The following is a 72,089-nucleotide window of genomic DNA, read 5'->3' as shown; positions in this document are numbered from 1 at the left end:
TGTACTAATCTGACATAACCGTAAACGTGTGCCATGATTTGCTTGTTTGAAATGTTTTAGCTTAGCATAACTTTAGTGGAGGCTTCGGCCTAGTTGCCTTGTCTCACGGTTTAGATGCTCGTATTTTTCCAATGTGCTAATAAACGTGTATTCTTGCTTGAAGCTGTACTTTTCCAGTGAAGATCGGTTCACATGCTTATCTTTAAGGTTTCGTGCCAGCCTGGCATCTTCTTCTTTGCTCCAAGGTCAATCTGCAGGTGCGGACAATGGAAGCTCTGAAAGTGAGTTAATTGGTAAAATATATTGCAACTTACGTTCCCGACTCCAAGGATAATGTATGCCTAGGTAGAGGCTTTTGAATAGTTGTTTTTGATTGGACAATTTGAAGCCAACCTATGAACCCTCCAATGGAAGACCCTACTGGATTTGAACTGTTGTTTATAAAAACCCGGTGCACAAGAAGAAAGCAGCCATTTTTTTTGCCATTAGCCATTGCGGACATTGGCCATTACCCGCCATTTGCAGGACATTGCAGCCATTATGGCTCATCTTGCCGACCTCGTCATTTTGACATCTTCTAGAGACTTTAAGTAATTCTCGCCCTAGAGACTTTAACTTTGATTTGCCCCTTTGCATGAAGTAGAAGTTTTGACCTTTTATTTTGCCGCTGTGAGGCAGTTGCCCCGTCCACCCTGCCCCCTTTGCCCCCGTCCCATGCTGATCGAAACCGGTACCTGTGAGACGAAGACTTCCTTGAATGCTGATTGAATTGGGTAAATATGAAAGGAAAATGTACAAGTGCATTGTGTTTCTTTTTAGGTAACCAACTGCTGAGCCCTAGTTAGGAGTTTTCCAAATCAATGTTGCTAAATTGTTTTTGCATGAAATCCCACATGCAGATGCTAATTTGAGGTTAGATGAGGATTCATTTGTTGCACAATGCAATTTGAGACCTTGTTATGCTGACTAATGTATGCAATTAGCCCATTACAGATTATAGTTTTAGTGGTTTGCGTTGCTATTATCGAATGCATTGTTATTCAAATGCTGCATAGATTGCATCTTTTTCGCCGTTATGGACAGCTATTAATGTTCATTTACATATATCATTTGGTGTTGAGACACATTTATATCGTGCTAGCTTTGTTAATATAGGGAAATAAATTCATTAACTTTGAATGAACTGGTGTGGTTATTCATGGCCGAAAGGTCATGGTTCGCCGAAATGTTTTCTGGATTAATTGTGAAGTGTTATGTTGATCAAGGCATTGCTTATGTTCGTTATTGATTATTGATTAGATTAAATAGATTACTCTCGGGTGAAGAGAGCCCCACTTGGTCAAAAGATTCATCGACCTAAGAGCGTCCAGATACAGGTAATTTATTAGGTACGGAACGCTCTATCAGTAGATGGTAGCAGAGGACGGTTTCGACTTTTGGGACCCCACTCGAGAAGTATATGGTGTTGAATTAGATTTTTCTTGGGTAAAACAGATTGAGAGAATGATGATGCCCTAAGTCCCCCGCGACTTTCCCGGGATCTCGGAGCTTGCGAATGGAGAGAATGGAGGTGTGAGATCGGCGTTGGCGGTACTAGTGACGGTATGAGTGAAGTTAGGATTTTGCGCTTGCACAGCTTATTGCCGCAGATTGTTTGAAAAGGTTGCGAGGATTTTAGAGAATAGCGGAGGTGCGACTCCGAGTGTGAGAGTAGGGAAGTCGTCGAACTTCATGTGCATGTGGCGCTTTGTGCGGAAAAAGGTCCACGTGGTTGTTGTTGTTGAGACGGGCCCAGCGAGGTCAAGAGACTCCGGAGTATGTTGAAAAGTGTATGAGACACTTGTTTTATGTTGTGGTCTGGTCGGTTTAATAGGTTGATCGGGCGTGGTAAACGAGTCGGTACGTGTGTTAAGGGAGTGAAAGAAAACTTCGACTTCGGGCTTTGACAAATTCTAAGTGCACTAGAATAGATCATTGACAAGTTGAGAGCAGAGTCTGCGGGTCAGATTTGCTTGCGAAAGTGGGGACCGAGAAAGATGGAATAACTGCCGAGGCTAGTGAAAAATCCCTAAGGTCCTGAAGCGATTGTGTTACCCTTCCTGTAGTAAACCGACAGACCTGTTTTATTATTATTTGGTTGCTCGCGATACATGCTAGAAGTTGTTACGAGAGGAGCTGAGTGAAGGAGGACAAGCCGCGAGGCTTTGTCAGCCGCAGTGTGTGTGTGAGTGTGACGTCACTAGGAGCCGCGCTGGGATAGGTTGGTTGCAGAGAAGGGTCGCGCACGGATTGGACGCAGTCCGTGGGGCTCGATTGGAAGGGGAAAGGCAAGCGAAGAGTATTCCGGGAATTAAAGTCACCTATTGATTACAAACTTTGTGAAATAAAAGACGAGAAAATGAAATTTTTTAAAGCATTAAAGAGTGCGATGAAGGGGGAGTCTTACATTAAAGCGAGCGTAGGAGAGGAGACGCCACCCGAAGGTACACCAGCTTACATTGTAATGGAGGCAAAGGGGGTAGCTCCGTGCCTTTGGCTAAAGCAATGGCACAAGCTGACAGAGAAACATGGGAGCGTAGCGTTCCCGATCCATGGGACATTCAATATAAGGATCCTAGAGAATTTGAGATTCGCGATGTACGACATGAAGGTACCTCCAAGGCCAGCACAGTTTGAGGCTCTAGCGATTTGGGAACTAATGGCTAGACAGCAACAGCAAAAGAAGTTCGAGACCAGGATAAGAAAGGTAGAAAAGACGCTAGCGGACGCTAGGTGGGATAATGCACAGAAGGTGTGGAGGTCAGATATATTGCAGGGGATAAAATTGTTTCCCGCAATTGCTAAGGAAGAAGAGGCGACAGGCAAGAAAGCTACCTGTAAGACAAACAGGAGGTGTTCCAAAGATAGAGAAGACGAGTCAGAGGATGAGGAGTTCATCATGCAATTGCTGAACGACCGTCCACCACCTTATGCAGCGAGTGAACAAGGTCCAAGTACCAGTTCTGCCCCTCCGGCACCGGTACAGAATAATGAAACTCCGAATTCAGAAATGCCATCGGGATCTAAGGACCCGAGTTTACTGTTCACCCCGCAGATACCGCAGGTTAGGAGAATATATCCCGATGTGCCTATATTGAAAACAGCAGAAAATTATCAGCCGCAGGTCCCAAGGTACTACAGCAGTGACAACAGTACGGGAATGACTCTAGATCCAACCGTAATGGGAGTACAGAATGGTCGCAACCCAACATTGGCACAAGCTGAATCAACCCAGCTTTTGATGCCTCAAAAGCAGATGCAGGGGGGAACAGCACATGCTCAGATGACGGGGAGTCAGACGGGCATGCCGGCAATGATGACCCATAGTGTGGGAATGAACATGCCTCAGAACTCGGGGAATGGACAGAACCCAGATGCGATATCCCTACCCATTACTGTAGGTCCACCGGTACCTTTGTACACTCAGCCTAACTTAGGTATGAGCGGTCAAGGATCAATGGTGCAGAGTGGGACGGAAAGGAGGTGCATAGAAAACCCTCCAGAGACAACTCCGATAGCGGCTCTGCCAACTGGATCTGGGTCCTTGATGGAGTTTAGCCCCATATGTGCTCAGTCCACAGTGGTGAGGTCGAGTCCCCCACTGATGATACCGCTATCATCGAACACTGAAAAGTTGCCGCAACCATCAATGGCAGTCGATGCGAATGCTACACTGATGGGGTTGAATGCGCAACAGCTGACACAGTGGTTCAACAGTCTGAATTCCACACAAAGCTCAGCCAGTGGGAAGGGAGAGGACTATCTGAATAGGGTCAGGTTGAACATGGAAGCAGAAGAATTGGTGGAAGGGATTATGGGTTTGAATAGGTTAGAGTCCTACTCGGAAGAAGAGCTGAGGTATCTATGTCCCAGGATTACGAGAGAAGTGAACAAGGTACATAGAAGGTTGCAAGAAATAGCTGACAAAAACGGGGTTGAGATAGACAAGACAAAACACTTGAGCAGGAGCTATAGATTAGATTTCGGGACCACAGACTTTGAACACATGAGGTCAGCAGGCATGAAAACGCACCTTAGAGAATTGCTGCAGAGTGCACAAGTGTGGAGGTGCTTAGACAAATGGGAAAGTAGATGGGCAAAGAAAAAGGAAAAGAAGAAAGATAGTGTCCCAGAGCATAAGGAGAAAAGATCACAGAGTACTGATGCAATAACCATGTTACCAATGAGGGAGACAGCAGGGGGAAAATTAATACATGTACCGTGGCACAGAAGCGACATTCAGTCTTTTACAGATGATTTTCCCAAACTGAGAGAGAAACCGATTGAATGGTATCAACAGACTGATAGGTTTGTGAAGCTTGCAAAATGTCTTTGGGAAGACCTGAACACCCTCTTTGAGATTGTGGTTCCGGCAGATTTGTGGGAAGACTGCAAAAGGGCTGTAGGTTGGCCGACAAGTGAACCAGAGAGGGACAGGGATACGGGTGCACCATCACCTATGGTAATGAGCTTTTACTATAAGGTGATTGAGCATTTGAAGACGAAGGTTGCCGCGAAAAATGTGGATTGGCAGAAGATTGATCGAACTGCCCAAGAGGCTAAAGAGTCGATTCATGGTTACTATGAGAGGTTGTTGAAGGCGTTCAAGAACTACAGTGGCACGGAAACAATAGAGGCGAAGGACATGCTTCATTTTGTGTTTAGATTTGTGGAAGGGCTGAGACCAGAGATAAGTCAGATGATAAAGACGCATTTGATTTGTTGGCAGTCGAAACCGATTGATGAGGTGTTGAATTATGCGAAATACTGTAGCGACGAAATTGAAGTGAAACAGAAAAGGTTGAAAGAGAAAGTGATGATGATGCAGCTTAAAGCAGCTCAGACAGGTTTGCAAGGGTTGCAAGGGTTCCAACAGCAGGTACCGCAGCCGCCGCCGCAGGGAAATATGGTGTTTCAGCCACAGGCTAGAGGCAGAGGGAGAGGAGGTTTTGGGAGTAATGGTCCGGATATGAACACTGTTGCGATTCCGAATGGTGTGCAGGCAATGAAAAGGGTGATGCCGTGTCACGCGTGCGGGGTTGTCGGACATTGGAAACGCGAGTGCCCGATGGTGGTGCAGGAAGGTGCAGGTGTTGGTCAGCAAAACAATGATGTCAATGCATTCCAGACAGTGAGGGGACCGAAAGTGAGAGGTCCAAACCCAAATTTTCAGACCATAAATCAGCTGCAGGGACTACAGCCTATGCAGCCGCAGCAGATGCAGATGCCCCGTATGCAGATGACGCAAATGCAGCCAATGCAACAGCAGTTTCCCATGGTACCTAATCAGCAAATGCAAATGCAAATACCTTTGGCACCAGTGAGTCAGCAGCAAGTGATGGTTCCTCCACAGGTCTCGGGTCAGGTGATGAATACAAATGGCACAGTTCAACAGTTCCCATTACACAGTGAGAATGGAATAAACAATGTATGGGAGAGTGAAAATTCAGAAGAGGAGGGAGATTGTGTGCTTGCAGCATCCTTGGAAGTTGATCAAAAGGGTCCGTATGTGGAGGGAAGAGTTATGGGTCACCGTGTCTCATTCTTAGTTGACACGGGAGCCACACGTTCAACTGTTAGGAGCATTGAAGTACCAAATTTGCCACTCTCAGGGAGGACAGTTCAAGTAGTGGGAGTAGCAAACAGGCACCTGACGAACCCAATCACAGATCCAGTACAAGTCAGAATTGGTAACTATCAAGGGTTACATAATTTTGTGGTATGTGACTCAAGCCCGATAGCACTGTTAGGGAGAGACCTATTGTGCAAATTGGGATGTTCGATTATGTGTTCGGGCGATGGAATTAGAATTCAGACGAACAGTGATGGGGAAGAAGAGGACAGTGTAGAAGGGGATGAGATGGAAACTGTCGATGAAGAATATCCTCTGATTAACCTTTTTCCGATGATAACTGAAGAAGATATTCCAGCTGAATTACGGGAAACAGTCGGAAAGGAAGTGTGGGATATGACAGGAAAAGAGGTGGGATTGGTGAAAGGAGTGGAACCAGTGAAAGTGACCGTAAAACCCAATGTAACCTTTCCCCAGACCCCACAATACCACATGGCACAAGACACCCTCATGAAAGTCGCCCAACTCATTGACGAGTTTGTAAAACAAGGAGTACTGAAAGAAGTGTTAAGCAGTCCATGTAATTCACCAATCATGGGACTAATAAAGCCGAGTGGAAAGGTCCGAATTGTGCAGGACTTGAGGAAAATAAATGACATCGTAGTTAAATGCTGCCCTGTAGTACCGAATCCAGCTGTGATAATGTTTCAAATCCCTTGCGATGCCGAGTGGTTCTCAGTCATCGACTTGTCACAAGCATTCTTTTCGGTGCCTCTTCATGAGGACAGCCAATTTCTCTTTTGTTTCAAATTCTTAGACAGAGTTTACAGTTGGTGTCGAATTCCTCAAGGGTTTTCTGAGTCACCGTCAATTTTCAATCAGATTCTAAAGAAAGACTTGGAAGAGTTAGAATTGCCATTCGAGTCAACACTAGTACAGTACATTGATGACTTACTGATTGCATCTAAGACAGAAAGTGGCTGCACAGCCGACACCATTGCTCTACTGAACCATTTGGGAAGGAATGGACACAAGGTGTCTCCTTCAAAGTTGCAGTTCTGTCAGAAGAACGTGAAATACTTGGGTCATCAAATAGAGAAAGGGTCACGGAGAATAATGAAGGAAAGAATAACAAGTGTACTTCAAATGAGTCCACCAAAGACAAGGAGGGAGGTGAGGAAGTTTTTGGGGATGGTGAGCTACTGTCGCCAGTGGATTCCCAACTTCTCGACTCTAGCAAAGCCTTTACTGAAACTGACCCAGAAGGATGCCTTGGATGAAATTGAGCTGAAAGGAGATGAGATGGATGCTTTTATTGAATTGAAAGAATGCATGTGCAGGGCTCCAGCTTTAGGTATGCCTGATTACACAAAGCCTTTCACATTGTTTTGTCATGAACGTGATGCATGTTCTTTGTCTGTCTTGACCCAAGCCCATGGTGGCATAAACAGACCAGTAGCGTATTTTTCAGCTACTTTGGATCCGGTCGCAGCAGCACTGCCAGGGTGTTTGCGCGCCGTAGCAGCAGTTGGTATCAGTCTCACTCAGAGTGAAGGAATAGTGATGGGACACCCATTAACAGTCATGGTCCCTCACTCAGTTGAAATACTTTTGACCCGCTCCCGAACGCAACACATGACTGGAGCAAGACTCACAAGGTATGAAACAATAATTCTGGGCTCACCGAATGTGCAGCTGAAAAGGTGCACTACGTTGAATCCAGCAACCTTGCTTCCCGGTGAAAATGCTGAAATTGAGAACGCTGAAGACGTCGAGCATGACTGCCTTCAGGTGACTGAATTTTGCACAAAACCCCGACCTGACATTAAGGATACTAAGCTTGATGAAAATGACCAAATTGTTTTTGTTGATGGGTCATGTTTAAGAGATGCATTGGGAATTTTGAAAGCAGGATATGCTGTATGTACTGTAACAGGTGTCTTGGAAGCGTCCTGGCTTCAAGGAGTCTATTCTGCACAAGTAGCAGAGCTTGTAGCCCTTACAAGAGCATGCCAACTGTCTACATTGATGAAGGTTACCATTTACACTGATAGTCAGTACGGGTTTGGAATTGTGCACGACTTTGGGCAATTATGGTCACAGAGAGGTTTCCTGACCTCTTCAGGGTCCCCAGTGAAAAACGGGGAGAGAATAAGGGAATTGTTACACGCCATTCAGATGCCAGCCGAAATTGCAGTGGTAAAGTGTAGTGCTCATACAAAAGGACAGGACTATGTTTCCTTGGGAAATGCATATGCGGATCAAGTCGCAAGATTTTGTGCCTTGAACTGTATATTGCTCAGGGATGAATGGAATTTGATAAGTGAGCCAGAACTCGAACCAGCTGAAGCATTTGCCTTAAAGGTCGTGGATACAATGGATGAACTAAAAGCATTACAGAATAGCGTCAGGGAGGATGAAAGAGCTTCCTGGATTAAGTCACAATGTACAAAGAGACCAGATGAGTTATGGGTTTCAAATGAGGGAAAATGTGTTTTACCAAATTGTCTCTTCTCGCAGCTAGCGCGGTTCTATCATGGGCAGGCTCACCTAGGGAGAGATGCCATGATAAGGTTGTTCAAAACTGATTGGTTTAACCCCAGATTCCGTCAAGCTGCAGAAGCAGTTTGCCATCGTTGTGTCATTTGCCAGCAGATGAACCCAGGAAAGGGAACAGTTGTGAACATGAGCCACATTGGCAGGGCGAGTGGCCCGTTCAGCAGAATGCAGATGGACTTTATTGAGATGCCTGTGCATGGAGGTCTGAAGTATGTGTTGGTGATTGTGTGCATTTTTAGTCACTGGATTGAAGCATACCCTACACGTAGAAATGACAGCCTTACAGTTGCAAAACTATTGTTGAGGGAGTTGATACCACGTTTCGGATTCCCGATCTCTTTAGAATCAGATAGAGGAAGTCACTTCAATAACGAGGTGATAAAGTTACTTTGCGCAGCGCTGAACATTGAGCAAAAACTGCATTGTAGCTATCGCCCTGAAGCCTCAGGACTGGTGGAACAAATGAATGGTACACTGAAATCGAGAATGGCGAAAATATGTGCATCGACAAATTTGAAATGGCCTGACGCATTGCCTTTGGTGTTAATGTCAATGAGAAACACCCCTGACAGAAAGACTGGATTGTCCCCGCACGAAATTCTCATGGGCAGGGCCATGAGACTTCCTGCAGTTCCCGCAAATGCGCTTTTGAATATTACAGATGATATGGTGTTAGACTACTGCAAAGGTCTGGCTGACGTGGTTCGCTCTTTCTCTCACCAGGTGGAAGCAACCACCTTGCCACCGATCCAAGGTCCAGGACACACACTGAAAGCAGGTGACTGGGTCGTGATAAAGAAGGACGTGAGGAAGTCGTGTCTGGAACCCCGTTGGAAAGGCCCTTTCCAAGTGATCCTGACGACCACTACCGCTGTGAAGTGTGCGGGAGTTCCCAACTGGATTCACGCCAGTCATACAAAGAAAGTGTTGTGTCCCACAGATGAGGAAGTTGAAGCGCTGAAACTGCCAGTACCTGATAAAAACGTGCCGAGCGCTGAGACAGAGCAAAACAGAACTAGAAGCGAACAGGCAGAAATAGATGAGAGAGAAATATTCTCTGAGGTCGAAGCAACCGATTCACTTGGGGAAGACCAAGGAGAAACCTCAGACAGCGACGAAGCAGCTGAAGGTAACAAAGAGCCTGAAGCAGCTGAAAGTGACAAAGAGCCTGAGGAAAGTAACGGTGACAAAGGGCTCGAAAGAGGTGAAAAAGCAGGAGAGCCTGATCAGAGGAGGGCTTTCCCAGAAGCAGACGGTAAAGAAAAAGAAAAGGAAAACCTGATTGTCTCCCCAGAAGGAAGGGACAAGGCAGAACAGAACGAAACTGTTCAAACTTCCTCAGAAGAGATCGCAGGTCCATCAAATGGACACAGTGCAAAGAGAAGACCAAGTACATCGCCAGTAAAACTAAGAACTAGAGAAAAGTTGAACGACAGTGAAGGGCCAAGAGTGAAAGAGAAAAGAAAGGAAGTGTCTGTCGTGGTACCAACATCAAGTGAAGAAAAAGACTTGCCCAAAGAGGAAAGTACCAGTGAGACAGAATCAAAGAGAGATGCAAAATTGAAAAGGAAAAGGATACCAAACAGGAGATATTCCGGTCCAGAATGGGCATATGTAGTCAATGACGATTGGACTGACGAATTTGTATCTCTTAGCCTCGAGAACGAAGAAGAAGAGATACCAATAGAAAAGAAAAGTTTTATGGACACTATTGATTGAAAGAAAAAAAAAAACTGATAAATGACATTGCTTGCTATAATATACAACCAGCTGAGACATTGCTAAACCGGATGAGACATTTGCTAACTTGATAAGACTTTGATAACCTGATTGACTCTTAAACACGATTTGAGTTATTGACAACGTTGCTAACTGAAAAAAAAAAAAAGACTGAGTTATTGCCGAACTGAGTTATTGCCGAATTGAGACAAATGCTGCTAACCGATAAGTGACTGAGCTCCTGAAGAAAACTGTGTGAACATTGCGCTCGTTAAGCTTTGTAACTAATTGCTAAATCGTTTCTTTTATAAGTGCTTCTAGCTCTCTGATTCTATACAGATCATGACTAGGTACGCTACACAAAACAGTAGAATGAAATATTGTAAATATGCGTGTATAGGCTTGATAACTGCATGTGTATTAATAATAATGGCAATAGTGCTTGCAATGCGTGGTAAGGGTGAGAATGAGAAAATTGATGCTTCTACCTATGCTCCTGTTACTGTCACTGAACTAACCGCATTGAAAAGACTAGAATTAGATGAGAGACACTTGCATGATAAGAAGGAACTTTCGTATAATGTTTTCTATCGCTTACTAACAGAATATGTTGAGACTATGGATGCGAAAGATTGTTATGTGTGTACACAGATACCGACATCGGTAACGGAAGGGGTGACTTATCACCACATGCCTCTTACATATGGGATTACATCTAGTATAGTAACTTCTAGATTTTATGGTCAAACTAACATACAGTATTTTTATTCAAATTATGATGTTACCTTTGCATATGTTCCTATAATAACGCAACTAAGCCAGATTGCTAAAGATTGGGATGCAAAAATAATGAGGGAATTTTTCGAGCCAATGCAACCTTTTGAAACAGCTCATGCTCATAGGGAAAATCTTACCTGCTCGCTATCTGCAGTAGAAATAAGCTTTTTAGATCGCACAGATGATAGAAGGGCACAAATGAATGCGAAATTAGAAAAAGAGCTAAATAAGAGTACTTCGGTAGACAATTATGCTTTTGCAGCAATAAAAACACAAGGGAGAATAGCTTTAGACGCTTGGCATGTAGGGAAATTTTGTATATATCGTGGTGAATCTTATTATGATAACATTTTCGTGGGAGCGAGTGAATGTAAACATACGTTTATCTTTAAGGCCAAATGGACATTCATGCTGAACGGACTTGACCCTGTCATACCTGGTGTATATTACATTTGTGGGCATAATGCCTATTATCGTCTTCCAAAAGGATGGTGGGGGAGATGTTATTTGGGTATAGTGTTCCCAAAGGTTTATCAACTGGATGACCTATCGATGATTCCGAAGACATCTGGATCCCATCGTATCCAGAAAAGAGAGACCGCAGCTGCTGTGGTAGGAGATATATTTGGAGCCATGATTCCTTCATTGGGAGTTGTGTTGAATTCCATCAAAATAAGAAAGTTGTCTACTATAGTGGATAACATGTTGACAAAGTTTTCAGGTGCAATAATCCTGATGGATGCTGAACTTGCAGCGGAAAGAGCTATGACTCTTCAAAACAGGCTTGCCCTAGACATTCTTTTGGCAAAGGATGGCGGCGTTTGCAAAATGCTTGGTGCGCGTCACTGTTGCACGTATATTCCAGACAACAGTGTGAAGATTAAAACAATGCTTGCTAATCTAACAAAAGAGAGTGCAGATTTGAAGGAATTGAAAGAACCAGGAGTTTGGGAGAAGGTTGGAAAGGGAGTTGCTTCAGTGGGAAATTGGCTTGGTGGCATTTGGAATGGAATATTACTAAAAATAATACAGGGAATACTAATAGTACTAATTTGCATCTTTGGGATTTGGGGAATAAAGAGGGGAATACTAATGATCATGGCAAGAATTAAGAGAAGGAAGGAAGAGAAAATGATGAAAAGAATGGCAGAGGAGTACAAGGCAAGAACGAGGGGAACTAAAAGGCAAAGAGAACTGACAGAATTTTAATGGAATAAAATTTGTGGGAATAGTTTTGTGTGATGACAAGTACTCATCAGAGGAGGGATTGATGACGCAGAAATGAAGGTTTTACATTTATTAGTGCATAAACGTAGTGCTGCAGTAATCAAGTGTGACTTTAACCGAACTAATAAAGATTGTACGGGGACAAATGTGCCCTCAGAGTAGTTCGCCAACATTTATAAGCGTGCTTTATATAACGTGATGTATTAGAATTGTACTAATCTGACATAACCGTAAACGTGTTCCATGATTTGCTTGTTTGAAATGTTTTAGCTTAGCCTAACTTTAGTGGAGGCTTCGGCCTAGTTGCCTTGTCTCACGGTTTAGATGCTCGTATTTTTCCAATGTGCTAATAAACGTGTATTCTTGCTTGAAGCTGTACTTTTCCAGTGAAGATCGGTTCACATGCTTATCTTTAAGGTTTCGTGCCAGCCTGGCATCTTCTTCTTTGCTCCAAGGTCAATCTGCAGGTGCGGACAATGGAAGCTCTGAAAGTGAGTTAATTGGTAAAATATGTTGCAACTTACGTTCCCGACTCCAAGGATAATGTATGCCTAGGTAGAGGCTTGTGAATAGTTGTTTTTGATTGGACAATTTGAAGCCAACCTATGAACCCTCCAATGGAAGACCCTACTGGATTTGAACTGTTGTTTATAAAAACCCGGTGCACAAGAAGATAGCAGCCATTTTTTTTGCCATTAGCCATTGCGGACATTGGCCATTACCCGCCATTTGCAGGACATTGCAGCCATTATGGCTCATCTTGCCGACCTCGTCATTTTGACATCTTCTAGAGACTTTAAGTAATTCTCGCCCTAGAGACTTTAACTTTGATTTGCCCCTTTGCATGAAGTAGAAGTTTTGACCTTTTATTTTGCCGCTGTGAGGCAGTTGCCCCGTCCACCCTGCCCCCTTTGCCCCCGTCCCATGCTGATCGAAACCGGTACCTGTGAGACGAAGACTTCCTTGAATGCTGATTGAATTGGGTAAATATGAAAGGAAAATGTACAATTGCATTGTGTTTCTTTTTAGGTAACCAACTGCTGATTTTTGATAAGAGCCCTAGTTAGGAGTTTTCCAAATCAATGTTGCTAAATTGTTTTTGCATGAAATCCCACATGCAGATGCTAATTTGAGGTTAGATGAGGATTCATTTGTTGCACGATGCAATTTGAGACCTTGTTATGCTGACTAATGTATGCAATTAGCCCATTACAGATTATAGTTTTAGTTGTTTGCGTTGCTATTATCGAATGCATTGTTATTCAAATGCTGCATAGATTGCATCTTTTTCGCCGTTATGGACAGCTATTAATGTTCATTTACATATATAATTTGGTGTTGAGACACATTTATATCGTGCTAGCTTTGTTAATATAGGGAAATAAATTCATTAACTTTGAATGAACTGGTGTGGTTATTCATGGCCGAAAGGTCATGGTTCGCCGAAATGTTTTCTGGATTAATTGTGAAGTGTTATGTTGATCAAGGCATTGCTTATATTCGTTATTGATTATTGATTAGATTAAATAGATTACTCTCGGGTGAAGAGAGCCCCACTTGGTCAAAAGATTCATCGACCTAAGAGCGTCCAGATACAGGTAATTTATTAGGTACGGAACGCTCTATCACACGTGACACACTTGAAGGCTGTGTGTCTCTCAGTGATGGACAGCCACTCAAATGCCAGCGATGAGTTGGAGTCCTGTTATAGAGCCATGAAATAATCTTCTTACAAGCACCGAGACCGTCTCTTTGCATCACAAAGGCCTTGCAGCTCTCTCAGGGCCGAGCGCTGTATTGCTGTCCAGCTTTGCCCCTACCACCTCCATTTGAAATAATAATAAAAAAAACAAGCATAACGCCTTTCAAAAGAAGCCCAAAAAGTAATATCCTACTAGAAGAAGCCCAACCACAAAAACTTTAAAAAGGCAACGATTATTTAATGATAAGGACAGGAAAGGGGTGGTGCGAAGGGGACAACACACAGAGAAACAGTGTTTGCAAGGGGAAAGCAGTAACACTGGTTGCAGACATCAGCTGCACACGTACATGAGAAAACAAGCCAAGGCAATCTAAAAAATAGTATCTCAATTGCGTCTGGGGCAGCGGACAAGGACTGATTAAGTTTAATCAATCTGTGCTTGGCTGGTGCTCCACTGCAAGCATCAGAAGTGACGCTTCAGCTGTATTAGACAATTAGGAATGTTGGAGTTAAGAGTGATGCTTTAGCACACACATGTTATCCATGGGAGGGCTCCAAGCCCTTTTCTGTATACAACATGGACTCGCAAGCAAGACACATCTGCTTGCGCATGCACTCGCAGGCTCAACCCTAAAAACTAAGCCAACCCCATCTTGCTTGTGTCACACGAACACATTGCTACGGCATTAGTACATATTGAGCTTTCACCAACTCAAATTTAAGGGTGTTTTAAAGAGTTAATTTTCAGGTGGTATGGAAAATCTGGTGAGTGAGATGTGATGCTCTCATTGTTGGATTTGTCAGTGTTTTCAATGTTATTGCTAGCACGCTTGGTCCTTAATAAGTAAACTTATAAGGGGACGCGTATAGGTCGATGAACCTTTTGAATCGCATGGAGTTTCCTAGCTATGGTGTGACCAATATTCTCTCAATCATCAATTCACAATCAGCAATTAATAACATCACACTATGACCTCAAAGCCATGAATAACCACAACTCAATTTACGTTTAGCAATTTTATTCCCTATTAATTACAATACTAAGGCATGAGAATATTCAAACTTTATTCAAATCAGATCAAGATTAATTCATTACTAACCCCCAATAACATAATCTAATCAAAACTTGAGACAGAATAAATTCTAAAGTATTAGCATAGGTCAACATATGAATCAAAGGTGAATACGTCAACATGAGTAGCGGAGTTCAGCAAATCAGTCTGTCAATCATTTGTCACTGTATATGTCAATGTCTTAGAATAGGAACCTCATCTAACCCAGATTTGCATTAGCAGGAGGGATTTCATGCGAAAACAGTTTAGAACATGAATTTGGAAAAACATCTAGCTAAGTGAAAACTATTAGAAAATGCAGTTGGTACCTAGAAAGAAAATGCACGAAAAGGTATTCAGTCACATTGTCATAGCTACCTATTCACGGTATGGATCAGCAAGAAAGTCAGTCTTCGTCTTCAGGTCATCAATCGATCAGCATCGCATCAGGCTCTCCTCTTAGAGAGTATAAGCCGAATAGCAAAGTCTCCAATATCTTCGATCTCAAAGTCTCTCCCCTAGCATCTGCACCTAACATTTATCGCCATCTGAAGTTTTCTCCCTTTGTCACGACATTACATCAAAGTCACCCAGACTGTCTCCCAATTCCTAATTGGTCAAATAATCACATGATTTTCCTTTACCCAATAACCCTCATAATTCAAATCTCTGAATTCTATTATTACACAGTTCCCATGTAATTGATTGGTTCACTTTACCATGGTCTCATCATCCAGCTCGTCAGGTATCGAAAATGTTGCATCTTCTTCTCTAGTCAGTGTCTTCATTGTTCAAGTCCTTGGAAAGTACTCTCCGAATTCTTTACACAGTTTTTGCTACAATTTTATTCCATCATCTCCTGTCCATCGGTTCACGCTAAGGTTTCCAGCTAAGCAGATTTCACTAAACAATAAGCAGTTCACGGTTAGGTCACCCTGTCAGTGTCTTACATTGAACGTTAATATTCAGTTTCTGCACGAGGCCTGGCAAAACTAGGCCACGATTTTGGTTAAGTTAAGCTCTACAATACAATGCAAAACATAAATTATATCTCTCGATGTGATCTTACTACATTATTTTAATACATTTTTAGCATTTCACATATGTTAATTACTCTTTTAATATTATTCATGAATCTTGGTGACCACTCTCCGAGGTCACAATTTTAAACGTGCACATTATTTTTCTACATTAATCATTTTCTATATTTTTCATTATTCAAAATACATAAACATTCATTAATATTTTCTAATCAAGACATTTGTGTTAAAAATATCAATATACCAGAAAGGAGTTGTTACATATATATTAAATGCATATCTGTTTGTCCTGCTTGAGAACTGACATGTACATTTCATTTACTGGGTAACAGTATAACTACCTTGGTTCAGTGTTTTTGATCAGATATTTTGCTTGTGCTCCAGGAGCTCTTATGTCAACCCAGCCAAATTTCCCAGGTCCATGCATGATTTGCTGCTCCAATCTAGGTTTTCCTTTGAATTATGGAATTTCAAATCTTGTTTATGCCATCATAAAACAGGACTACGAGTCACAGAATTCCAAGAAAAAACATGGAATGGAGTAGCAAATTACAAATGTACCTGGGAAAATTGGTAACTATGCCATGGCATCCAACTGGATAAAACTTTGCTCTCAAAGAACAATCATGGATATAAATTGTATTTAAAGTTCTGGTGTTAACACACCCATGGTCCTTACCTTATTCACTATCTGAGAGCTTTGGAAAACTGAAGGATTGGAAGATAGCCGCCATGAAGAAAAATACATACTTCTGGATGGGCCACACTGAAAAGGCACAATCATCTTCAGTTCTCATGAGGGCATCAAAAGCGGATTGTAAATCTCTGTTCCAAAGAATCTGGCATCCAAGACAGTGTCCACCTTACATGAGGATAATGCTGATTCCCTTCAAAGCTGCTATTATAGTGAGGGAGCGTGTCACTTATACTCAAAATTAACATGAAATGTTAATGAACTAATGCATAATAATGCTGCATAGAAAATGTATTAATGTACTTTTGCTAAACACGCGCTTGAAATGTGCCCACGGGGAGTGGCCATCAATGTATACAATGATTAATGAAGCTGACTAATAATGAAATAATAATATGTTTCATGTATTTTTTTTACACTAATATTAAGAGTTATATGTTAAGGTTTTGCTAATAAATCATTTAGGCCTTAGTTAGCACGAGCTGAGGCCTAGCTGCCCGGTTTTCATATTAAATGTGTTTTTCTAACGTGCAGTGTGCTGACTTGCTGAAGGACATGTACTCGTACTTTTCCAAAGCTAAAGGATGAATGTAACCGTAGTAGATCCGTTCTCATGAAATTCGACTTACTAGAAGAAACATTTTTGCTGAATGCAACACTGTAGACTAGTTACAGGTACAAGGTCGCCTGAACCGGTACAGACAATGGACCTACTGACTGAAGATGCGAGAGGACCACGAGAGTATGAAATCATACCGGACATTCTTCCCATTGGAGATGTCAATCATAAGAACCAATAAACTACGTGAGAACTGTTATGGGGTGACAAAATTTGATACTAACACTGTAAACCCATTGGATGAAGATAGTGGGGTGCCAACCCTAACCAATCAAGAATTAGGGGACTGTACAACAGAAAAGGGCTAAAAACCTTTGACACGAGGAGCCATTAGGAAGATGATATTGTGAACTTTTGTTATGATCCAGACACTTTGGGGGTCATTCTGACCCTGGCGGTCCATGACCGCCATGGCGGAGGGCGGCGGAAGCACCGCCAACAGGCTGGCGGTGCTTCCTGGGCAATTCTGCCGCGGTCAGAAAAGGGGAGCCGGCGGTTTCCCGCTGGCCCAGGGAATCCGCCATGGCGGCGCTGCTTGCAGCACCGCCATGGGGATTCCGACTGCCTTCCAGCCAGCCTGTTTCTGGCGGTGTCCACCGCCCGAACCAGGATGGCGGGAACGGGTGCCGTGGGGCCCCTGGGGTCCCCTGCACTGCCCATGCCGCTGGCATGGGCAGTGCAGGGGCCCCCTAACAGGGCCCCACAAAGATTTTAGCAGACAGTGAAAATCGCGACGGGTGCCATTGCACCCGTCGCACCCCTGCAACTCCGCCGGCTCCATTCCGAGCCGGCTTCATTGTTGAAGGGGCTTTCCCGCTGGGCCGGCCGGCGGTCTTCTGGCGGTCGCCCGCCGGCCCAGCGGGAAAGCCGGAATGGCCGCCGCGGTCTTTTGACCGCGGAGCGGTCTTTCGGCGGGAACCGCTTGGCGGGCGGCGACCGCCGACCGCCGCGGTCAGAATGAACGCCTTTGTCACTCTGCATAGAGACTTTGCTGTTTGGGTCTTCCTTGCCTTACCTTGCCCATTATATACTTTTCCTCCTTATGAGGGAAGTGCCCCTGAGGGAAGTGCCCCTTTTTACCCGTCTTGCTGAATTCCCTGGCTGATAGCAAATCAACTGATGTCCTGAGGACGAAGACTGAATCTGTATGCTGACCCATTACGGAGGGTAACTATATGGTGATGAAATTGTAATTGTCGGATTGCCTTTCCTTTCTAGATACCAACTGCTTCTTTTGATAGAGACCATAGTTAGATGTTTTTCCAAATTTGTGTTACCAAATTGTTTTGCATGAAGCCCAACATGCCAATGCTAATTCGAGATTAGTTAAGGGGATCACTGAAACGGACGCAAATAGACAAATAACTGGTTCAATGCTTTGTTGAATAATGCTCTAATGATACTCTGCTAAGGATAACCTATGTTGATGTCGTGCTATGTTCTAATGTTTGTGATCTTTGCTTTGATGAAATCTTATTCGAGTTGCCATAATATGACTATGCTAATGTGCTTCATGCTTTTGTGACTAATAAATTTGCTAGTAGAATTGTAATCAATAGGGAATAAACATCACAAAATCGTACTAAACTGGTGTGGTTATTCATGACTGAAAGGTCATGGTGGTTTCTGAGTCTAATTGATGACCTTATTGACTTGTTGATTGACATGTTGATCAGTTATCTCGTCCTAAGGTGTCTTCAATCAGGGTCAAAAGATTCATTGGCCTAAAATGTGTCCCAGAGTGAATAAATTAATCAGATTGGGACGCGTTAGCAGTTCTGGTAGCAGAGGGTGGTTACGGCCATTTGGGGCCCTAGGACGAGGGACCATTTTTTAAAGTGTTTTTCAAAATAATGCAAATTGGAGGTATGATGTGTCTCTAAATTCCCCATGACTTTCCCGGGATCTCGGAGCTTGCCTAAGTGAGTTGGGTATGTTCTCAGCGTTTTAGTATGCGTGGTGTGGAATTTGCGCTTGCTCAGCTAATGCATATTGCAGGTGATTTGTGAAGTTTGTGTGGATTTAGGCCAGGTAATGTTGTTTTAGTAGGAGTGGGCGTACTCCGCAGTTTGAGAGTAGGGAAGTCGGCGAACTTCATGTGAGTGTGGCGCTTTGTGCTACAAAATTATCCACTTGGTTGTTGGTGATGTACGGACCCGTCGTGGTCTAAGACTCCAGAGTATATTGACAAGTGTAGGAGACACTTGGTTTATGTTGTAATTTGTGCAGTTTAATAGGTCAATCGGGCGTGATTGACAAGTCGAGTTTGAGTCAAATTGTGTGATTGAAACCTTCGATGGAGATTTGGCAAGTTCTAAAGTGCACTAGAACAAACCATTGACAAGTCGAGAGTAGGATTTGCGGGTCGAATTCTGCTTGCGAGTGCGAGAGCTGGGAAGGAGAGAGTAGCGGCTGAGGCTTCAAGTGAAATCTCTGTAAAGTTCTGAAGCGATTGTGTTACACTTCCTGTAGTAAACCAGCAAATTTGGGTTTTTGTTGTTAAAGGTGCTCGCAATATATTGCATTAGTTTTGTGTGAGGAGGACAAGCCGCAAGACTTTGTCAGCCGCAGAGTGTGTGTGAGTGTGACGTCACTTGAGCCGTGCTGGGATAGGTCAGTTGCTGAGAGGGGTCGCGCACGGATTGGCAGCCGTCCGTGAGAGGCAATTGGTTGAGAAGGTAGGCGAAGAGTGTTCTGGGGATTAAAGTCACTTCCTGATTAGATTCTAAACAAAATAAAAGACGCAAAAATGAAGTTTTTCAAGGCTCTAAAGTGTGCTTTGAGGGTGGATACATACATTACAGCGAGTGGGGGGGAGCCTACACAGCCTGAGGGTACTCCAGCTTATATCGTAATGGAGGAGAAGGGAGTCGCGCCATGTCTTTGGTTAAAGCAGTGGTGCAAATTGACAGAGAAGGAGGGATGTTTGGCGTTTCCGGAACACAGAACGTTTAATATAAGAATTTTGGAAAAATTTGTGGTTGATGTTAAGTGTGCAAAAACCGCCCCCACGACCAGCTCAGTATGAGGCATTATCGGTCTTGGATTTAATGGCCATACAACAGAGGCAGCAGAAATTTATGAGGAGAATGAAAAGAGCAGAAAAGACTTTAGAGGAAGCTAAATGGGATAATGAGACCAAGATGTGGAGAAGGGGAATAGTTGACAGAATTAAGATGTTTCCGGCAATAACCCAAGAAGATGAGACACAGGGAAAGAAAGCCACTTGTAAGACAGACAAGGGCTCTAGTAAGCCAAAGGAGACTCAAAGGTCTTGGGCAGATGAAGATGATTCAGATGATGAAGAGTTTCTTAATCAGTTGTTACATGATCACCCGCCACCATAGCCATAAATGATAATGTACAGAGCATTAGTGTGGGTCCTGAAGACCCGGCACAAAATAAGGGAATCACGAGTACAGTGCAGACAAGTGATACAGTTTTGATACAGAATGGTGTCAGTGTACCCACTGCGCCACATACACAGATACAGTTGTAACCGCCACAGATTCAGAGGCTTTATCCTGATGTTCCTGTACTAGAGACAACTACGAGTTTGATGGTGCCTCCTGATCCAGTATACACGAAATCAAAGTTAGTGCAGATTGAGCCAACTCCGCAATTGCTGCCCCAGCCGCAGCAACAGGTGGTTCCGAGTTACACTTCTGTAGTAGGACCACAGTCAGTAGCTACAGCACCCATGATGAATCAAGCTATGGGAGTTAATGCTCCACAGGGTTTTGGAAATGTAGAGTCACCAGCTGCTATATCATTGCCAATTACTGTTGGTCCACCAGTACCGCTGTATGCGCAAGGTAAGCCTGGCGTATGTGATCAGGGAGTAATGACACAAGAGGCAATAAGAGGGGGGTCTACCGGCAACTTGCAGGGAATGACACAGGGAGGACAGACAACAGAAATGTCTAGATCCTTGTTGGACTTTAGTCCGATTGGGGTTCCTTTGGAGACAATGAGGCAAGCAGGGTTGGGAACACTAACCCCACAGGTAATGAGTACAAATATGACACAGACACCAATGATGCAGTCTGGAAATGTCTTGTTGCAAGGCTTAACAGCGCAACAATTGAACGAGTGGTTAGATAAGCTCAACACTCCGCAGACTACTACAGTGACCGCAGAGAGGTCAGAAAGGGAAGAATACCTGAATTTTGTGAGACTGGGTGTAGAAGCCACAGAACTAGTGGAAGGAACAATGGGGGTGAACAGATTAGAATCATACACGGAAGCAGAGTTGAGGTATCTGTGCCCCAAAATAACCAAGGAAGTGAGCAAGGTGCATCAGAGGTTTGCAAACCTAGCAGACAAATACGGCATAGACATAGAAAATACTAAACATTTGAAGAGGAGCTATAGGTTAGACTTTGAGCCTAAAGATTTTGATCATATGAGATCTACCGGAATGAAGGCACACCTCAAAGAGATACTGCAGAGTGCTCAAATTTGGGGAGCATTAGAGAAATGGGAAGGCAGATGGGCAAAGAAGAGAGATAAAGAGAAAGGTGATGGCCCGGAACCAAAGCAGGCGAAAGCTGTACCAGACACAGGGACAATAAAGATGTTACCCATGAGAGAAACAGCTGGAGGGGTTCTAGTCCATGTACCGTGGTCTAGGGGTGACATCCTGTCATTCACAAATGATTATCCCAGATTGAGGGAGAAGCCGATAGAATGGTACCAGCAGACGGACAGGTTTGTGAAGCTTGCGAAATGTCTCTGGGAAGACTTGAATACCCTGTTTGAGATTATAGTTCCCGCTGACTTATGGCTTGAGTGCAAGACGGGTGTGGATTGGCCGACAGAGGAACCGGCAAGGGACAAGGTTACTGGAGCACCGTATTCTGAAGTGAAGAGGTATTATCACAACGTGATTGAGTTTTTGAAGCAGAAAGTGACGCTGAAAGTGACAGATTGGCAAAAAATTGATCGAATGTCACAGGAGGGCAAAGAGTCAATACATGCTTACTATGAGAGGTTGTTGAAGGCATTCAAACATTACAGTGGCACTGAGGTCATAGAACCGAAAGACATGAATCACCTTGTCTTCAGGTTTGTCGAAGGGCTGAGACCAGAGATTAGCCAGATGATTAAGAATCATTTGATCTGTTGGCAAGCAAAGCCGATTGATGAGGTGTTGCAGTATGCGAAATACTGTAGTGACGAGATTGAATTGAAGCAGAGAAAGTTGAAGGAGAAAGTGTTGGTGATGCAAATTAAGGCAGCGCAAGCAGGGATGCATGGAAATGGGATACAGCAGATGGTACAGCAGCAACCGCAGGGAACTGGAGTGTTTCAGGCACAACCGAGAGGTCGAGGAGGTTTTGTGAACCGTGGTCCAGATATGAATACTGTTGTGGTTCAAAATAATGTCCAGGGGATGAAAAAGGTGTCACCATGTCACGCGTGCGGGGGCGTGGGGCACTGGAAGAGGGAGTGCCCAGTGGTGGTGCAGGATGATGTTGTTTAACAAAGCAATGATGTCGGTACATTTCAAAATGTGAGGGGTCCAAAAGTGAGGGGTCAAAATCCGAACTTCCAGAATAACATGGTGCAGATGCAGGGTCTCCAACCTTTGCAACAAATGCAAATGCCACGTGTTCAACCAGCACAGATGCAGCAGGTACAGCAGCAGATTCCCATGGTACCTAGACAGCAAATGCAGATACCAGTAGCTCCAATGGGACAGCAACAGGTGATGCTTCCTCAACAGGTCACAGGTCAAGTAATGAGTCAAAATAATACAGTACAGCAGTTCCCATTGCGTGGTGAGGATGGAATAAACAATGAATGGTCGGATGATTGTTCAGATAGTGAGGAGTGCAGGTTTGCAGCGTCCCTAAAAGTAGATCAGAGGGGACCTTATGTAGAAGGAAAGGTGATGGGTCATAAGGTTTCATTCCTAGTTGATACAGGAGCTACACGCTCTACAGTCAGAAGTGCAGAGGTTCTGAAATTGCCACTTTCGGGGCGTACCATAAGGGTGGTAGGAGTAGCAAGTCAGTTCCTGACAAATCCGATTACAGATCCAGTCCAAGTCGAGATTGGTATTTCCAGGGATTACATAGATTTGTAGTCTGTGGCAAGAGTTCCCTGCTGGGAAGTGACTTAGGCGGTCATTACAACATTGGCGGTAAAAGCCGCTTACCGCCGTGCAAAAGACCGCCAACACACCGCCGCGGCCAGAATTCCGCCACAGCTATTATGACCCACATTTCGGAATCTGCCAAAATTCAGACACCCACACAAGTCCGCCATACCAAAGGTCAGTGATAAACTGGCGAAAACAAAACCTCCACCGTCACGCCAACAGAAAAACGCCCACACTATCACGACACACGAATCCACGCGGCGGTCTTTCAACCGCGGTATTCCATTGGCGGTACACACCGCTGCGCTCAAAATACATACACTCTTACAAAACACAGCCACATTGGACAATTCAAAATACACACACCTGATACACATACACACACCACTCCCACACACCCAATACAATATAAAACACACACCCACATCACCCACAAACCCCTACTACCAAAAATTCAGAAAGAAGGCCAGAGTGAGACAGCACCAGCAAGAACAACAGCATCCACAGGCACACAACACCATCACCCACACAACTTCCACGCACCTCACACATCACACCACTACATATCAGCATACTTATCACCACACACTCCACCCCACACATCACCTACACCACCCCATGGCACGGCAAAGACACCCCAGGTTCTCGGAGGAGGAGCTCAGGGTCATGGTGGAGGAAATCGTCCAAGTAGAGCCACAGCTATTCGGAGCACAGGTGCAGCACACCTCCATTGCAAAGAAGATGGAGCTATGGCGAAGAATAGTGAATAGGGTCAACGCAGTGGGACAGCACCCAAGAAATCGGGAGCACATCATGAAGAGGTGGAACGACCTACGGGGGAAGGTGCGTTGCGTGGTCTCAAGACACCACCAGGTGGTTCAGCGAACTGGCAGCGGACCCCCACCTCCTCCCCCACAACTAACAACATGGGAGGAGCAGGTCTTGACGATACTGCATCCTGAGAGCCTCGCAGGAGTAGGTGGAGGAATGGACTCTGGTAAGACAAATCTTAATTATTACATCCCCCACCCTACCTTTATGCCAGCACACACCCCCACCCTCACCCTCACCCCAGCACCCCAACTCCTCACATATGTCCCAACATCACAAACCACCCATCCCAACACCAAGCCCTGCATGCAACAACAAAGCATGGACACCCATCACTAAAGCATGCCCACTGCACATACCCATACAACCCCCTAAACCATCATCACACAAGGTCCCACACAGGAATGCAAGCACTGGGGTACACGGTCACCCACCCATTGCACACCATGGCACACACAGATGTAATAACCATCCTTTTATACCCCTGCAGGACCCCTACCCAACGTCACCGGACAGAAGGGTCCACACATGTCCACACCACCAACAGAAGAGGCCCACAGTGATGACAGCACCTCTGTCCAACTGGATCTAGATGACCAGCCCGGCCCATCGGGGACCTCGGGACAGTTGGTTCCCCTCACCCAGTCACAGGCCACCACAGACCTTCCCCCCTCTGGAAACACCAGCACAGCACCCAACCAGCAGGCCCATACCTCCGTCCCCAGGACACGTCAATCAGCTGTGTGTCCACCACTACAGGGAACCCAGGATAACCAGCCACCCCAACAACAGCAGGGACCTGGGGGCAGTGGGCACATGGTCCAGGGGACGGAGGCCCAGGAACACAGGGGAACTGGGAGTGCTGCTGTGCGACAGGGGGCGGACAGGCCAAGGGAACCCACTCTCCACGAGGCCCTCTCCTCCATCATGGGAGCATACCACCACTCCCAGGAGATGATGGCAACGGTACTGGCCAAGTTTCAGGAGACCCAGCGCCTGCAGGAGGAACAGTATATGGGCTTCAGGGAGGAACTCAGAACCATCAGCTCCACCCTGGGCACCATCGTAGGGGTGCTATAGGAAGTACTCAACACCAGGAGGGACACTGTGGCACTACAAGGGGCCCCTGACACTAGCATGGACGATGAACTGCCCACCACCTCCGCCGGCGCTAGAGGACAGGACGCCCCACCACAGGACCACCACACCAGCACCCCACCCCCTGCAGAGGGAGAACCACCACGCAAACGGTCCCAGAGATCCAGGACAAAGACCCCCGACAAGCAATGAGACCACCCTGATTGTCATCCTACTGTCCCACTTTGTCACCCTGTCCATACTTAAACTGCCCCAGCTCCACTTCCTATGCCCATATGGGCAATACACCTGTGAGACTAATAGACTGGACTCTGCCATGGACATTCCTCCACCATCACCCCTCACCATTTCACTACCCCCTCCAATATTGAGCACTTAAATAAACACACTTAAAACACAAAACAATCTGGAGTCTGTCTGTGATTTCGAAATAGTGTATTAGCAATTACAGTGACAAAATGCTCTTTCAATTGTAATGTCAACATACCTATGTCACACAGCTCTAGTCCATGAGGAATCTAAGCAGATGTCACACAGTGGGACCCACATCTGTGAAATCGTAAGGGAAAGTGACAACTCAGTGACCACACACTGGGTGAAAACGACAGACAGTAGAGAGGTAGTAGTGTTAAAGTACATGTAGTAGGCAGGTCTGTACTCTTACCTGTGTCTCACTGGAAATATTGCTGGATCACGGAGTCCCTGTTGTTCATGTCTTCTTCCTCTGCTTCCTCCTCTTCACTGTCCACATGCTCCACAGCTGCCACAACACCGCAATCTGGACCATCCTCCTGCAGAAAAGGCACCTGTCGTGCAAAGCCAAGTTGTGAAGCTTACAGCAGGCCACGATGATCTGGCACACCTTCTTTGGTGAGTAGAATAGGGATCCACCCGTCATATGGAGGCACCGGAACCTGGCCTTCAGGAGGCCGAAGGTCCGCTTGATCACCCTCCTAGTTCGCCCATGGGCCTCATTGTAGCATTCCTCTGCCCTTGTCCTGGGATTCCTCACTGGGGTCGGTAGCCATGACAGGTTGGGGTAACCAGAGTCACCTGCAAATGGCGAGGGACAACTGTTAGACACACACTAACCTGTAGGGATAACCCCAGACCCAGACAACCATTCCCACTGTCTTGCTTCCAGGTGCTCACCTAATAGCCACACACGGTGCCTCTGGAGTTGACCCATCACATAAGGGATGCTGCTATTCTGCAGGATGTAGGCGTCATGCACTGAGCCAGGGAACATGGCATTCACATGGGAGATGTACTGGTCTGCCAAACATACCATCTGTACATTCATCGAATGATAACTCTTCCGGTTCCTGTACACCTGTTCACTCCTGTTTGGGGGGACCAAAGCCACATGGGTCCCATCAATGGCACCTATGATGTTGGGGATATATCCCAGGGCATAGAAATCACCTTTCACTGTAGGCAAATCCTCCACCTGAGGAAAAACGATGTAGCTCCGCATGTGTTTCAGAAGGGCAGACAACACTCTGGACAATACGTTGGAAAACATAGGCTGGGACATCCCTGATGCTATGGCCACTGTAGTTTGAAAAGACCCACTTGCAGGAAATGGAGCACTGACAGCACCTGCACTTGAGGGGGGATTCCTGTGGGATGGCGGATTACTGACATCAGGTCTGGTTCCAACTGGGTACACAGTTCCTGGATTGTTGCACGGTCAAGCCTGTATGTGATAATCACATGTCGCTCCTCCATTGTCGACAGGTCCACCAGCGGTCGGTACACCGGAGGATGCCTCCATCTCCTCACATGTCCCAGCGGAAGGTGCCTATGAAGGACAACAGCGAGCACAGAGTCAAACAACTTAGAGGTACGTACACACAGCATACACAGTACACGAATCATAATCCGAACAGTGGCCTGTATGTGTGTTGAGGCTAGGCCTAGGTATGTGTGACGCAGTTAAAAATTAAGCCATGTGTGCCCTTGAAATGGCGGCTGCCTGACCTCTAAAGTGGGACAATGGGATGTGAGGTAACTGCGCTGGCGTTGTACACCATTGCGGTAGGCGGTCGAAGACCGCAGCGCAATGCTGCATTGGTTAACATTGGACCCTATGGGTCCCAGGAGCCAATGACGATGTACGCCGGCGGTGACGGTACGCACCGCTGTGGACGTGACCGCCATTTTCTATCTGTTCAATCACTCGATACCTGATCTTCGACAGGAGAGGACCTACACTGCAAGTGCTGCTGTGACCTCAGTCTGGAAGAGACAATGGCTCGAGTGTCTGGGGAAAGGGCCTCTGCCTTCACATCGGAGGAGTTGGAGAAGCTCGTGGATGGGGTCCTCCCCCAGTACACGCTACTCTATGGTCCTCCAGACAAACAGGTAAGTACACAGGGAGCATGTTGTATGGGCTATACCTGTGTGGAGAGGGCTGGATGTAAGAAGGAAGGGGGGAGAGTGCTGCATGCATGAAAGACGGTGAATGCATGTGCCACATGGCAAGGGTAGGGATGGGGGCCAATCACTTTGACGGTGCAGTTGTTAATAACTTCTCTTTTTCCCCTGTACATTTCATGTAGGTCAGCGCCCAACAGAAAGAAGATATTTGGCGTGCCATCACCAAGGATGTCCAGACTGTGGGGGTCTACCACAGACAGAGCACCCACTGCTGGAAAAGATGGGAGGACATTCGCCGCTGGAGCAAGAAGACGGCGGAGGCTCAGCTGGAGATGGCCTCCCAACGTGGGAGGGGTGCCCGTCGCACCATGACCCCCCTGATGTTCAGGATCCTGGCGGTTGGATGGCCGCTTGAGGGCATCACAGCAGACACAAGGGGGTGAGTACACTCTCATTCTGCTGACTTTGCGTGCAGTGGAGGCGTCTGGGTGGGGGAGGTGGGCTGTGGGTTTCCCTAGGCCAGGGCGAGTTCCGTAGGCAAGGCTCCTCCGTAAGGCAGGCCATGTGGCACCCCACCCCACCTCTGTAGAGTGCCAAGTACACCTAGTCATGCCCCTGTGTCATCTATGTGTGCAGATGTCGTCCATAGCCTTGTAGGACATTTCCCAGGAATTGAACAGTGGAGACAAGAGCACAGAATAGTGAAAGGGGCTTCTGTGTCTGTCGTGTCCGCCAACGGTAGCAGTAATGCATGCACTCAACGTGTCTTTCTTCTGTCGTCCCCCCCCTTTTTGTGGTCTCCCTGTTCTTGTGTGCATTAGCATCATCAGGCGGAGGAGCAGTGGCACCGGAGCACGAGGGAGCTGCATCCCACATGGCCCTGGAGGGCGAGACTACGGACTCAGAGTTCACCAGTGGGACGGAGGGCGAGGGGAGCTCCACGGCGGGGACAGGAGCTGACACCAGCGACACGGACTCGTCCTCTGATGGGAGCTCCCTTGTGGTGGCGGCAACATCTGTGCCCCCACATCTACAGGTACAGCCGCCACCCCCTACCAGCACCGCCCTCCCAACAGCCCCTCAGCCTTTGCCCCGTGCCCGCTCACCCAGGAGGGTGGGCATCACCTTCACCCCAGGCACCTCAGGCCCTGCCCCAGTCACCCCTGCTGCCCTCAGTGAGGAGGCCATTGACCTCCTCAGGTCCCTCATTGTTGGGCAGTCTACCATTTTGAATGCCATCCAAGGTGTAGGGAGGCAGTTGCAACAGACCAATGCATTCCTGGAGGGCATTCATTCTGGTCAGGCGGCCCTTCAGCGAGCTTTTCAGACTCTGGCTTCAGCACTGATGGCAGCCATTGTCCCCGTCTCTAGCCTCCCCCCTCCAACTTCCTCCACCCAGACTCAATCCCCTGTACCTCAGCCTATCCCAAGCACACCTACAGACCAGCATGCACACACCTCAACACACAAGGGAAGCTCTGGCAAACATAAGCACCACACATCCCACAGGCACTCACACAAGCATCACACACATGCAGACACACCAACATCCACTGCCTCCACTGTGTCCCCCTCCTCCTCGTCTCCCTCCTCTCTCCCAGTCTCGTCTACACTCACACCTGCATGCACTACCTCTACAGCCACTACGTCCCTCTCCAGCACACCCACCACCACACCCCGCTCACTTGCAGTCACCACCCCAACTACCATTCACACGTCCCCTGTGTCCTCTCCCAGTGTGTCTGTGAAGCCCCCTCCCAAGATACACAAACGCAGGCATACACCCACCCAACAGCCATCCACCTCACCCAAAGTCAACAAACGTACACCTCCTACAACCACCACCTCTTCCTCCACTCCCAAACCCCCTCCAGCTACCCGTCACAGTGTGTCCAAAAAACTTTTCCTGTCCACCCTTGACCTCTTTCCCACACCTCCGCCACCCCGTCCGTCTCCTAGGCCCCGAACTAGCACCTCAGCTACAACATCTCCGGGACCAGTGGTGCCTGTAGTCACCGGAATCTGGAGTGCACCGGCCACCAGGGCAGCCAGTGTGGCATGGAGCCACAGCACAGACAGTCCCCCACCTGTGAAGCATCAGAAGTTGGCCAGTGCCCGGTGGGAGAGGGGGAAGACTCCAGGCACCAAAGCCGCTCCCAGGGGTACAGGTGGGAGTGTGGAGTCAGCTGTGACACCTTCCAAGGTGGAGAAAGGCCACAAGAAACCCGGCAAGTCTGGGAAGGGCAGCACGGCGGAGAAGACCGCCATCATCCCCGATGCCCAAGAGCCCACCTCCAGCACAAGCCCAGCTGCCCAGGACAGAACCGCCAGCACTAGCCCACCTGCCCAGGAGGGGCCCGCCAGCACCAGCCCAGCTGCCTAGGAGGCCACCGCCAGCACCAGTCCAGCTGCCCACGAGGCCACTGCCAGCACCAGCCCAGCTACCCAGGAGGCCACTGCCAGCACCAGTCCAGCTGCCCAGGAGGCCACCGCCAGCACCAGCCCAGGTGGGCCATGAATGACCACCAGCAAAAGCCCCGCTGGGACATGAATGACTGCCAGCAAAAGGCCCGCTGGGCCTTGAAGGACCGCGAGCACAAGCCCCACTGGGCCATGAAGGACCGCCAGCACAAGCCCCGCTGGGCCATGAAGGACCGCCAGCAGCTGAGACCCTGCAATGGAGACCGCCGTCTCAAGCTGCTGCACAGGGCACCGCCGTCTCAAGCACCGCTGCACAGGGCACCGCTGTCTCAAGCACCGCTGAGGTGGGCACCGCCGTCTCAAGCACCGCTGCACAGTGCACTGCCATCTCAAGCACCGCTGAACAGGGCACCGCCGTCTCAAGCACCGCTGCACAGGGCACCGCCAACTCAAGCACCGCTGAACAGGGCACCGCCATCTCAAGCACCGCTGCACAGGGCACCGCCGTCTCAAGCACCGCTGCACAGGGCACTGCCAACTCAAGCACCGCTGAACAGGGCACCGCCAACTCAAGCACCGCTGGCCCATTAGCGGCAAGGGTACTGACGCAACTGAGTCCGTCACAGGGTGAATGATGCACTCTGGGCACCATGCCCCCTCCAGAACCAGTGGAGAAAAGCATTCACTACCTCTGTCCTTAGCAGGATGAAGCACTCTGGGCACCATGCCCCCTCCAGAACCAGTGGAGAATAGCATACACTACCTCTGTCCTTAGCAGGATGAAGCACTCTGGGTACCATGCCTGCTCCAGAACCAGTGGAGAAAAGCATCCACTACCTCTGTCCTTGGCAGGATGAAGCACTCTGGGCACCATGCCCCCTCCAGAACCAGTGGAGACTGTTATGCACTTGTGAGACTGTGGCTTTGCACTCCCCAGGATATGGCAGCGGGCAAGCCACCCACTGTATAGACTTGTGAGACTGTGGCTTTGCACTCCCCAGGATATGGCAGTGGCCAACCCACCCACTGTAGAGACTTGAGAGACTGTGGCTTTGCACTCCCCAGGATGAAGCAGTGGGCAACCCACCCACTGTAGAGACTTGAGAGACTGTGGCTTTGCACTCCCTAGGATGAAGCAGTGGGCAACACACCCTCTGTATAGACTTGAGATACTGTGGCTTTGCACTCCCCAGGATTGAACAGTGGGCAAACCACCCACTTGTGAGACTTGAGAGACTGTGGCTTTGCACTCCCCAGGATGGAACAGTGGGCATGTGGCCCCCTCGTGGATTTGGCGTTGTGCACTCATCCGGCTGAGGTGCCCCCCCTTTCCCTCCCCCTGAGGTGCCTGTTTAGTTGCTGTCTGATGCCCCTGCAGTGTTCTCTCCGTTATGGTCAGGGATCTTGTGTGGGCCTCGCCCATACCGTGTGGTCCCAGTGTTCCACGGACTTTCTTAGAGCACTACCTGGACTTCTATGCTTGGTATATATTATGTACATGGTGTATATATATATATTTCTGCCTACTTGCTTTTAATATATTACAATGGTTACACTCATTTTCTATTGTCTTTGCATTCTTCCGGGGGGCTCGGGGGATGTAACTGTGATGTATTGATATGCATTAGTGTGTGTGTTGCAGTGGGTGAGGATGGGGGTGTTGGGTGTTGCGTGTTGCGTGTGTGTGTCACTGTTTTTTGCCTCCCCTGTGTCGTAGGTGCAGTACTCACCGTGGTCTTCGCCGCCGACGTTCGTGCTCCTGGTAGAGGAGCAGGAAGACAATTGCAGGTAGAATTTGGAGTTCCGGGTCCATGGCGTCCTCGTTCCTCGTGGGGTGTGTAGAGTGGAGCGTTTTCCCTTCAGGATTCCTGTTTCCGCTGTGTTTTTATCCGCGGTGAATCCGCCCCGGAAAAGGTGGCGGATTGGCCTGTCATAATAGTGTGGGCGGTACATTGTCTCCCGCTTGTCTGTTGGCGGTGACCATGGCGGTCTGAGTGTTAAAGTGGCTGTCTTTGTTGGCAGTTTCGCCACGGTCGTAATTGCAAATTGTTTTACCGCCGGCCTGTTGGCGGTCTTACCGCAGCTTTAACACCGACCGCCAGGGTTGTAATGACCACCTTACTGTGTAAAACAAGGTGTTCAATTACCTGTTCCAATGAAGGGATTGAGGTGCAGACAAACAGTGATGAAGAAGGGGACGACCGCAAATGAAGAATACCCTTTGATAACCTTATTCCCGATGTTCACAGTGACTGACTTACCAGTCGAATTACAGGGAACAGTGACAGAAAAGGTGTGGGACTTGACAGGAAAGGAAGTAGGACTAATAAAAGGAGTAGAACCGGTCAAAGTAGAGGTAAAGCCAAATGCAGTGTTTCCCCAGGTACCGCAGTACCACATGGCACAAGATGTCCTTATACAGGTGACGCAGATAATTGCAGACTTTATAAAGCAAGGTGTTCTAAAGGAAGTGATGAGCAGCCTGTGTAATTCACCAATAATAGGTCTGAAAAAGCCTTGTGGGAAAGTTCAAATTGTTCAAGACTTGAGGAAAATAAATGAGGTTGTGGTAAAATGTTTCCCCATAGTGACAAATCCAGCCGTGATCATGTTTCAGGTTCCGTGTAATGCAGAGTGGTTCACAATTGTGGACCTGTCTCAAGCATTCTTTTCGGTACCTCTTCATGAGGACAGCCAATTTCTTTTTAGTTTCAAATTCCTGGACAAGGTTTACAGTTGCTGTCAAATTCCTCAAGGGTTTTCTGAATCACCTTCCATCTTTAATCAGATACTGAAGAAGGATTTGGAATCGTTAGAACTGCCTTTCAGTTCGACCCTAGTACAGTATATTGATGATTTGTTAATTGCGTTCAGAACAAAAGATGACTGCAGGTATGACACAATTACCTTACTGAACCATTTGGGAAAGAATGGACATAAAGGGGGTCATTCTAACTCTGGCGGGCGGCGGAGGCCGCCCGCCAGAGTTCCCCCTCCAGAACACCGCTCCGCGGTCCGAAGACCGCCGCGGTGATTCTGTGTTTCCCGCTGGGCTGGCGGGCGACCGCCAGAAGGCCGCCCGCCAGCCCAGCGGGAAACCCCTTCCCACGAGGAAGCCGGCTCCGAATGGAGCCGGCGGAGTGGGAAGGGTGCGACGGGTGCAGTTGCACCCGTCGCGAATTTCAGTGTCTGCTAAGCAGACACTGAAATTCTTTGTGGGGCCCCCAGGGGCCCCACGACACCCCATACCGCCATCCTGTTCCTGGCGGCCGAACCGCCAGGAACAGGCTGGCGGTATGGGGTGTCGGAATCCCCATGGCGGCACAGCAAGCATGGAGGATTCCTTAGGGCAGCGGAAAACCGGCGGGAGACCGCCGGTTTTCCCTTTCTGACCGCGGCCAAACCGCCGCGGTCAGAATGCACTTGAGAGCACCGCCAGCCTGTTGGCGGTGCTCTCGCGGTCGTTGACCCTGGCGGTCAATGACCGCCAGGGTCAGAATGACCCCCAAAGTGTCCTCAAAGAAGTTGCAATACTGTCAGAAAGAGGTGAAGTACGTAGGTCACCTGATTGAGAAAGGGTAGAGAAAAATATCCAAAGAAAGGGTGACAGCCATATTACAGATGAATCCCCCGACAACTAAGAGAGACGTTAGGATGTTTTTGGGAATGGTGGGCTACTGTCATCAGTGGATTCCCAACTTCTCAATTATCTCTAAACCTTTGGTGAGATTGACTGTTAAGGAAATTCAGGATGGCCCGGGTGCCATAACCATGTCCGAGAAAGAGATGAAGGCATTCATGGAACTGAGGGAAAGCATGTGCAGGGCGCTAGCGTTAGGTATGCCTGATTACACAAAGCCTTTTTTACTGTTTTGTCATGAACGTGATGCTTGTTCTTTGTCTTTCCTGACACAGGTCCATGGAGGTGCAAAACTGCCCAGTAGCATACTTTTCAGCTACTTTGGACCCAGTCGCAGCAGCCTTTCCGGGTTGTTTGCTTGCAGTTACAGCAGTTGGTCAAAGCCTCACTCAGTGTGAAGGTATAGTGATGGGACATCCTTTAACAATAATGGTCCCACATTCAGTTGAAATCCTGTTGACCCGAACAAAGACTCAGCATATGACAAATGCGAGGTTAACTAAGTACGAAACAATTATACTGGGATCACCCAATGTGTCACTGAAAAGATGTACTGTGTTGAACCCGGCAACTTTACTTCCTATTGATAATGCAGACATTGATGATGCTGAGGAGGTAGAACATGATTGTCTTGAGGTAACAGATCTGTGCACCAAACCAAGACCTGATATTAAAGATACCCAATTGGAAGAAAATTATTACATTATCTTTGTTGATGGTTCATGCCTGAGAGATGCAGTAGGAGTACTGAGGGCTGGATATGGCGTGTGTACAATCACTGGTATCTTAGAAACTTCCTGGCTCGAAAGAGTATACTCTGCCAAGTGGCTGAATTAATTGCTCTTACTAGAGCATGCCACACAGCTGAAAACCTGAAAGTCACTATCTATACTGCCAGCAGATGTGGATTCGGAATTGTACATGATTTTGGCCAGCTGTGGTCACAGATGGGTTTCCTGACCTCTTCTGGTTCACCAGTGAAAAATGGCTAGAAAATTAAGGACTTGTTGCACGCAATTAAGTTACCTCTTGAAATTGCCATGGTGAAATGCAATGCTCATGTTAAGTCACAAGACTTTGTGTCAATGGGAAATGGATATGCAGATCAAGTCGCAAGGTTCTGTGCATTGAACTGTATATCGTTTCAAGACCAATGGGAATTGTTACCTGAAACTGAAAATGAAACATGCTCAGGGTATGCATTAAGGGTGGTTGATACACTAGATGAGCTAAAATCATTGCAGGGACGTGCCAGTAAAGAGAAGAAACGTTCCTGGCAGAGAATGCAATGCGTACAGAGATCTGATGAGTATGGGTTTCAGAGGAGGGGAAAATGGTTTTCCCAAACCGTCTTTTGTAACAATTTGCAAAGTTTTACCATGGTCAAGCACATCTTGGGAGAGACGCAATGATCAGGTTATTCAAAATCGATTGGTTCAATCCAAAATTCAGACAAGCTGCAGAAGTCATCTGTCACAGGTGCATCATCTGTCAGCAGATGAATGCTGGGAAAGGGACCGTGGTGAATTTGAGCCACGTTGGGAGAGCAGGAGGTCCATTTAGCAGAACGCAGATGGATTTTATTGAGATGCCTGTGTGTGGAGGTCTGAGATACGTGTTGGTGATTGTGTGCATTTTCAGTCACTGGATTGAAGCTTACCCTACACGTAGAAATGACAGTCTCAAAGTAGTGAAGCTGTTGCTTAGGGAGTTGATACCACGTTTCGGGTTTCCGATCTCTTTAGAATCAGATAGGGGAAGACACTTCGACAATGAGGTGATTAAGCTCTTGTGTGCTGCATTGAACATTGAACAGAAGTTGCATTGTAGCTATCGCCCTGAAGCATCAGGACCAGTGGAGCAGATGAATGGTACCTTGAAGTCGAGAATAGCAAAAATGTGCGCAGCTACCAATTTGAAATGGCCAGATGCATTACCCTTAGTGCTGATGCCAATGAGAAACACACCGACAAGAAAACAGGACTGTCTTCTCATGAGATTCTTATGGGCCGAGCTATGAGATTGCCTGCAGTGCCTGCAAATGTTCTTGTGAATATCACAGATGACATGGTGTTGGACTACTGCAACGGTCTGGCTGACGTGGTCCGCTCTTTCTCTCACCAAGTGGAGGCTACCATATTGCCACCGATAAGTGATCCAGGTCACACCCTGAAAGCCGGTGACTGAGTGGTTGTCAAGAAACACGTGAGGAAGTCGTGTTTGGAGCCACGTTGGAAGGGGCCATATCAAGTAATACTGACAACTACTACTGCTGTGAAATGTGCAGGTCTTCCAAATTGGCTACATGCCAGTCACACAAAGAAGGTGACGTGTCCAACTGATGAGGAACTTGAAGTGTCCAAAACAACAGCTGCAGAGAAGGAAGTCTCAGGGCCGGAGAGTAATCAAAGGGGAACTGAGACTGAAGGAGAGCTCGCTGAGGATGGCTTAATCACTCAAACAGTAAACGAGATCCAGAGGGGTGACAGTGAGCCTATCTCAGCTGAGGTAACAGGGGAACCGGCACAAAGAGAGGTTCTCCCAGAAGCAGACGGATACGGGTTTGAAGTTGAGCCCATAACTGACCCTGAAGGCGAAGGAGGTGAGGCAGAAGGAGGTCAGAGTGTTCAGACTCCTCCTGAGCCACTTGCAGATCCATCAAGAGAAAATATCCCGAAGGACCAAGCGGAAAGAAAACACTTAAAGGAGATAACTGGCCGGAGCCACAAGCTGCAAAGGAGAGAGTGATCCCTAATGAAACAATAGAGGAACAAGTTGACACAACCAGGAAAGAAGATCTCAGTGAAGGAGAATTACAGGGTGATTGCAAACTGAAAAGAAAGAGAGTTGCAAACAGGAGGTACGCAGGTCCTGAATGGGCGTATGCAACATAAGCTGAATGGCAACAAGAATTTTTGGCATTCTGTTTTGATCGAGAAATTCCAGGTCAATACTACGGCACCTGAATTCAACCATAGAAAGAGACTGTGTTAAAATGTGAAAATTGAATAAAGAAAGAAATCTGAGAAACGAAACTGATAAATTACCGGATGTGACACTGATAACCTGAATTGACTCTGAAAAAACAATTATGACAAGCTGCTAACCTGATTTGACAAAGGGTCCTGGGAGTGAGTGAAACGCTGTAAATACTTGCTAAGAGAAAGAGACTTTGCACAAAGAAAAAAAAAAAAAAGAGCTTTTAGGCTACCTCAAAGTTGATTGGTTGTTTTATCCTATTTTGCTCTCTGATTCTTCATAGATCATGAGTAACACTAGAGATAATGATGGGGTAAGATGTGTGGTTGGTTGAGTGCTATTTTGGGTATTGCGTGCGTAATAATAATTATAGGTGTGATTGTGGGAATGCCATTGGTGGATAAGAGTGCGATTAACAATGCTTCAACTCCTGAAACTGCTACACTAACACCATGGGAGAGGTTTGAGCAGGATACAAAGTACTTGCATAAGGGAACTAATTAAAAAAGGGAACTATCTACTAATGTCTTCTATCACTTGCTGAATGAGTATGTTGACACAATGGATGTGAAGAATTGCTATGTGTGCACAAAGATTCCTTCGTCAGTACAAGAAGGGGTTACATAACATAGTCTGCCACTTACATATGGGATACGCTGTAGTTTGCTATTAACGAGATTCTATGATCAAGAACATGTTCAATACTTCTATTCTAATCTAGATGTAGTGTTTTCTTTTGTGCTTGTATTTGAGTTTCTAAATAAATTAGCTAAAGAACATAACATAAAAATAGTTAGGGGTTTCTTTGAGCAGACACTGACATTTGGAACAGCTTGTGCGCACCGCAATAATCTAACCTGCTTACTAACGCCTGTAGAAAAGAGCTTCTTAGATCACACTGATGATAGAAGAAGAGCATTAAAGGAAAGGCTAGCGAAGGGATTAGAAAAACGAATGTTTGCAAATGATTATGCTTATAGTGCAATAAAGACACAGGGCAAAATAGCTATAGATGCATTACACGTAGGAAGGCTTTGTATATATAGGCCAAAATCTGATCATGAAACTTTATTTGTGGGAACAAGTGAATGCAGGCATGTGTTTTTGTTTCAGAGTAAATGGACATTCATGTTAAATGGACAGGATCCAGCGATCCCTGGGATGTCTTACGTATGTGGACGTAATGCTTATTACCGTCTTCCAAAGGGATGGTAAGGGACATGCTATTTGGGAATAGTTTTCCCAAAGATCTACCAAATTGATGACTTAAAGCAACTTCCTAAAATGTCTGAATTACATCATACTAGACAAAAGAGAGAGACAGCGGCTGCTGTCGTAGGTGACAGATTTGGAGCCATAATTCCTTCAGAGGGGGTTATCTTAAACTCCATAAAGATTCGAAAGTTGTCTACTATTGTGGATAACATGCTGACAAACTTCACAGGAGCTATACTCCTGATGGATACTGAACTTGCTGCGGAGAGGGCTATGACTCTTCAAAACCGGCTTGCTTTAGAAATTCTTTTAGCGAAGAGTGGCTGAGTCTGTAAGATGCTTAATGAGCGCCATTGTTGTGCATTCATTCCTGATAATAGTAATAAGATTAGAGGAATGCTTACTAACCTAACAAGAGATAGTGCAGATTTGAAGGAGCTGAAGGAACCTGGAGTTTGGGAAAGGGTTGGAAAAGGAATTACTAAAGTAGGGAATTGGTTTAGTAGTATTTGGAATGGGGTACTTGCAAAAATAGTAGGGGGTATATTGATTGTCCTAACTTGTTTATTTGGACTGTGGTTATCATGCAAATTTTGTAAAAGAATTAACAGAAATTTGGCAAAACGCAATAAAAGAAAAGAAGAAAAGAAAAAGGAGAAAATGTTCAAAGAAATTTGGAAAAAATCACACGGGGGGAAGAAATTGAAATGCGTGGCCTAAGAAAGTGAAAGGTTGTGCAGGGAAAGGTTTTGTGTGATGACAAGTGTCATCAGAGGAGGGACTGAGGGAGCGTAGCACTTATACTCAAAATTAACATGAAATGTTTATGAACTAATGCATAATAATGCTGCATAGAAAATGTATTAATGTACTTTTGCTAAACACGCGCTTGAAATGTGCCCACGGGTAGTGGCCACCAATGTATACAATGATTAATGAAGCTGACTAATAATAAAATAATAATATTTTTAATGTATGATTTTACACTAATATTTATTAAGAGTTATATGTTAAGGTTTTGCTAATAAATCATTTAGGCCTTAGTTAGCATGAGCCAAGGCCTAGCTGCCCGTTTTTCATATTAAATGTCTTTTTCTAACGTGCAGTGTGCTGACTTGCTGAAGGACATGTACTCAGACTTTTCCAAAGCTAAAGGATGAATGTAACCATAGTAGATCGGTTCTTATAAAATTTGACTTACTAGAAGAAACATTTTTGCTGAATGCAACACTAGACTAGTTACAGGTACAAGGTCGCCTGAATCGGTACAGACAATGGACCTACTGACTGAAGATGCGAGAGGACCACGAGTGTATGAAATCATACCCGTCATTCTGCCCGTTGGAGACGTCAATCATAAGAACCAATAAACTACGTAAGAACTGTTACGGGGTGACAAAATTTGATACTAACACTGTAAACCCATTGGATGAAGATAGTGGGGTGCCAACCCTAACCAATCAAGAATTAGGGGACTGTACAACAGCAAAGGGATAAAAACCTTTGACACGAGGAGCCATTAGGAAGATGCTATTGTGAACTTTTGTTATGATCCAGACACTTTGTCACTCTGCATAGAGACTTAGCTGTTTGGTTCTTCAAACCATCCTTGCCTTACCTTGCCCGTTATATACTTTTCCTCCTTATGAGGGAAGTGCCCCTTTTTACCCGTCTTGCTGAATTCCCTGGCTGATGGCGAATCAACTGATGTCCTGAGGACCAAGACTGATCTGTATGCTGACCCATTATGGAGGGTAACTATATGGTGATGAAATTGTAATTGTCCGATTGCCTTTCCTTCCTAGGTACCAACTGCTTCTTTTGACAGAGACCATAGTTAGATGTTTTTCCAAATTCGTGTTGCCAAATTGTTTTGCATGAAGCCCAACATGCCAATGCTAATTCGAGGTTAGTTAAGGGGATCACTGAAACAGACACAAATAAACAAATGACTGGTTCAATGCTTTGTTGAATAATGCTCTAATGATACTCTGCTAAGCATAACCTATGTTGACGTTGTGCTATGTTCTAATGTTTGTGATCTTTGCTTTGATGAAATCTTATTCGAGTTGCCATATTATGACTATGCTAATGTGCTTCATGGTTCTGAGACTAATAAACTTGCTAGTAGAATTGTAATCAATTGGGAAGAAACATCACAAAATCGTACAAAACTGGTGTGGTTATTCTTGACTGAAAGGTCATGGTGGTTTCTGAGTCTAATTGATGACGTTATTGACTTGTTGATTGACATGTTGATCAGTTATCTTGTCCTAAGGTGTCTTCAATCAGGGTCAAAAGATTAATTGGCCTAAAATGAGTCCCAGGGTGAATAAATTAATCAGATTGGGATGCGTTAGCAATAGTACAATCATTTAGCACACCCTCAGCCTCAACCAACACCCGCAGTTCCATAGGTAACTTCCAGTCCCTGTTGCCTGATGTCTGATTGTAAGCATCTATGAAAATCCATGAGTAAGACATGCTGTCGATGCTCCTGTTCTTCCAATAGGGAGGGTTGATCCACAGGAGCAGTGGGAAGTGAAATGGGTTCAGATACAAAACCTCCCAAAACATTTCACCAAATGCACTCATTTGATATTTTCATAATATAATATGTATTCAATAATTAGAATTACCATTACAGTAGAACTGTGGCTAGCAAAGATAGTACTAATGAGTAGTAAAATACAATGCTCAAGGCACATACATTGCCTAAATAAACAATATGCAAGCCAAATTAGAAGAGCCTAATGCCTGCACGATAAGAAAAAAGTGTGCTTATGCCTGTAGACTGTGCTTCTCTAAAATGGACCCAAATGTGCTACTTGTCAATAGATTTCAATGTTAGCAAAGTGTTTTGAACACTACGAACAATTCATGTATGCTAACTAAAATTAATTATGACACATTTCAATGCATAATATTCGGTCAGTACAGGAACGAGATATTACACGAAAATAAAAAACATTTGTCTTGCTTTCCAACCGAACTTGTATCTTTAAAATACGATTGCACTACAATTTTCTGTGACAGTATTCATTTTATTCACGTTATCATTTTAACAGAAGGAAATAAAAGTATAATGCACTAATTCCTTTCTTTGCACAATATTCAGCACGCATTTAGGGCCATATTTATACTCCGTTTGCGTCGTTTTTTTCGACGCAAATTCGACGCAAAACTAACTCCATATTTATACTTTGGCGTTAGACGCGTCTAGCGCCAAAGTTCATGGAGTTAGCGTAATTTTTTTGCGTGAACACCTTCCTTGCGTTAATGATATGCAAGGTAGGCGTTCCCGTCTTAAAAAATGACTCCGATGCATATGCGTCGTATTTATACTCCCGGGCAAAAATTACGCCCTGGAGTGGGCGGGTCTAAAAAACCTGCATTAGCGCCGGATTTTAACGCCTGGGTCAGGGCAGGCGTTAAGGGAAATATGGGCTCAGAATGAGCCCAGAGGTGCCCTCCCCTTCCCCCAGGGACACCCCCTGCCACCCTTGCCCACCCCAGGAGGACACCCAAGGATGGAGGGACCCACCCCAGGGACATTAAGGTAAGTTCAGGTAAGTATTTTTTTTTAAAACAATTTTGGCATAGGGGGGCCTGATTTGTGCCCCCCTACATGCCACTATGCCCAATGACCATAAGTCCCCTGGGCATGGCCATTGGGCAAGGGGGCATGACTCCTGTCTTTGCTAAGACAGGAGTCATTTCAATGGGGGTTGGGAGTGAAAAAAAAATGGCGCAAATCGGGTTGAGGTGATTTTTTTGCCTCAGCCTGACTTGCACCATTTTTGGACGCCCATACTCCATTTTCCCCCTATGCCGGCGCTGCCTGGTGTACGTCGTTTTTTTTAACGCACACCAGACGGCGCCGGCGGCTAACGCCGGCTAACGTCATTCAATAAATACGCGCCCGCATGGCGCTTCAGAATGGCGTTAGCCGGCGCTAATTCATTTGATGCAAAACTGCGTTAGCGCAGTTTTGCGTCAAAAAGTATAAATATGGGCCTTAAATGCTCGAAAGAATCATCGCATAACTACAACAACTTTAGAACATTTGCACGTCTGCCAACATACACTACATACTGTGTCCATTCAATGTTTTATTTCATAGCCATGGAAAGATACAATAAACAAGAAACCTAGGCAGTTTGAAACTAACTCACATTTTTTTTTCTATATAACAGAGAAAAAAGCACGTACACATATATTTGTCGTACATATTTTAAAGGCCTACTAGGTTGACAGCTATAAATATTGTCACATACTTTTTTATTTTGTGAATTGACTTTCTCAATGTAGGATGCATAGCTCGACCAATGAATATAAGCATGAATCCTTTTAACTGCTACTCAACCTCCCTTTCTACATGTTCAGCTGCAGAAGGATCATCAGAGTCAAAGAATTCCTGGCTGACAAGTTTGTCAGTAGCAAACCCACCTTGACCACACGGAGCAAGACACTACGGACACGCTTTAAGAAATACTGTTCTTTCATGTGTGTGGAGCAATTGTTTTTTCCACTTCTTTCCACTTTCTGGGCATAACACATGTGATTAGCTAGTGAAGTGGTAACGCTTCAGAATCTAAATGTTGATGTTAATGAAACAGATCATCTGCTCTAGCATTCAAGATGATCAATCACAGATGTTTTTGAATGTGAGTGAAGACTTCCAGCAATTGTGTAAACCTTAAACATATCTTTTCTGCTGCATGTGGTATTATTCTTACTTTTTTGATGAAGAAAGGTCATCATCACTCTCTACTCTATTCCACAAGGGTGGGGCGGGCTACCCCCACATGGCCAGAATATGAGTCAATTTAAATCAGAATTTAAGTTCAGGCAGCAAGACTGTCCGAGAATTGGAGACAATGTGATAGTGCTACACATTCCGAGAGATATCTCTTCAGAGCCTTAGATCAAGACACAATGAGCATAAACCCTTCCTCCATCATAAGTTGAGAAAACCAAGTCGCAACAATGGAATGGTCTATGACACAGCCTTTAAAACCCAGGGCCCCAAACAACAAATGCTGTACTTCTGATGTTGTTCTTGAGTTGAGTGACTCAATAATGGTGGAAGCAAAAAAGCCCCTCAAACTGCTTCTACAAGGATAGGTTCTGCTGTGGGCATTAACACTCTAACTCCCTTCCTATATATGGCTGTCACAGTTGCCTCGCTGTTTTGTGCTCTGCTCAGTGGACCTGCACTGTCCCGTGCACTAAACAGTAACAATGAGACTTCTCTCATCTGTTGTACCATCTACCACCCTAACCCTCACATGCTGAGAGGGATCACAAGTGCAATCCTGGAGGGAAGGGTTGGAAGGGCATAAAGATTGGAGCTATGAGCTTGTTACAGACCTCTAGCCAACCAGCAGCTATGTGCTACAGAAGACCAGAAGCTTGGGGATCACATGCTGGATTGGGTACTGCCATGGGGGTCATCCTTGGTCTCTGCTTCAGATGACTAATCATAACCACGACCTACAGCCATGTAGGAAGGGCACAAGTCAGGGGTACATGTGGGTGGACATCGTCCCCCCACCATTTTCACAGGTTGGAGGCTGTCCCCTCGCCACGAAGTTGGGCCAATGTGAAACATGCTGAACACGTCCCGATGTAATTTTCTGACACCAAGGCACATTCAACAGTGCCTGCATGTTGTCTGCTTTCCATTCTAAGCAGCACAGTGCAGGCAGCGAGGGGCTCTCTTATCTGATAGTCTAGCTCTGCCCATAACAAAGGCCCAGTTTAAGGGCCCATCAACCCTCCTTTTGTTCTAGAAGGAACGTGGCTGGGGGCTATTTGAGCCCTAACACCCAACTTCCTAAGCAATAGAGAGGAGACAAAGTCACACAACTTACCCCTTTACAAGTACTTAACAGAAACTACATCTGGAGGCACTCTCTTCATTTTGTTCAGCCCCTGTATATTTGATAAATGGCACTGTGAAAATGTCAGATGTACCATTCTGTGTGAGTATATACAAAAATAAAAATTTTAATACCACTGCTTAGATAATTTTATAGTGATACACGACTCATTTTAGGGTCCCAGAACGCTTTACATCACAAACGTGTTATGCATTGACAATAAATCAATATACAGGATGCATTACATAAAAAGATGAGGGTACAAGGTTTGGAGCTACATATAGCTCTTACCAGTAAGCATTATCTGTTAAGAGTACATGGTGAGGAGAAGCAAAGTCAGGGTATCAAATGTAAGCAGTGCTTGGGGTTGTCTGTAGTAATACGATCTTGTTACTACCCAAAGAACCCCTTTTTAGCAGCCTTATAATGACAACAGATTGAGAAAAAAATCCAATAAGGTTTAAACCAGGGCCACTGCAATTATACGGCAGTGGCAGCCCAAATTATGCAGCTAGGTTGCCTAAATAATGCGGACTAATGCAGCACATTTTGTGATAGCAGTACTATATTAGTGTGACATTTTTTACACTGTAAGCATTGTCTGGGAAAATATTTCACCTTGTTAGTATCAGTTTAATACGCAAATACAACAATAAATAACTGAAACATGACCAATCAACCTTTGCAAAAGGCCTTCCACTGTGCAAGGACACATGGCACCACGCCTTTAGTAACTTTCAATTAGTTTCAACTAGAAACAGTTTTTTTTTTAAATCTGCAGATTATGCAGCAGATGATGGATTATGTGGAAAGTGTGGCAAATCCATAATTATGTGGAAAATGTTGCTCCTGTGGAATCGCACAAATCCAGTGGCCCTGGCTAAACCAATACGTTGCAGCTTGCATGCAGGTCCTTGATGCCAGTTCATCGCTCACTGTGCTATGTAAGGACTACAGTTTATGATTTGCAAGTAACAAAAGGATCTGAGTGTTAAAATCACTTACCTTTCTACATAAAATAAACGTCTCTCATCTGCATGTCACAGAATGTGCTCTGCAAAATACACATCAACCCTTTGCGTTACTTTAAGAGATGTGACTAGACAAACAACAGATCTCTCCAGCAAGTGCATCAACCTCCAGATGTACCTTACCTTTATTATTAGTATTATTTAATGAGGTTTTTTGAGCACGCAAAGATATCTGCTGCAGGTGCCTTACACGCAAAAGTTATTTTTTAAATGCAACCAATTAAGCCAGAACAGATTTATTGTTTCTCCTTTGTACCAATTTTTGTTTATGACGGGGTTTAAAAAATAATAATACGTACAATGACTTCCAGACTGCTTTTATGACTCTGCCCTCATGCCCATACCTCCTCTTTCCGTTGCCACACCGTGGTCCCCAATTTATGTTTTTCTGGAGTAAAGTGTTTCCAGTTCCTGCACTGCTGTAAGGATCACGCAGAGGTCAGAAGCAGGGCAGGAAAACTGTTTCACGTCCACCCCCCCATCTGCCCTGTGATTTGTCACAGTATTCCCTGTGCCAGAAGCCTGGAAGAATGCAGCAGGAAGAACATAGAAAAATGTCCACTCTGCGATTCTCCCAGAATGCAGCACATCTAGGAGCTAGAAGAACAACATTTGTAGCAAACATTTAAAATGGTAAGCAGCCAAAATGTTTGTCTTTTTGTTCCTGAGTCCCTACACCTGCCTTTGCCCTCCTGCACCTTGTCTTCCATTGGACCTGGAGTACACCGTGCACATGGACAGGAATATGACTGCAATCCATTAAATTAAACACAAAACATTTTTGCTGAGGGTCACACAATTTGGTCAAGCTGGGAAGCAGTGAAGTTTTTCTGCTTTCCCATTGTGTATTTCTGCCACGAGACTTCTCATCACATCTGGTTCTGAACTTCCTTTCTTCTCCTACTGTGGTCCAGTATGTCTGGAGTCACAAAAGGTGAGTGTGAAGTTCTCTATGGGTGCTGAGGCTGCTCCTTTGAAGTGCAGGTGTGGTAGGTTATATCGCTGCCCTTCTATCTGGTCATGCTGACCCAACCAGCCAGCATCCAGTCCCCCTTTGTGATATTGTCTGGGAAAAATACAAAAATGCCAACTATTCCTAGTCTTGTGACCCAGGATACAAGCTGCAGGTGCCAAATGGTTGCAACATGAAACAGAAAACAGGAGGTATGAATGTAACCACTTTGGTAGTGACCCTGCAGAGGGGGTCAAGTCCAACAATTGGCCTATTTTTATTTTTCCTGTATTACATTTACTGGTAATGCTTTGTCTTTAATTCTAGGTGCATGAGGTTGGAGCATGGGTGGCAGGCAGAAGCCACATGCAAGTCATGTGCACCCTATATATTGTTTAGATTGATGGAATAGTGGTGGAGTGGGCTGGAAGTACAAATGCAGTGTTCAACTTTCCTTTTATTTTTTATAATGATCAAAGTGGGCAGAGTATACAATGGTAGTATGCTAGTTAGATTGATAAATTATAGTTTTGATATGAACAATTGCAGTTTATAGCATTTTTATGCAATGCGTGAACTATGGTTTGTCCTTGGTGCCAAGTTTAGTATGCCTACCTTGTAGAACTTAGTGACTACTGTAGGTAGTTTGTCACCAAATGTCATCTACATCCACACTTTTAATTCTTTTGGCAACCCAAGTCACAGACTTAGGCACTGATCAGCTTTCATTTATTAAATTTCGTAATGCACTCAAATGTACTCATGATAGACCTCCTAAGAATAGATTGGAAGTCTTAAGATCTTTTGTCTCTTCATGTGATGTCACTTTCTGTGAGGTCATGGGTCAGGCACTGTGATGTCGGTTGCATACTGTCTAACTTCGTTAGTCCCCCACTTCTTTTTTTAGGACTTGTGCCCTGCATCTAGGGAACTGGGGAGACTCATACCAGGCTGGTCCAGCAAACCCCTGAGGGAGACCACTTTCTGAAGAAGAGAAAGTGTTTACTATATTAAAATTCATACCTGTCTGGATGCCTTGGAGCCGAATATAAATTACCTATCTCTGCTGTGAAACAGACATGCAGTAGTGTGTACCCAGGACAGGGGGAGGGGCTTTAACTCTTTCAAAAACAGCTTCTTTGTTCGAAGTTATGACGGAATTGAACGACATTTGTCTGTCTCCCAAACGTGTACTCTTAAGAGTAAAGACAGCTGCAAACAACATGGAAAAATTACATTGTATTTAGTTGTGAAATGTTTTAGTCACTCAAAGTTTTGTGACGTCCCAAACACTGACCTTTTTTGTGAAGCATATCTTACGCAGAACCACTTTACTAGTATAAATATGCATATGTACGACATGAAGATTCACATATCACGATTTCCATCCGTAGGTAGCAAAGCAACAACCTGCAACATTCGTAAAGTGGCAACATTTTCAATATAATTTTCAGAAAATTACTGAAAAAAAGCTCATTACCATTTTGCACACCTCTAGAACATCTGCTTTGTGGTGCACTCTCGAGAACCGTTACTCTTGGCTGGGTTCCTGGATAATTGCGTGCCTTGGGTTTTGCATTCTAAGTGCAAGTCAGTTGGTTCTTGTTTCTGAGAATGCCCCAAACGAAATTAACAGTTTTGATGCTGAGTATGACATGATGTTGGTGATGTGTGCCACCCCGTGTTTGGGAACCCGTATACACATGGGATGGTCACTGCATTCTGAGGGAAAGGGCAAGAACCCATCGGCGTCATTTAAGTCTAAGGGTTTAGGCGTGGCCAGTGCTGGCTGGTTTGTTTAAGCACCTGTGCCGTGTGCTTCACTGACTTACACATCATCGCCCATTCTGCACAGTCAGGCGAGGATTGCCTGCTTCTTTACACTGCTACGGGGGCAAACTATCGCAAGTGCAGGGCCTTTAACTCCTTCGCTGCCAGACCTTTTCCCCCTCAGGTGCCAGGCATTTTTTTGGCTATTTGAGGCAGTTTGCGCTTAGGCCCTCATAACTTTTTGTCCAAATAAGCTACCCACACCACATTTGCGTCCCTTTTTTTCCAACATCCTAGGGTTTCTAAAGATATCCAGAGTTTGTGGGTTCCCCTGGAGAAGACTAAGAAATTAGCTAAAATACAACGAAAATGTATTATTATTATTTTTTTTAAATTAGAAAAAGGGGCTGCGGAAGAAATCTTGTGTTTTTTTGTTCCTGAAGATAGCATCAACAAATGGTTTGCGGTGCTAAAATCACCATCTTCCCAGTTTTCAGGAACAGGCAGACTTGAATCAGAAAACCACATTTTTTAACACAATTTTGGCATTATACTGGTACATACTCCATTTTTATTATTTTTTGTGCTTTCAGCCTCCTTCCAGTTAGTGCCAGAAATGTGTGTGAAACCAGTATTGGATCCCAGACAGCTAAACATTTCTGAAAAGAAGACAAAATTCTGAATTCAGCAAGGGGTCATTTGTGTAGATCCTTCAAGGTTTTTCTATAGAAAGTAACAGCTGAAATAAAAAAATAGTGAAATTGAGGTGAAAATAACAGCTATTTCTCTCTACGTTTTACTCAGTTTTTTTTTCCTGTAATGTCAGATTTTCAAAAACAATATATACCGTTATGTCTGCTGGACTCTTCTTGCTGCGGGGATATATAGGGTTTGTTGGTTCATCAAGACCCCTAGGTACCCAGAGCCAATAAAGGAGCTGCACCTTGCAATGGGTTTTCATTGTATACCGGGTATACAGCAATTCATTTGGTGAAATATAAAGAGGGAAAAATAGGTATCAAGGAAACCTTTGTATTTCCAAAATGGGCACAAGATAAGGTGTTGAGAAGCAGTGGTTATTTGCACATTTCTGAATTATGGGGTCCCCATAGTAGCATGTGAATTACAGATAATTTTTCAAATCGACATATTTTTTACACACTGTCTTACAATTGGAAGGAAAAAATGTAGAGAAAGACAAGGGGCAATAACACGTGTACTTCTATTCTGTGTTCACCCAGGTCTCCTGACAAAAATGGTGCCTCACTTGTGTGGGTAGGCCTAATGCCCGCGACAGGAAACGCAACATGGACACATCACGTTTTTACATTGAAATCTGACATGTTTTTTGGAACATGCCTAGCTGTGGATTTTGGCCTCTAGCTCAGCCAGCACCTAGGGAAACCTACCAAACATGTGCATTTTTTAAAACTAGACACCGAGGGGAATTCAGAATGGGGTGCCATGTGGGGCTCTCACTGTGTTCTGTTACCCAGAATCCTTTGCAAACCTCAGAATTTGGCATAAAAACACTTTTTCCTCACATTTTGATGACAGAAAGTTCTGGAATCTGAAAGGAGCCACAAATTCCCTTCCACCCAGCATTCCCCCAAGGCTCCACATAAAAATGGTACCTCACTTGTGTGGGTAGGCATAGTGCCCCGACAGTAAATATGCCAAGACACAACATGGACACATCACATTTTCCCCAAAAAAGTGACTTGTTTTTTGCAAAGTGCCTAGCTGTGGATTTTGGCTTTTAGCTCACTCGGCACCTAGGAAAACCTAGAAAACTTAGACATTTCTAAAAACTAGACACCTAGGGGAATCCAGGATGGGGTAACTTGTGAACCTCTCACCAGGTTCTGTTACCCAGAATCCTTTGCAAACTTAAAAATGTGGCAACAAAAAAAAACATTTTCCCCACATTTAGGTGATAGAAAGTTCTGGAATCTGAGACGAGCCATTTTCCCTCCACCCAGCACTCCCCCAAGTTTCCCGATTAAAATGGTACCTCACTTGTGTGGGTAGGCCTATTGCCTGTGACAGGAAAGAACCAAAAACATTTTGAAATTGAGGGGGAAGAAAAGTGGGCCCAAAAGGGCAGTTTGAAAAAAACGTTTTTAGGCTGACAAGTGGGGCAGAATTTTTATCGGTATATATGCGACAATACTGGGTGGTAGGAATGTGGTGGATTCCTTCAAATTCTGGATGGTTCCATCACAAACATTTGGGGAAAATGTGTGATTTCAAGCAAAGTTGGAGGTTTGCAAGGCATTGTGGGTAGTAAAATGGTACGGGTGCATGTGAAGCACACCACCTTAGACTCACCCAGATGTTTAGTTTTGAGATGTGTCTAGGTCTTGTAGATTTTTCTAGATGGCAGCGCCCCAAAGTCCAAAAAGTGCAGCACTCACCATTCCAAGTGGGACAATTTTGAGAGTTAGCCAAGCTCTCATGGCACAAATGTAAAATCAAAACCCAAAATAATCAAATGTCCTTTTGCTTGCTGTTGAGATAAGATCTTTTAGTGTGCGGGGGAGAACTGAAAGACTGTTACCCCCTTCAGTTGGGGCTGGGGCATAACCATGCCCATACAGGTTGATTGCTACCACCCCACTATTTTTAATTTATTTTTAATTCTGTGGCATCTAGTAGGCTTTCTTTCCCCCCGGGGAGTGGATTGGGGGTAATTGCCCCATTTGCCCACTGGTGGGCAGAACAACTTTGTCCCCATTTATTTGGAATGGGAGTATGGCCATACTCCCACCCTCTTTTTTTAAAAACAAATCTTCCCTGGTGTCTAGTGGGGTTTCTGCTCCCCTGGGGGGGGCAGTTGGGCCTCACAAAAATAGGCTGATCTGCCCCCAAAGAAATGGCCAACAGTAATGTGCCTCCATGGGGAGCGACCCTTTCCCAAGGGGCTGCCCAACCAAACAAAACACACACACACACACCAATCCCTGGTGCCTAAGTGGTTTCTGCACCCAATAGGGGGCAGATCAGCCTAATAGAAATAGGCCGATCTGCCCCCAAGCTGGGCAGAAATGGTCTAAAATAAAATTGTCCGCTAGGGGAGCGACACTTGCCTTTGGGGTCGCTCCGCATCAGTAAAAGAATCAAAAATCCCTGGTGCCTATTGGTTTCTGCCCCCCTTGGGGGCAGATTGTCCTAATTAAAATAGGCCCTCTGCCCCCAAGGGGGGCAGAAATGGCCTGAAACAAATTTAGCCCCCAGCAGAGCAATCTTTGCCTAAGGGGTCGCTCCCCTTGCGTGTAACTGACATTAAAAAAAAAATCCCTGGAGTCTAGTGGTTTCTGCCCCCAAGCCTAAAAACTATTCCCCCCTCCCCCAGGGGAGCGACCATAGCCTAAGGGGTCGCTCCCCACATGTAAACAATAAAAAAAATGATCCCTGGCGTCTAGTGCCTTCTGCCACTCTCCCGGGGGCAGATCAGCCTAATTAAATCGCCCTATCTGCCCCCAGGAGGGCAGAAAAGGCCTAATTAAAAATTGTCTTCAGGGGAGCGACCCTTGCCAAAGGGGTAGCTCCCCTTTATTGTTTACACAAAACAAACAAAGATCCCTGGTGTCTAGTGGGCATTTCTGCAGCCCAATCGCTTTACGATCGGGCTGCAGAAATGCTCAAAGTGACATGAAAGGAAAGGAAAGGCCTTTCCTTTCCTGCCTCTGCCTGTCCCCACCCCCGATCGGAAGAGAATTGCTTTGCATTTCTCTTCCAATCTGTGCTGGAAATTGAGCTTCCAGGGAGATGGGAGGTGACCGCTGATGAGGTCAGCGTGAAATTGCGCGCTGACGCCATCAGACGTCACTGGGGGGATGGGGTGGAAGGGGAAGTGATTCCCCTTCCATCCCTGCCCTAAGGGGTTGGGTGGGAGGCTCCTGGGGGGAGCGCTAGCCCTCCCCCCATGAGCCGGGTGTAGGACCTAATGGTTATGTCATGGCCACCCGAGTGGTGCTGCCCAAGACCTAACCATTATGTCCAAGGCACCCAAGGGGTTAAAAGAATGGTATTCAGTGGCAGGCGGGTAACGGGTTTTAACTTGGTCACACTGAAAAAATGTGTTAAACCTGATCAGCTGTACTCTAGGATTATGAAAATGACTTCATCAGTAATAAGACCTGCGTGCCTGTTCATATTACCGTCCCCCCCACACACACGTACACCCCAGATTTGAAAGTCAATGTGGCTCTGTGATTTGCATGCCCTGCAAAGCTGTTTTAATTGATTTAGAGGATGCAGATCATTTTGAGAAGAGCAATACCAATTTCACAAAAATTTACCTTCATTTCACAGTGGATGGGTGGGCTTTAAGTGCCTTAATGTGTTTGCTACTGTCTCTCCTGCAGGACCACTGTCTCTGGCCTGGAGGCTCAGGCACCACGATCTACCTACTGTGAATCTGTTTTCTGCTGTGGATGCCCTTTGTCTCAATTAGAGAGTATTCCTGGGCTGTAATCATGCCCTTTGTGACTCCACCCTTGGGCCGGAGGCAGTTTGCAACATTATAGCCCTGTCACTGAGAATAGAGTCAGCATCCCTCACCATGACCCCATTCCTAGCATCAAGGCAGTATGTAGCACTATACCTATATCCTTTAGGCTGTAGGCAGCATGCCTTATTGTGACCCCATCCCAGGCTAAGGGTAGCATGCCCCACTGGGACCCCATCTATGGGGCAGGAGGCCAGCATGCTGCACCGTGATCCCTACCCTGGCAGAAGGGCGCATGCACCACTACAGCTCCATCCTTGGGGCTGAAGGCAACATGCCCCACTGTGGCCCCATCCCTGGGCTGTAGGCAGCATCCACCTCTATGGTTCCATCACTGCAACTGATGATGGCATATTCCACTGTGACCCCATATCTGGTCTGGTGACAGCATATTACATTGTGACCCATCCCTGGCCTGGAGACAGCATATCCCAAGGTGTTAAGGTAGCATGTCTCAACATAAGCCTATTCCCATGATTCGGAGGCAGCATGCTCAACTGTGACTCCATTCCTATACTGGGGCAGCATGTCACACTGTGACACAATATTTGTGGCAAGAAGCTGCAGGCCCCACTGTGACCCTACCCTGGCTTGGAGGCAGCATATGATCCCTATCTCTGCAGTTAAGATAGTATGTCCCACCATGACCCTAGCTCCATGATTCAGACAGCATGCTCCACTGTGATCCTATTTCTGTCCTCGAAGCTGTATGTCCCACTGTCACCTGAACACTAGGACGAGAGGCAGCACATCCCATGGTCATCCCATGACTGGAGCTGGAACAGCATGCACCACTGTGATCTAATCCCTACAACTAGAGGCAGAATGCCCATATTGACCCCATCCTTGCGGTATAGGCACCATGCTCCACTGTGTCCCAGTTTCTGATTTGGAATCAGTGTGAACACCTTGACATCACCGTTGTGCTGGAAGCAGCATGTGTCACTGTAACTTCATCCCTAGGACTGAAGCACCATGCACAAATGTGACCATATCTCTGACCTCAAAGAGGCTTGCCCAGAGCTGAAGGCAGCATGCACCACTGTCAATCTGTCCTTGGAGGCAGCATGCCTCCATCCCCAAGAATACTTGGCTGCTATATCTGAAAGTCAATCATTTTACCTTGTATATTTATTTATTGGCTTCTGTTTATATGTGACTTATCTGCATTTACTTCATGCATGGGATGTTACTTGATTGCTGTTCCATCAGGCGATCTCCAGTATTCTGATTCTCTGCTGCAGTTGGAGGTCGGGATCTGTGAAGGACAGATGTTTCCCAGTGGTCTGTGCTCATTAAGGAATCAACTCTGGGGCATATTTACAAGCCCCTAGTGCCACTGGAGCATCTTTTTGTGACACTCTAGTGGCTCTGTGGCCTGTGCCATATTTACAATGTGGTGTTAAGCCACGTTTTGTGTTTTCTGTGGCAGAGGGACATGCAATGAGTGTTGCTGTGGGCGTACCCACGCAACACCCATTGCTTTTTGACACTGCACCAGAGTTACAAGGAAATGTAAATCTGAGGCAGCGACAAAAACTAACGCCACCCTAGAGGTGGGGTTAGCATGGTGCAACGAGGAGAAATACTTTTATTTCTCCTCGTTTTTGCTTTTTCTATGTGTGCTGCATTCTGCAGCACACATATAAAGAGCAAAAGGCCATTAATGATTTCTATGTACATGAAGATGTCCCTTCCTGCACATACTCAATAAATATTGACAATTTGCTACTTCTAAGTGTGCTCCATTCTGAAGCGCACATAGGAGTAACAAATCACCATTATTGATTGTTTATGTGCAGGAAGGAACACCTTCCTGCACATAGACAATCATCTCTGCAACGCAGGCCCCCTTGCACTATGGTACAAGGGTGCCTGCTTTGGCGCTAGGCAGCTTAATTTAGCCCCAGTGCTAGGGGAAACAGGGGTGCACCATATTTTAAAAAATATGGTAATCCCGGCGTATCTGAAGTGATGCAGCGCAGCGCTGCCAATTTTGGTGCAGCACCATGCTGTGCCATTTCCTTGTAAATATGCCCCTGCATGTTCCTATCACCAGCTTGCTCCTACTGTGGTTTCTTGAGTTTTCAAGGAAATCCATCACTACATATTTGGTAACAATATTTAAATCGACAATCCAAGAGCCCACCAGTGTGAACAGCTAAGAGATACTCCCTATCAGAGCAGAGATCTTCTCCAGAACTGTTCTGATGCTTTCAGAAGAAAATCATTTGGTGCTCCACATTTTGGCGAACATGCAGGAGGGTCCAACTGTGCTGGACATAGTTCTTCCTGAGGGGAATAGCGAACGCCACTGAATGTTCTACAGGAAAGTTTAATTACAGTGATCAACTCAACCATGCGCAGATACCGTTACGTGATACAGCTCGACATCCGCAATACAGTAAGGCACAGTGACGTACCTGACCTGTCACATCATTATGCTGATAAGCTCACTCATGCACAAAGAGACGTGTGCAGCCATCTTTGTTTTCCTTTAGGGGCATTTAGCTGCAAAGAGTTGGACAAACATGTAAGGAGACACAAACAAGCTTACGCCTAAAATGAACATTTCTAAAATATCTAAATTGTCGGTGGTAATCAATTACATTTGCAGAGATGCCTTACATATGACATTTTGTTGTCAAGATATTTATTTGCTGGAGCTGTGTTCATATTCAACCAACAGCATAAAATAAAACAATTCAAATAAGTACACACAGCATCGCATGCTATGGATTTGAATATTTTACAGCCTATAAACTTGACTCACATTGAATATTATTCTTGAGCTACAATGTAGTTCATAATACTCTGATTAACTTTACTGAAAGTGCTTATCATTTGAACAACAAATTATCATTCTGGAGCATTGTGACAAAACAGCAAAATCAAGTGATAAAATAATGGCCAATGGATGCCATATACAACAAACACCATGCTTTTTACAAAATTCAGGCAAACCAATGTAGTCATGGAAACACTAGCATTGAGTTTTTGAAAGGTATTTGGTAGCGATATACGCCGTTAATCATGCTCCTCTTTGGAAATTTGCATTATTATTTAACTGTTTGTTTGCAGAAGGACAAAACATTTGGGGGGTGATTCTGACTGCGGCGGACGGCGGTCGCCGCCCGCCAAGCGGTTCCCGCCGAAAGACCGCGGCGGTCATTCTGGCTTTCCCACTGGGCCGGCGAGCGACCGCCGAAAGTCCGCCCGCCAGCCCAGCGGGAAACACCCTTCCCACGAGGACGCCGGCTCAGAATGGAGCCGGCGGAGTGGGAAGGTGCGACGGGTGCAGTTGCACCCGTCGCAAATTTCAGTGTCTGCAAAGCAGACACTGAAATTCTTCGTGGGGCCCTCTTATGGGCCCCGCGGCACCCCCTACCGCCATCCTGTTCCTGGCGGGAGAACCGCCAGGAACCGGATGGCGGTAGGGGTGTCAGAATCCCCATGGCGGCGGAGCGCGCTCCGCCGCCATGGAGGATTCTCAAGGGCAGCGGGAAGTCGGCGGTACACCGCCGACTTTCCGTTTCTGGCCGCGGCTGAACCGCCGCGGTCAGAATGCCCAGCGGTGCACCGCCAGCCTGTTGGCGGTGCTACCGCCGACCTCCGCCATGGCGGTAATTACCGCCAGGGTCAGAATGACCCCCTTGATCATTTACCCAAACTTAAACCAATAGGAGAAGATTTTGGAACGTGGAATGAGTATGTTGAGGCACAAAAAAGGCTGTCAAGGGAACAAAGCTTCATGGTGAACAGGTTCAATGTTTATTTCATTACAAGACTGGCGGCTTTCACTATGGATTCATCTTTTAATGCCACTCCATGCAGCACCTTAAAGAACATGTTACATCATAAAACATTAAGATTCCAGAGCTAGGCTCTTCCTCCACACCTTATTAGTCCCTTCACTGAATCATCTTCCTCTTTTAAACGCCGTTCCTCGGTTAAGTAGCACTTTATTTACTTTTGTATACATTCTATGGGAGTTGAATGTTCAGGTAATTAATGGTTTCCAATCTATGGAAACATCCTAGGTAGATACTTTTTCTTCAGGCTTTAGGTACTGGGTGTGCTAAATTATATAATTAGCTAAGATTCTTACTTTGGCCTGTGTACAGTGAACTTATATTTCAAGGCGAGAGTTTTAATACAGTTTTAGCTTTGCTTACTTTTGTCAGTGCTGGCCAAGTCCAGCGGTTACCGGCGCATATCTCCAGTGAGACACATGTGGTCAGGGAGTTGCTATAGATTACAGCTTCAGGGTCAAGTTTCATTGTGTCCCCTGAATGCGCAAAGGCATTGGGGCTGGGAATGGGGCCTTTGGACACTTGTAGCCAAAAGAACAGTGCTTTTCACCCCCTGTTAGGGTTTGTGCACAGCAAAGAGCATGTCCCCTCTCACTGCACTAGTGGGTTCTGTAATAGCTCCCTTTTAAACTTACTATTCAAACCCTTTCTTGTTATCTCACCTTCCCCCCCCCTTAGGCTTCTGTGTATGTTGTTTAATGTGCTGTTTTGTTTACACATTGGGCCTTGCTTTTACCAAGGCTTCTTTAAAACACTCCTCCTTAGGCCATGTGTTAATTCAACTCATTTGCATAATAACTGAAACTCTGCACACCTTTCAAGAACATGTGCAGCATGTGAGGACCACACCCAGCCCTTCAAACCACACCCAGCTCTTCGAACCACACCCAGCCCTGTCTATAAAAGGCAGCCCCCGAGCCTCACCCAGTGCTTGTGCTCGTCTACCTCCCGCTTACCTGAGAACAGATCCCTCGGCGCTGGCACTCCTGCTCTCTACAGACTTTCATTGGCTTCAATGCGCGCAGCTGCTGGCTCTTCCTTCTTCTGGTTTCCGGTTCCTCCTTGCCTCAGCCTCTCTCCTACAAACAACCTGCAAAAGAGAAAGAAGACAAGGTTAGACTGATCAGTATCTCTTGCCAGCAACAAGTAAGTGCAAAACTTTTTATTACCTGAAGGAACTTTGACAACAATTTCTGGATTTGTGTGTGGACGGTTTGAAGCAAGATACCTTCCACGAACATTGTGATTCAGGCTCTTTGTTGCAAGAATACCTTGCGGAGCTTTGTGAAACAAACATTGTTTTTTTTTTATGGAACTTTTAAGAATCGAACAGTGGAAACCATTAACAGCAAGGCAAACAGTAAATCAAGGACTTGCACAAATTACATGCTGTATTTTGATGTAAAAGTACAGTATTTGTTTTCCAAAAGATTCTGGAGATATGGGAAAAGTGAGTCTGCTATTGGGAATTTAGGCTTTAGTTATATTAAGATGAATGTTTGATATTGGTAATTCTGATAACGGTATTTGTTTAATGTTTTAGAAGCTTTACAGTAATAGAAAGCACATCCCAGAGCAGTAACACATTCCAAACCTGGAAACTCGAGACCAGGATCCAAGAGGTACTTTTAGAAGAGAATTTCTAATAAATAAAGGGATAGTCAGGAACCCATTTAGGAATAGGTTGCACTTATCTGTTCTTTGTTTATGTTTCATTAGGCACCAGTTTCTACGGAAGTCAGAAAGGGCCGCAGATTTGTGCAGCACTTCAACAGTGGAAACGCAAGAACAGTGTTGTCTCTCTTTTTTTATTTTATCCACTTCCCCCCTACCCTTGAGCTTCTGTTCTTAGTGCACTGTGTTAAAAACTAGTGTGCTGGAACAAGCAGTTTCAGGGTGGGGTCGGATTGTCTTCAACCTCCATCAGAACTGAACAAGAACTCAGGTGAGCTGGGCTTTGACAGAAGCACAAGCCTTAAAAAAATTCAGTTCTGGTGGACGATGAATACCGGGGAAGAAATAGAGGGCATTGACGTCACGGATATGGCGCAGGCCCTAAATGAGGACTTGGCTCATAATGAATCAGTGTCTGGCATCTTACAACATATGCAAGAGGAAATAGAGAGATTAAAGATGGAGAATACCTCTTTAAAACAGGATTTAAGCAGGTATAAATTTAGGGGATCTCAGTGGAACACAGCTTTTACGCCTTTGTTTAAAACCACCTCAGAGACAGGGGCGCCATCAAAACATACAACTTTGCCTCCCCCAGTTGAGGTTACTGTTAATGTTCCTAATGCTGTGCCCTTAGCAGCACCTGAACGTTTTCATGGAGATAGTAACAAATTCCATGTTTTTATCCATCAATGTCAATTACACTTCGTTTGTAAGCCACAACAGTTCCCTACTGATGCTACGAAAGTGGCATTCGTCTTGTCTTATTTGGGTGGCACAGCAGCCAATTGGTCAATTCCTTTCGTGGATAGAGATGATCCCATCCTCCATAATTGGAATCAATTTAAACGTACCATGACCAGCCTTTTTGCAAAACACACTTTCATGCAGGCAAGTGATAATGAGCTTTTAAATCTTAAACAAGGTAACAAGGATTTATTGACCTATCTCACTAGTTTTAATCGTTTACTCACCGAGACACAGTGGCCAGAAGGAAAGCGTGTCTCCCTTTTTTATAAAGGTTTGAGAGACGAGTTAAAAGACGCGCTGGCTCATATCGTTGATTTGCCAGAAGACTATTCGGACTTTGTAGATTTAGTTGTGAAATTAGAACATAGACTAGGAGAAAGAAAGGGAGATAAATACAAACTGGAATCACGGTTAACTTTTATTAAACACGAGAAGAAAGACACAGATAATAAACTCCCTGAACCTGAGCCTATGCAAATAGGGACACTCAGAGGTCCACTCACATCAGAGGAAAAAGAAAGAAGGAGAAAACTTCAATTATGTTTATATTGTGGCAGGGCAGGTCACTTTGCCAGAGAATGTCCAGTAAAGCCTAAAACTCCACAAAAGGGTGCTGTTTCCTCCACCTCCTCAACTGAATCGGGAAACGATTAAGCTCGACAAGGGGAGAGGTTACTTGTTCGAGAAAACATCTTAATCAAACCTCTAATGCTGCAGCCTTCATGGTACCGCACATTCCTAGACATTTCATAATTCAGGTCGTTTTAATTGTTACTACCCAAGTGAGGCATTCTCTCCCTGTCCTACTGGACTCAGGCGCGACAGGAAATTTTGTGGATAATAAGTTAGCTGAAAACTTAGGACTTCCTATGTGCCTAAAGCCTTGTCCAGAAGCAGTATGTGCAGTGGATGGGTCAGAATTGACCTCTGGATTAATCACAAAACAAACTAGTCCACTTGTTATGGTCTGTCAGAACGGGCACACAGAGGTGATTAGCTTTGATCTGATAGATACTCCTAATTTTGGTTTGATTCTCGGGGTACCCTGGTTAACAACTCATAACCCAAAAATTGACTGGGTGAATAGAACTGTTACTTTGGATTCCTCTTTCTGTAGAACCAATTGCTATCAAGAAGCAGGTACAGAACAGAGCACAGTATTACACTGTGCTAGTGTTACACAAGATGAACCAAGTCTCCCTCCTGAATATTCTGACTTTAAAGACGTCTTTGATCCAGTAAAGGCTAGTGTGCTGCCCCCACATCGGTCTTATGACTGCCGTATAGATCTTATCCCAGGGGCCCCTTTACCTAATAACAGAGTATATGCTTTGACTGACGAAGAAACCAAATACTTAAGAACCTACCTAGATGACCTACTACAGTCTGGGTTCATCCGTCATTCCACATCTCCGGTATCATCTCCACTCTTTTTTATCCCGAAGCCGGATAAATCCCTGCGCGCGTGTATCGATTATAGAGGACTAAATAAGGCTACAATAAAGAATAAATATCCTCTTCCTCTAATACCTGTGTTGTTGGATCAATTAAGACATTCTACTGTATACACTAAACTAGATCTGCGGGGAGCTTACCACCTGGTCCGAGTAAAAGAGGGGGATGAGTGGAAGACAGCTTTCAAGACAAAGTTTGGTTTATTTGAGTACACAGTAATGCCCTTTGGGTTATGTAATGCCCCTGCGGCCTTTCAGTTCTTTATAAATGAGGTCCTACACGAATTCCTGGACGTTTGTGTCATAGTATACATAGACGACATCCTCATTTACTCTAAGAACTCAGAAGAACATACCCAACATGTTCGTGCAGTATTATCAAAGTTAAAAGAAAATCATCTTTTTGCTAAGTTAGAAAAGTGTACTTTTAATGTCAGCAAGGTGGACTTTTTAGGATACTGCCTGTCACCTCAAGGAATAACTATGGATGTAAAGAAAATCAGTGCTATTGCTGATTGGCCAGAACCATCCTCTGTAAAAGATATTCAGAAATTTCTGGGTTTCGCCAATTTTTATAGGAGGTTTATTGCACATTTTGCAGACATTGCGGCCCCAATAACTACCTTGTTGCGGAAAGGGCAACGATTTCTTTGGACTGATGAGGCGGCACACGCCTTTCAACTCCTAAAACAAAAGTTCACTTCAGCCCCAATTCTGAAACATCCTGATCCTGACTTGCCCTTTTTTGTTGAAGCGGATGCTTCACAAGTAGCTTTAGGAGGAGTTCTCTCTCAACGAGATATAGTAGATGGCCAGTTACATCCTATAGCCTTCTATTCCAAAAAGTTATTACCAGCTGAACAAAATTACACTGTGGCTGAAAGGGAACTACTAGCTATCAAAGTAGCCTTTTCAGAATGGAGGCATCATTTAATGGGAGCCAAGTACCCAGTTACAATCTTTTCTGACCATAAGAACCTACAGTTTTTTGGATCACTTAAAGCACTAACACCACGTCAGATGCGCTGGTTAATTTTTTTTAGCACATTTGACTTTGTTATAACCTATAGACCAGGTGCACAACAAATTCAATCTGATGTGTTATCTAGATACGGACATACCTCAGACATGAAACAAGATAAAATAGGAGAACCCATTATTCCTCCCCAAAAGTTTTTGGCACCAGTACAACAGAAGGATTTCATCACAGATCTATATAATGCACACATGCAAATAGCACCTCAGGATTGGTTAAAGGATTCCCATAACACAATACAACGAGGTTTATTGTATCACGACAACATGCTGTTAGTGCCCACCTCTGAATTACAAACACAGGTGATAATTTGGCATCACGCCTCACCATTGGCAGGTCATCCTGGTTGGGTAAAAACCCTGAAAAATGTGCAAAAACACTTTTGGTGGGACACTATAAGAAAGGACATTAAGCAATTTGTCACTACCTGTCCAATTTGTGCAAGACATAAATCTTCTCATAAGGCCCCTGACGGCTTGTTAATACCAATGCCAACACCCAAGCAACCTTGGCACACTGTGAGCGTAGACTTTATTGTAGGCTTACCACCTGTAAAATCCTTCACAACAGTGTTGGTTATAGTGGATTTTTTATCTAAAATGGCACATTTTGTACCATTACGGAAATTACCCACGGCGGCAGAATTTGCCGATATTTTTATAAGGGAAATTGTGCGTTTACATGGTTTGCCAAGCAAAGTGGTGTCAGATCGAGGGAGCCAGTTCAACTCTAGATTTTGGAAAAAATTATGTGAAAAACTGAAAATAGATGTGGCATTATCCACTGCTTTCCACCCAGAGACAGATGGACAGACTGAACGACTGAACCAAACCTTACTTCAAACGCTACGTTGTTTATTGGCTGATTATTCTAGTGAATGGTTGGAAGCTCTCCCTGTAGCGGAGTTTGTTTATAATAATACTGAGCATTCAGCTCTACTTTGCTCACCATTCTATTTCTTGCAGGGGTATCATCCAAGAGCTATACCCATTTTGTTAGAAGAGTCCCTGTTGCCTACAGTAACGGATAGACTAACGAGGTTAGGTGACATACAAGACAAAGCCAGGAAACATTTATTAAAGTACAAGGAAAGCATGAAAAGACAAGCAGACAAACACAGATCTGAGGCCCCAATGTATAAAATTGGTGACAAGGTATGGCTCTCCACAAAGAACCTAAACATAGAGGGATCCCGAAAGCTGCAACCACGTTTCATTGGACCCTTTAGTATAACTGCCATAGTAAACCCGGTAACAGTAAAATTAGATTTACCAAAAGAATATCCAGTACATACTACATTCCATGTGTCCTTGCTTAAGCCGTACAACCCAAAAACCCGACCTGAACCACCACCTCCACCCATACCAATTAAGGGAAATCTAGAATATGAAGTGAAAAGCATAAAAGACTCAAAAAGAATTAGTGGACGTCTGTTTTATTTAGTAGAATGGAAAGGATATGATGAATCTGAGAATTCATGGGAACCAGCATCATATGTACATGCCCCACAGCTGATTAGACGGTTTTATTTAAAAAACCCAGGAAAACCCCGTCCTGTAGGAGGGCCTTTGAGGGGGGCAACTGTTAGGGTTTGTGCACAGCAAAGAGCATGTCCCCTCTCACTGCACTAGTGGGTTCTGTAATAGCTCCCTTTTAAACTTACTATTCAAACCCTTTCTTGTTATCTCACCTTCCCCCCCCCTTAGGCTTCTGTGTATGTTGTTTAATGTGCTGTTTTGTTTACACATTGGGCCTTGCTTTTACCAAGGCTTCTTTAAAACACTCCTCCTTAGGCCATGTGTTAATTCAACTCATTTGCATAATAACTGAAACTCTGCACACCTTTCAAGAACATGTGCAGCATGTGAGGACCACACCCAGCCCTTCAAACCACACCCAGCTCTTCGAACCACACCCAGCCCTGTCTATAAAAGGCAGCCCCCGAGCCTCACCCAGTGCTTGTGCTCGTCTACCTCCCGCTTACCTGAGAACAGATCCCTCGGCGCTGGCACTCCTGCTCTCTACAGACTTTCATTGGCTTCAATGCGCGCAGCTGCTGGCTCTTCCTTCTTCTGGTTTCCGGTTCCTCCTTGCCTCAGCCTCTCTCCTACAAACAACCTGCAAAAGAGAAAGAAGACAAGGTTAGACTGATCAGTATCTCTTGCCAGCAACAAGTAAGTGCAAAACTTTTTATTACCTGAAGGAACTTTGACAACAATTTCTGGATTTGTGTGTGGACGGTTTGAAGCAAGATACCTTCCACGAACATTGTGATTCAGGCTCTTTGTTGCAAGAATACCTTGCGGAGCTTTGTGAAACAAACATTGTTTTTTTTTTATGGAACTTTTAAGAATCGAACAGTGGAAACCATTAACAGCAAGGCAAACAGTAAATCAAGGACTTGCACAAATTACATGCTGTATTTTGATGTAAAAGTACAGTATTTGTTTTCCAAAAGATTCTGGAGATATGGGAAAAGTGAGTCTGCTATTGGGAATTTAGGCTTTAGTTATATTAAGATGAATGTTTGATATTGGTAATTCTGATAACGGTATTTGTTTAATGTTTTAGAAGCTTTACAGTAATAGAAAGCACATCCCAGAGCAGTAACACATTCCAAACCTGGAAACTCGAGACCAGGATCCAAGAGGTACTTTTAGAAGAGAATTTCTAATAAATAAAGGGATAGTCAGGAACCCATTTAGGAATAGGTTGCACTTATCTGTTCTTTGTTTATGTTTCATTAGGCACCAGTTTCTACGGAAGTCAGAAAGGGCCGCAGATTTGTGCAGCACTTCAACAGTGGAAACGCAAGAACAGTGTTGTCTCTCTTTTTTTATTTTATCCACTTCCCCCCTACCCTTGAGCTTCTGTTCTTAGTGCACTGTGTTAAAAACTAGTGTGCTGGAACAAGCAGTTTCAGGGTGGGGTCGGATTGTCTTCAACCTCCATCAGAACTGAACAAGAACTCAGGTGAGCTGGGCTTTGACACCCCCACCCCACAGGAAGGCCACATTTCTAACCCTGCCGCATGCTGGTCAGCTGCCCTGATGTGGCAGAAAGGCTCCATTAATTAGAGGAAAGTGCTAGCGCGCCCGGTCCTTAGTAAGTAAACGTACAAGGGTACGCTTATAGGTCAATGAACCTTTTGAATCGCATGGAATATCCTAGTCATGCAGTGATCACTGAACCAATAACCAACAATAATAAATCAATATCAAACACTCAAGAAACCAAAAAGAAAACCATACTAATCAGAAATAACCATCACTCATGGAAAAAGTTAACAAGTTTTATTCCCTATTGATTAAAATTCTAGGTCATCTGTTTGTTCAAAGTCTATTCAATCAATTATTTATTAATTCATCAGTTAGAAGACATTGGGTGTCATTCTGACCCCCGCCGGCAGCGGAAGCCGCCGGCCTGGCGGGAGCCGCCAGAAGACCGTACCGCGGTCAAAAGACCGCGGCGGTCATTCTGACTTTCCCGCTGGGCTGGCGGGCGACCGCCAAAAGGCCGCCCGCCCGCCCAGTGGGAAAGCACCAGCAACGAGGATGCCGGCTCCGAATGGAGCCGGCGGAGTTGCTGGTGTGCGACGGGTGCAGTTGCACCCGTCGCGATTTTCAGTGTCTGCCAAGCAGACACTGAAAATCTCAATGGGGCCCTGTTAGGGGGCCCCTGCAGTGTCCATGCCAGTGGCATGGGCACTGCAGGGGCCCCCAGGGGCCCCACGACACCCTTTCCCGCCATTCTGTTTCTGGCGGTGAAAACCGCCAGAAACAGGATGGCGGGAAGGGGGTCGGAATCCACATGGCGGCGCTGCTTGCAGCGCCGCCGTGGAGGATTCCCTGGGGCAGCGGGAAACCGGCAGGAAACCGCCGGTTTCCCTTTTCTGACCGCAGCCTTACTGCCGCGGTCAGAATTGCACCAGAAGCACCGCCAGCCTGTTGGCGGTGCTTCCGCGGCACTCTGTCAGAATGACCGCTATTATTTCTTGGGAAAAAAAAAACATATGCGACCAAGCAACAACAAAAGCTATGAATATCAGCATTAAAAATGTAATTCAGCAATAAAGTTTGTCAGTCATTTGTCACTGTCCACGTCACCTGACATCATCAACTTTCTCCTCGCAGTTCTGATTCTACACCCCTTGTCATGACTTTTTGTTAGGGTCTCCCAGTCCATCCCACTAATTGCTAATTGGTCAGTCCGTCGAACGTTATGACTCTAACCTATAGATTTTGTTTACCAAATCATTAATTTTGAATATGCTTTACGTCCCATAAAACTGATTGGTTCTTCTTGCGATGAGAACATCATCCGCCTCTTCAGGTAACAAAATTGTTGCATACAAGTCTTTAGTCAGTGCCTCTATTGTTCATGTCCTGGGAAAGGACATTTAGCCTACACTATACATAATTGTATCAAATTGTCTTCATCATCTCCTGACCGAATGTTCCAGCTAAGCCGTCTGAACTCTGAATAGTTCAATGTCTCTCCAGTTACCAGTCCTCGCAAAGCTTTCCGAAGTCTCCACGTTATGAGCAAGCAAAGCCCAGCGAAACCAGGCCTTTAGTCCGGCTAATTTAAGAATATGAATTGACATAACACATAGGTTATACACTCAGTTATGATATATTAATACATTTTGTTATTCCTTTTCATTATTTTGCATCTGTTAATACATATGGTGACCATTCTCCGACTGCACATTTTCAATTATACACATTATTTTCTAATAAAACATTTTCTATGCATTTTTCTCATTAATAATCACACATTAATCATTAGCAATTCCTTTAATTAACATATCTGCTCCGTCAGTCCCTCCTCTGATGACTAAATGTGTCATCACAGCTTTCTTGTCAATTCTTTACAGATTTACAGATTTATCTCAGATGCATTTTGCCTTCTTCTTGAATTTTCCCTTTAAATTTGTCTTCTAGGTGGTTCTTCCTTCCTCTGATCATTCTTAGTTTTTCTTAATTTTATTTTCTGCCATAATTTGCATGTACCCCATAATCCTAATATGGAAACAATCACAATTAATATTCCCTGGACAATTTTCCATAATACCCCATTCCAAATTTGACTAAACCAATTTCCTACAGAGGCAAATCCATTTCCAACCTTTTCCCAAACCCCTGGTTCCTTCAATTCTATCAAATCCTTGATTGAATTAGTTAAATTAGTAAGTAAGTCTCTTATCTCTTTATCATTCTCAGGAATGTACGAGCAACAATGCCTAGCATTAATCATTTTACAGACTCCGCCGTCTTTCGCAAAAACTATGTCTAAAGCAAGCCTATTTTGAAGGGTCATAGCTCTATCCGCAGCCAATTCAGTATTTAACAGGAGTATTGCCCCTGTAAAGTTTGTCAGCATATTATCCACAATAGTAGACATTTTTTGTATCTTGTTTACATTCAAAATAACTCCTACAGAAGGAATTATGGCAACAAAAATATCCCCTACAATTGCAGAAGAGGTTTCCCTCCTCTGTCATTTATGATGTAATTCAGTCACTTTTGGTATCTTCTTTAGGTCATCTATCTGATATATCGTAGGGAAAACTATCCCTAAATAGCATGTCCCATACCATCCTCTAGAAAGACGGTAATACGCATTAAGGGGGTCATTCTGACCCCCGCCGGCGGAGGAAGCCGCCCGCCTGGCTGGAACCGCCAGAAGACAGTACCGCGGTCAAAAGACCGCGGCGGTCATTCTGACTTTCCCGCTGGGCTGGCGGGCCACCGCCAAAAGGCCGCCCGCCCGCCCAGCGGGAAAGCACCAGCAACGAGGAAGCCGGCTCTGAATGGAGCCGGCGGAGTTGCTGGTGTGCGACGGGTGCAGTTGCACCCGTCGCGATTTTCAGTGTCTGCTAGGCAGACACTGAAAATCAATGGGGGGCCCTGTTAGGGGGCCCCTGCAGTGCCCATGCCACTGGCATGGGCACTGCAGGGGCCCCCAGGGGCCCCACAACACCCTTTCCCGCCAGCCTGGTTCTGGCGGTGAAAACCGCCAGAACCAGGCTGGCGGGAAGGGGGTCGGAATCCCCATGGCAGCGCTGCTTGGAGGATTCACAGGGGCAGGGGAAAACCGGCGGGAAACCGCCGGTTTCCCTTTTCTGACCGCAGCTTTACCGCTGCGGTCAGAATTGCCCTTGATGCACCGCCAGCCTGTTGGCGGTGCATCCTCCAACCTCCAACCTCCAACCTCCAACCCCGGCCCTGGCGGTCCATGACCGCCAGGGTCGGAATGACCCCCTAAGTCCACAGATATAATAAATTCCAGGAATCACAGGGTCCGCACCATTCAGCATAAAAGTCCATTTACTCTGAAACAAAAACACATGCCTACATTCACTTGTTCCCACGAACAGAGTGTTTGTGCGTGACTTTGGCCTATATATACAAAGCTTGCCTACGTGTAATGCATCTAAGGCTAATCTCCCTTCCGTTTCAATAGCAGTGTAAGCATGATAATTTTTATAAGTCCTTTTCTCCAGTCCTTTCTCTAATTTCTCCTTCAATGCCTTCCTTCTATCGTCAGTATGCCCTATAAAGCTTTTTTCCAGCCGATTTAATAAGCAAGTTAAAATGTTGCGGTGAGCATGAGCAGTTCTAAATGTTAGTGTTGGTTTAAAAAAATCCCCTAACTAATATTATATCATGCTCCTTAGCTATTTCACTCAAATATCTAATGATGGGTACAAAAGAAAATATTAGATCATGATTTGAATAGAAATATTGAATTTACTCTTGGTTATAGAATCTGGTTAGTAGCAGACTACATGTTATGCCATAAGTTAAAGGCAGGCTATGGTATGTAACCCCTTCTTCCACAGAAGAAGGAATTTGTGTACACACAAGACAATCCTTTGCATCCATTGTTTCCACATACTCACTCAATATCCGATAGAAAACATTAGAAGAAAGCTCTCCTTGTGCATTAGTATAGTCATGCAAATATTTTTCATCTAGCTTAAACCTTTCTAAAGCTGTTAGTGTAGTGGTCTCAAGAACAGGAGCGATAGCAGCTTCTTTCATCTCATGAATAGACATACCTACAATCATTATTATAAACATTATTCCACACATAATTGCCACTCCAACACTCAAATATCTGCAATATCTAATATTTCTAACACAATTATTTAACTCAGCCATGATATGTGAAGAATCAGAAAATAGAAATAGCTCTTAGATAAGGTGCAAACGAAAAAAATAAAAAAATAAAAATAAAAAATATGCTTCTTTCTTGCAATTCAATTTCACACACAGGAACCCTTTACTCCTTTGTCAAAATTGGTTAGCAGCTTGTCACATCAGGTTTTCGAATGTCATATCAGGTTATCATCAATGTCTTTTCCGGGTTTAATTCAACAGTCTCTATTTATTCTTCTTCAGATTAGCTCAACAACTCAGTCTGTTGAATTGACTCCCTTCAGGTTGCATCAAAGTACTGATTCGGAACTTCTCTGCCTAAGCAAAAGGACATAAACTCGTTTTGCCATTCACTTGTTGCTGCAGATGCCCACTCAGGACCTGCGTATCTTCGACTTGCTACTCTTTTCCTTTTGAGCCTTCGTTCTCCAGCTAATTCTCCTTCACTTAGTTTGTCTTTTCTTGTAGTGTCTACTTCTTTCTCTATTGGCTCATTTATGACCAATTCCTTCTTCTTTCCAATTTGCGATTCAGGCCAATTGTCTCCTTTCCTTGATCCTTCTGTCAGTATTCTCTTTAAGATTGGACTCTTCTCTTTTCCTCTATCTATGGTGTTTTCTCTTGACAGACCTACAATAGGTTCAGGAGGAGTCGGACCACTTTGGCTTTGATCTGTCTCAGCTCTATCCCCCTCTTGATCTGGCACTTGCTCTGTTTGTGCTTCAGCACCGTCTACTTCTGGGAGAACCCCTCCTGTGCTTGGTTCTCCAGTTGTCTCCGTTGAGTTAGACTCTTACTCCCCCTCTTGTATTTCCACACCTTTGTCTCTCACAGGGGTGATTGACCCTTCTTTCACCAGTTCTGGGTCAATTTCAGGTTCAACTTGTTCCAGTTCTGGCTCAGGAAGAGCCACTTGTTTCGCTGTTGTTGGTGCTCTCAACAACACTTCTTCATGATCTTGCGGACTCACCACTCTCTTGGTATGACTTGCATGTATCCAGTTAGGTAGTCCTGCACACTTCACCGCTGTTGTAGTTGTCAGCACCACCTGATATGGGCCCTTCCAACGTGGCTCTAGGCAAGTCTTTCGAACATGCTTTTTGATGACGACCCAATCTCCAGCTCTCAGATTGTGACCTGGGTCATGGATGGATGGTAGAGTAACAGCCTGCACCTACTGAGAGAAAGATCAAACCACATCAGTTAAGCCTTTGCAGTAGTCCTACACCATATCATCTGTAATATTGACAGTATTTTCTGGAATTGCTGGCAACCTCATTGCTCTGCCCATGAGAATCTCGTGGGCTAACAGTCCTGTCTTTCTGTCGGGTATATTTTGCATTGACATCAACACCAAATGTAATGCATTTGGCCATTTCAGATTTGTTGCAGCACACATTTTGGCAATTCTTGATTTCAGTGTACCATTTATTTGTTCTACAAGTCCTGATGCTTCTGGGCGATAACTGCAATGCAACTTCTGCTCAATGTTTAATTCTGCACATAAGAGTTTGATCACATCATTATTGAAGTGTGGTCCCCTATCTGATTCTAAAGAGATCGGAAATCCGAACCTTGGTATTAACTCTCTAAGCAACAACTTTCCAACTGTTAGACTATCATTTCTACGTGTGGGGTATGCTTCAATCCAATGACTAAACACGCACACAATCACCAACACGTACTTCAATCCACCACATGCAGGCATTTAAAAGAAATCCAATTGCATTCTGCTGAATGGTTCTCCTGCTCTTCCAATCAATCAATCAATCAATCAGTAATTTGTTAAGCGTGCTACTCACCCGGTAGGGTCTCAAGGCACTGGGCGGGGGGGGGGGGGGAGCTACTGCTCAAAGAGCCAGGTCTTGAGGTGGTCCATGAAGGTCAGGAGCTCCTGGGATGAGACGTAGGTTGACGGGGAGGGAGTTCCAGGTCTTTGCGAGCTGGTGGAGCGGAGCTGGCGTGTCGAAGTGTAGATGTTGAGGCGCTCGTTGAGGTAGTCAGGTCCGGCGTTGTGTAGAGCCTTGTGGGTGTGGATCAGGAGTTTGAAGGTAATCCTTTTGTTGACGGGGAGCCAGTGGAGGTCTCTGACCTTCCAATGTGGCTCAAATTCACCACTGTCCCTTTTCCCACATTTGGTTGCTGACAGATTACACATCTATGACATACTGCCTCTGCTGCTTGTCTGAACTTTGGATTCAACCAATCAACTTTGAAAAATCTAACCATGGCATCCCTTCCAATATGTGCTTGCCCATCATAATACCTGGCCATCTGACTCAACAAACTATTTGGCAGTACCATCTGGCCCTCCTCAGAAACCCAAATCTCATCTGGTGTTTGAATACACCTAAGCTTTACCCAAAGCTTTTTCTCTTCCTTGTCAGCATTTTCCTGCAACATTTTCAATTCCTCCAAAGTGTCAATTATTTTCAAGGCAAAACTTGCACAATTGGTTTCTTCTTTAGATATTAGTTCCCACTTGTCTTTAAACGATATGCAGTTCACTGCGCAAACCTTTCGACTTGACCCGCATATCCATTTCCAGAGGAAATGTAACCCTGTGTCTTTTGGTGTGCACTGCATTTTACCACAGCAATTTCTTCAGGTGACTGAATTGCGTACAACAACTCTTTTATCCGGTCGCCATTTCTTACTGGAGTCCCAGTCGAGGTCATAAAACCTCGCTGCAACCATAACTGGCCAAAATCATGAACAATTCCAAATCCATACTGACTATCAGTATAGATTGTGACTCTTTATCTTGCAGAGACGTATCAAGCCCTAGTAAGAGCTACTAGTTCTGCCACTTGTGCAGAATACACTCCTGGAAGCCAAGAAGCTTCTAATGTGCCCGTAATTGTGCATACAGCATATCCTGCTCTCAATGTGCCTGTTCAATCTCTGAGACACGAACCATCAACAAAGGCAATTTGGTCATTTTCCTCTAAATGCGTGTCTCTAATGGTAAGCCTCGGTTTTGTACACAGCTCAGTCACCTCAAGGCAATCATGTTCAATATCTTCCTCCTTTTCAATTTCAACAGTGTCACTTGGAAGTAATGTTGCTGGATTCAGCACTGTGCACCTTCTCAATGTTACATTTGGAGCACCCAATATGCTCGTCTCATACCTTGTCAGTCTGGCTCCCGTCAAATATTGTGTTTTTGTTCTTGTCAGTAAAACTCAACAGAATGTGGTACCATTACCGTGAAAGGGTATCACATGACTACCCCCTCACACTTGGAAAGACTTTGACCAACTGTGGCTACTGCGCGCAGACAACCTGGTAAAGCTGCTGCAACCTGGTCCAAGGTAGCTGAAAAATAAGCTACTGGGCAATAAGCACCTCCATTGACCTGTGTTAAGACAGACAAATAACAAGCATCACGTTCATGACAAAACAATGTGAAAGGCTTTGTGCAATCAGGCATTCCCAACACTGGAGCTCTGCACAAACATTCTCTCAATTCAGTAAATGCTTTCATCTGGTCCTCATCTAGGGTAATGGGAACTGTAACCCCCTTATGTGTCAACTGCTGTAAGGGTTTGGCAATTTCAGCAAAATTTGGAATCCACTGTCTACAATACCCAACCATTCCCAGAAACATTCTGACATCTCTCTGTGAAGTCGGGGGATTTCTCTGCAGAATCATGGTAATTCTCTCCCTGGAAATTCTCCTCCATCCCTTTTCAATCTGATGTCCCAAATATTTCACTGACTTTTGGCAATACTGTAATTTCACAGGTTTGACTTTGGCCCTCATGGCAACCCTGGCAGTAAATCCTGCTTACCGCCGTGCAGAAGACCGCCAACATCCCGCTGCGGCCGCTGAATTCCGCTACAGGTATTACAACCCACATCCCGGAATCCGCCACAATACAGACACCCTCACAAGTCTGCCACACCAAAGGTCAGTGATAAACTGCCGATAACAAAACCGACACCGTCATGCCAACAAGAATACGCCCACACTATCACAACCCACGAATCAACGCAGCGGTCTTTCAACTGCGGTAATACATTGGCGGTACACACCGCCACGCTCAAAATACACACACACTTACAAAACACAACCACATTGGACAATTTGAAATACACACACCTGATACACATACACACACCACACCCACACACCCAATCCAATATAAAGCACACACCCACATTACCCACAAACCCTTACTACCAGAAATTTGAAAGCAGGCCAGAGAGAGACACTACCTAAAACACCAGGATCCACAGACATAAAACATCATCACTTACACAACATCCACGCACCTCAAACAACACACACCAACACACCCCCTCACACATCACAACAGACACCACCTCACACATCACCCAAACCACATCATGGCACCTCAACGACACCCC

Source organism: Pleurodeles waltl, chromosome 2_2, assembly GCF_031143425.1.
Source record: "Pleurodeles waltl isolate 20211129_DDA chromosome 2_2, aPleWal1.hap1.20221129, whole genome shotgun sequence".
In the NCBI taxonomy this organism is placed as follows: domain Eukaryota; kingdom Metazoa; phylum Chordata; class Amphibia; order Caudata; family Salamandridae; genus Pleurodeles; species Pleurodeles waltl.
This window is presented reverse-complemented; position numbering follows the sequence as displayed.